The sequence below is a fragment of the Haliotis rubra genome, unplaced genomic scaffold (genome assembly GCF_003918875.1).
Source record: "Haliotis rubra isolate DU_JTF1 unplaced genomic scaffold, ASM391887v1 Scf208, whole genome shotgun sequence".
In the NCBI taxonomy this organism is placed as follows: domain Eukaryota; kingdom Metazoa; phylum Mollusca; class Gastropoda; order Lepetellida; family Haliotidae; genus Haliotis; species Haliotis rubra.
In genome coordinates this window covers 1,321,768-1,384,886 of record NW_025766092.1, presented here as the reverse complement: position 1 = coordinate 1,384,886, position 63,119 = coordinate 1,321,768, and the positions used below count along the sequence as shown (strand labels likewise).

At 40.3% G+C, this 63,119-nt stretch overlaps 1 protein-coding gene across 1 annotated transcript; it reads right to left on the bottom strand.

Moving 5' to 3' along the window:
• Positions 1 to 8,180: 8,180 nt before the first annotated feature.
• LOC124276323 (low-density lipoprotein receptor 1-like) lies at positions 8,181 to 21,262 on the bottom strand. The gene is made up of 8 exons (XM_046711938.1): positions 21,151 to 21,262; positions 19,349 to 19,471; positions 14,441 to 14,563; positions 12,830 to 12,967; positions 12,131 to 12,253; positions 11,106 to 11,222; positions 9,949 to 10,074; positions 8,181 to 8,526 (listed from the first exon to the last, which is right to left on the bottom strand). The coding sequence occupies exons 1-8, from the start codon at positions 21,212 to 21,214 to the stop codon at positions 8,489 to 8,491; spliced, it is 852 nt and encodes a 283-aa protein (XP_046567894.1). The 5' UTR covers positions 21,215 to 21,262; the 3' UTR covers positions 8,181 to 8,488.
• Between the last annotated feature and the right edge of the window lie 41,857 nt (positions 21,263 to 63,119).

Below are 63,119 nucleotides of genomic sequence, written 5' to 3'. Positions count from 1 at the left end.
AGATAAGATAAAAGCAGATTTCCGAGTATTGCTTATATATACAATGGGGATATGGAATGCAAAAGCTTAGAAAAATGTCAACAACAATAACGCAGCCTGCAGTGTAAACAAAGGGATAGTGAAACCTGTAGTGTACACGAACGCATCATGAATGATAGAGGCTCTTTGATGAGTTGTGAGTACGCGGAGGTATGTAGTAACCTTGGTCAGAGTTGATTGATGGTTGGAGTCTTTTGATTTTAAAGTCTTTTAAGTAGGTCGTTAGTGATGCTGTGGTCGGGATTGTTTTGGATGTGGTCTGATATGGCTGATGTGGAGTCAAGTTTTGATTTATGTAGGCGTAACATCAAGATCCCTCACAACCCGAATCGGGGCGGTGGAAGGGTAGCCTAGTGGTTAAAGCATTCGCTCGTCACGCCGTGGGTACAAGCCCATTTTGGTGTCCCCGCCGTGATATTGCTGGAATATTGCCAAAAGCGGCGTAAAACCAAACTCACTCACTCACAACCCGAATCAAATAATCAGTATCCGATTCCAATGACGTCGAGTTTGAGTGAGTGAGTTAAAATTGTACAGCCATATCGGAAATATTTCAGCCATAAGGTGACTCAAATAGTTCATACGTTATTGATAAATATTGTTATAGTATAAACTTTGTCGTTTAAAACTAACATGTACAACTAACATGTTAGGTTAAGGTAAAATTGTTAGGTTATACAGTATAAAACGGGTTATAGATCGACGGCAAGATTGAAAGATAGATCACCATACTAGGAACCATTGGGATTGTACATGTTCAGTACTTTTGCTACCTGCATGGGCCGTAGCTGGATTTACGTAATTCCTTCAGGTGTTGTCGAGTTTGTGGGCACATCCATATATTAAAAGAACATAATAATTCTACTATTACAAACACGGATGTTGTAAAAATATTTTGAATGAAATGAGACTTACATACCCTCTCAGGGGTACAACTATTTAGGTCAAGTTTGACACTGCTTTTTTCTTGGGATAAAAACGGGCGTCTGATGGGTCGTCTGACTTTGTAACCGGCTCTGTAAATCTGACCTCAGGCGATTTTTCGGACCGTTCTGTTTGACAAACGACGCAGTGGAATCCGCTCGGTTTTTAACACACCACTTTGCATAAACGGATTAAGTCTTATGATTCTGGGAAGGGCTGTATCCGCTCGAGTTATCACCCGTGGTCGGTCTGAACGCTGGCGGTCATTAACGTCATTTGTTAGCTGATGTTGTTTCGCCAGTTGGCTGATAGTCGATGGATGGCGATAGCCGTCAGTGACACGACAGGCATTCCGGACACCAATAACTTGTCATCTTTGAGCATGAGGTCCCTTATTTGCTTATAAACAACGAAATCAATAGATTTTCCTAGCAGTTATCAAGTTGAAAGAACTGTTTACTGAAACTAGGTATTAGCTAAATGACGAGCAGATGTGTTGCATTTAATGCTTGCCCATGATCGTGGCATATCTAAAATCAATGTTAGCGCTCCCAAAGGTAAAAATAACAATACAAAAAAACATAATTATGATAAATATAAATGCTATATCGGGGTCAAATGTGAGGTGTTGCACTACTATTGTCCATATAACACGGACTTTCTTAGAAAACACCAGTAAAATATAATAGTTGCACTTAACCTGACTAATTAGACAAGTGAACAATTAAGAACCCAGACCGAGGGGACCAAAGGGAGAAAATCACCGACCGGTAAAGTAAGAGGGTAAAGGACAGGAGAAAAATGCCCAGGTAACCTGAAGGTATAGGTGTCACCTAAACGAAGTTATTTCTAACTGGACATACACATACACGCATTAGCGAGCGAGCGCGCGCACACACACACATACATACACACATGGCGCGCGCGCACGCATACACACATACACAAACGTGAACAACAAAGAATAGCAAACGGTCAAGAGAATTGACTGAATTAAATGTCGTGCTTTTAAAGACGGTAACAACATAACAGTTACTAAATATATCAAAACTTAAAACTAAACAAAATATTATAAGCAGATAAAATAAGAGTAAGACTAGTAAATGTTCTAGATCAAATCTATAGGTGTTTTGATGCAACGGAAGGTTTACAGATACATGTAAAAGCATTGTTGGGCAATGCAAGATCATGGAATATTTGTAGACACAGAACTCTTTAGTTACGACGTACAGGACATGCTGATATCGGTGATGAAATGTGTATAAAACGATAATACACCAGTCTTCCTGTAGAGGGGCGGTAGGGTAGCCTTGTGGTTAAAGCGTTCGCTCGTCACGCCGAAGACACAGGTTCGATTCCTCACATGAGTACAGTGTGTGAAGCCCATTTCTGGTGTCCCAATATCTGGTGTGCCGTGATATTGCTAGAATATTGCTAAAAGCGTCGTAAAACCAAACTCACTCACTCGCATTTCCTGTAAATGACTATTTGCTAACGTCAATCAGTCAGGATCACGGATGAAAGTGTCATAATTCTACATATGGTTGATATATGGTTTGTGTCACTTGTAGGATGGAGGCAGTCACACACTGATCGCAAATCAAATGGTCGTAGGCTGAGTACAGCAGCATCATGTTGATGCACAGATCTGTACATGTAGTCGACTTTGCCAGCCTCGTCGTACAAGCGGGCTCGTTGTCGACGCACAGGCAAAATCGTCACCAGCACAAATAGGGTTGCGCAACAGAGAAAGAAAAATCAAGAAAGTTTTTCTATATGCGAGGGAAGCTAGAGCTAAGGTTGGCAACGTGCTTCTCTCGCTTCGGTTCGAAGAGTATTTTAATATCAAAATAAAAATCGTCACCATCAATGCTATCAATGGAGACGACCATTTTCTCACAGGGTTGTGCTCTCAGATTTCCAACCTCATATTTAATAATTACACACGCACAATATAATTCATCATTTTAAGCGCTACCAGTGGCATATCAAATCGTTCTTCGCCTCCATTACCCCTGCCGGCTTCCGTTTCAACAGATTAAAAATATTTTTCGAACCGAAGCGAGGGAAGTACGTTGCCAACCTTTGCTCGTTTCTCGCGCATATAGGAGGTCTGGTCATTTCTCTTTGTTGCGCAACCCCATTTGCGCTACAGTTTGCCTGTGGTCGACGACAACTCCTTCCCCTTTTCGGGCGCTATTGTGTCGCAGGGTCAGGCTTCCGATTGTCCCAGACAAATATGACGAAGTTTGGGAGTTGACCGTAATACCAGGCGGACAGGTGATAGTAGAACGCACATTATTTCAAGTTATGATTACGTCACACGTAGAACTCTGTTAATTGGTCGTAGGCTAGATATGGGTAGCACGTACAAATCCTTATACATGTGATTAGCTAAAGGAGATTTAGCCATAGGCTAGAATAAAACCAGAAATAAGGCAGCCGGTGACTCTTAGTTTTAAAGTGAGTGAGTATGGTTTTACGCCGCTTTCAGCAAGATTCCAGCAATATCACGACGAGGGACACCAGGAATGGGCTTCACACATTGTACCCATGTGAGGAATCGAACCGGGGCTTCGGCGTAACGAGCCAACGCTTTTACCACAAGGCTACCGCACCGCCTTTAGTTTTAAAGCTGCAACTGGGTAAATACCCAATTCTCTATTTCATATAATATTTTCAAAAATTATTAAATGGAAGTCAATGATCAACATGTCGAACACAAAAACGTTAAAATTTAAGTGAAATGCAATTACCACTAAAATACCACACAAGAGCCCTCACTGCTATTCAGGCAGTCACGTTTTGCAATGCATAACCGTTATAGGTCATCAATCCACGGCTTCGCATCACCTCACGTTCCGTTGCATCGCATCTTTTCATTCCTGCTTCAACGCAGCATGGTATAAACGCTCAGTCGCACGACTCTATTGTGTTCCGCCCATTTCTGGTGTCCCCGCCCTGATATTGCTGGAATATTGCCAAACGCGGCGTAAAACCATACTCACTCAATATTGTGTTCCTCACAAAAAGAAGTTGATATCCATAAATTTACCTTTATGTGTATCACGTCTAAATGCCGTTCAAGTCTTTCCATTATTCGTGTGAATATATATATACTGGACAAATTAAGTTAGGGATATTGTTTTTTATGATTGATATTTTATCAGTATGCCAATGAATAAATAGATCAGTATTCATAATTAAAAATTTACATATACATGTATGTATAACTATTTTTGTCCAGTATATATAGTTTACGCTACTCATCTTAAAGTTGAGGGCTGGTTGAAGACAATTACCTTCTCACTTGAAATGTAAAAAGAAATAAGGTTTGGAAATTTTCGTATTTTTCTACCATACGTCTGTAATTTTTTATGTCTACAACCCCTAATACATCAACTTCAGTCAACGATTTGATCACTTTCGAAAGACATTTAACAACCATTCTTTACAATCACTCTCTGTTAGTCATTCATATACATATGCTATTGATACAACCTGTACCTGTTATTCATGTCAATAGATAAAAAGGTGACCGTGTCAATCAATCACTATGTATGTTTTATTCATGGTCCTATTGTACATTTGGAAACATTTGATCATAAACTTGCTATCATTGCTCTCGGGCATACAGGGCAACAAAGACACTTTATCATGTGTTGTGTATTTGTGTGTTATTGTATTTCCCGTATGACCTTTCAGTGGTACTTCGTAACTGTATATAAAGAACATTAAAGAGCGACCACATCACAGATTCGACTCGGAGCTCTCAGATCATCTTGGTAAGTATTTTCAGTGTCTGTTACGCTGACTGAGAAAATGTTCCGTGTGTAACGTTACCGGACTACAGTGAGTAAGTGAGTTTATTTGTACGCCGCTTTTAGCAATATTCCAGCTATATCACGGCGGGGACATCAACAAATGGGCTTTACAACCGGACTACAGTGACATCCTGTATTACAGTATTGCAAAGCACTACACGTGGCGTTAGTCTCTCATACAGACCCTGAAGTAAATATATCAAAGAAAGCCCACGCAAGTCTAGAAAATGTGGCAAGTCTAGATTTCCACAGCTTGAAGAAAGTCTCAGGGCTCCTTTTCATTATATACCGAACCACAAAAGAAGCGTCGCCTTTCAAAACCAAATGCAAGTTTTTGTTCTTAGAAAGTGGTGTTTTCATTATGATTGTATCGTTTTGTTAACATGTTTTTCAATCAAATTAACAGTTATCCAACATCAGTGTGTTTTCTGATAAGAAAGCATATCGATCAATTGCACCTAAAAAGTCAGACGTGGAATAAAGGTTCCATATGACATTCGTGAAAAGAAAATGCACGTGCACAACTCTACCAATGAAAGTGAGTGCAAAACTCGCCTGAAATCATTTTGTTTTGACGCCATCGCCATGGCACGACTTACGAAAAATCAGAGGAACCAAGATTTGGGACGATTGCAAGTTGGCCAGACCGCACGGAGGGTAGCAAATCATTTTTATGTTCATGTTAGGACAATCTACCGACTGCAGGAGTGGTATCAGGTCACTAACAACATCAATGACCGTTCAGTAACATTACAACGTCAAGACCGACAGATTGTGCGCAACCATCTACAGGATCGCTTCCCCAGAGCGACGGAAACTGCATGCCAAACAATTGGGACTCACAACAGACCCATCAGTGCCGAAATAGTGCGTCGACGTTTGCGCGGAAAAAAAATTCTGCTGTCACGGACCATATCGTAGTCCTGTCCTCGCCGCTCATCACTTCCAAAACCGACTGCAATGGGCAGCTCAGCATCGAATTGGTGTTATCGACAATGGAGAAATGTGCCTTTTTCTCATGAAAGCCGATATTGTGTTTCGACAGTCGATGGCAGAGTGAGAGTATGGTGAAGGCGTGGGGAACTGTTTTCCAATGAGTGTATTGTTGAAATAGACTCGTAGGGTGGTCCAAGCATCATGGCCTGGGGTGCAATCGGTCTGAACCAGATAGTCGGCATCCTGGTGTTCCAGAATCTCGGTCCAGGATGAGGAAATGACGTGGCAGCTGCTCGCTATATTGACCAAGTCATAATACCCCACGTTATAACACATTTTGGACGTTACAGAAATCACATCTTCCAGCAAGCGCTCAGTCCAGATCTGAGTCCAATAGAACACCTTTGGGACGAGTTTCGAAGAAGACTGAACGACTTCCTACAAAGGCCGACAACAATCGAAGGCAGGACTCGATCAGTCATTTCACAGAGTATGGACTCAAGTGCCTATGGCCTTCCTCTTTCGGCTAATTCATTCCATGTACAGACGGTGTAATGCTTTCGTCGATGCCAATGGAGGGCCACACACAATACTGACTTTGGGGTATCCTCATGGTACCATTTATAGTGATTTTGTTTGTGTGAAATGTGATTCCCGAAAATGTGTTAACCATAATTACCACGTTTGAACTGAATCCTCCCTTTTGCTTTGTTAATTAGAGTAAATCAAAGTTTGTGCTTTACAAAACCGCTATCTCGGTGCGACATTTCTTTTGTGGTTCAGTATATTTTCTTTTTTTACTATGTATTTTCTCTTCTGTAAAATATGTTTCATTTCAGAGAATAGATGCTGAAGTTGTCTTCAAGTTGATACTCTTTGGGCGATTCTGTTCAAGCCTAAGCATGAGTAACGTTATTCCGAACGCTGTCAACATTATCATCGCGGCGATCAGTTATTATCGAATAATTTGTAATGCTTCTTAGTACCATTTAAACCCGAGTGGAAAGAGTTTCATTGAATGGCCCTGTGATAATTAAAGTTGCTTGCCTAATTCTTGGAGGAAAGGCAGCGTATATTTACAGCAACTTGTGATACAATCGTGTCATATTTCTTGCAGACATCGCCTCCACTATGTTGAAGAACGTGATTCTCCTCTTTGCCGTTGCTGTTACCTTCACATCAGCCGTGTTTTATCCATATGGACGCTTCAACTCTTTCGGGATTAGCCCGTTTGGCGCTGGGAGTTTCGGAGGAAGCCCTTATGGCGCTGGGATTTTCAGAGGAAGACCCTTTGGCTCTGGGATTTTCGGAGGAAGCCCCTTTGGCTCTGGGATTTTCGGAGGAAGCCCCTTTGGTGCGGGCCAGTTTGGAGGTGGTAGATTCGGAGGTGGACCATTTCGGGGTTTCGGCGACGGTTCGTTCAACGAATGGAGATCCGGCGGGGTCGGGGGATTTGAAAGAACTGATTACCCCGATTATCCCAATTATCCTGATTACCCCGACAATCGTATTAACTGAGGAGACCGTTGTATTATTTGTACTGCAGTTGCTCGTAGACTATATTTTGAAACACTTATTTGAAAATTTCACCAAATAAGTTGCAAATGTGAAATGTGAAAAGTAAAAATGTTCAAACTTATGTGAAGTCTTTATTGTTTTTATTATTGGCTTTTCTATAATAGGTATTTACTGGTGCATATTTACAACGGTATTTAAGTACAAAGTGAACCAACTTTCAGTATAACTGATTTTTTTCAGAAATCATGAACATACCAAGTACGATAAACAATCGTAATTATTGAGTGAGTGAGTATGGTTTTACGCCGCTTTTAGCAATAACCCAGCAATATCACGGCGGGGAAAACCAGAAAAATGTTCAAACTTATGTGAAGTCTATATTGTTTTTATTATTAGCTTTTCTATGATAGGTATTTACTTGTGCATATTTACAACGGTATAAGCAATAATCCAATAATTTAGCAATGATCCAGCAATATCACGGCGGGGGACACCAGAAATGGGCTTCATCGTAATTACTGAAGTAACTTAAGTGAACATTGAAGCTTTTTTAAAGTCAATTAATAATGATTGGGAACAGTTGTTTTATTTTTCCACCAGGCAGCTATTTAAGGTTGTGTGGGGTAGGATAAGCAGGTCAGGGTAGAGAAGCGTCAGTAGTATTGGCTGGGATAGGCCTAGGGTTAATAGGTTTGAATAAGGTACAATACGGTTGGATAGGGTTCGTAGAAGTGGGGTTGGTGTGTAGGGTAGGGTATTTTTGTGTGTACTGAAGATATGACAGCTTTATTAGAATTCAAGTCCTATTTAAAAATAGTTTAAAATATATCGTTTCGAAAACAAAAGAGAAACATTGCATCGTAAACTGTCGTGACACGAATGAGGAATAGAGATTTAGCTTTTACTCTCTTATCGAAAAAGACAGAAAACCGAAAACAAAATGTTGGAAAATATTTATTTCCAAATCTACATGTACTAGGTACATGCATGCCGTCACACCGTTATTGCGCTTGAGGTATCGGAGAACTTCAGTTGCCTGAATCCACATCAGCCGCTGTATTATGAGAGGCGGACGACCAAACCATAAACGGAAATATGACCCTTCCACCGGCAGTGGTTTCAGAGGCGTTTGTTTATGTACATTGGTAGAAAACAACCATGTCATGAGCTTAGTAGTCCGTAGTCACCAATATTGGAACAAACCAAAATCAATTCGGTTTAATTATGATTTCGGTTTTATTGATTACTCAGCCTCGAAGCAGCCTCTTCAAAGTGGATCCAGAAGCTGAAGAATAAACAATAGCGCGTCTTATGCCCTCTATGGACGACAGATTTACAATTAGTATTACTGTACATATTACATTTTTAACCAGTATCTCAACATAAGCGTGCGTAATCTTACATCACAATCTAATTCTACTTCCGTATTCCTTGCACTCAGTCTAACTAGGCAACGTATAGGGCGAGGTAATTCATTGGATGTTGCAGTAAGTGACGCCTTTAAGTGTAATCTTAAAATATATCACGACTATCTGATACCCATTGTTTGTTTATGTGACATACCCGCGGTAGGAGAACGTGTTCTCTGACCAATACTATCCAATCAGGATCAGTGAACAAGACGTGTGTCACCTTCTTCAAGCAATTATGAGAAAGAGTTCGAAATAGACGTAGGCCCGAGACCGACAGATGTATTCTCGGACTGAGGATTTTAGGTATCAGCAGGCAATTGCGGCCTGAGTAAACATGGTAAATAAATATACCACTAAGAATGCCTTGTAAAACAGGATCCAGATTCAAAGTAATACGGTCGTTAGACAGTCATACTGACCGGGGAACTTACAGAGGGGAGAAATGGAGAAGACTTACGAGACCAGTTTATGTAGACTCTCCGCAGTACAATAGGTATCGCATTACTTGCTGATGGCTCTATTACTACACTGCTATGGGGGCTCGTAAATGTCATTTCCGGAAGCCAAAATGCCTTGTCTGTTCGTCACCAGAGTTCGTGAGGTCATTTCGTGATGTGACGAATGGCATTAGTTACCAAACATAATTTAAATTGCATGAGCATGTCTATTCACCATAAAAGTTTAGGTCGACTAGGCCAAGAGGGTTTGTTTTAAATGCCCTGGGACGAGATTTCCGAAGCTCTCTTAGCGCTAAGATAGTCCTAAGTTAATGTTAATGTATGGCACTTACGACTGTCTTAGCACTAAGAGAGCTTAAAAAATCTAGATCCAGGCACTTTAGGCTCTCAGATCTATTTTCTGTTCAAAAGCGAATGAATATGGCGAATTCGTTTCAAGTACGAACAGTTATTTGCGTCTATTTCTAAATCCACTGAAATATCATTGATGGAATCATCAGGGTCCTGTTCCACAAAGCTATCGTGGCGCTACGACTGTCGTAAGTTTATATTACAGTGTAGGAGGTACGACAGTCGTAGCGCCAACGATAGCTTTGTGAAACTCTGCCCAGGGCTTAGATTTTCGAAGCCCTCTTAGCGCTAAGACAGTCGTAAATGCCATACATTAACATTAACTTACGATTATCTTAGCGCTAAGAGAGCTTCGAAAATCTAGGCCCAGATCTGGATGTTTAGAGGGATAAGTTAACCCACTAGGATGCCCCGCCACCTGATACGTGAGTCCTAATGTTGCAGTGTTGAGAAGAGGTAGCTAAAAGGACACACTGAAACACTTACAACAGTCTTCTTCATCATCCCCTTCAGGGCAGTCGTTTTCTGAATCACACACCCATGATGATGGTATACAACGGTTGCCTGTCTCTGTCGAGCACTGGAACGTCTTGGGCGAGCACGTCTTGGTTCCTTAACGAAAAGATTTCAAGATGCAATCACATTTCTGCAGAGCTTAAAGACCTCGTCATTTTTGCAGGGTTGGATAATGAAAGGTCGTCGGGGATGGAGTCTTGGCGGTTAGGGACTGAGTGGGTTATCAGTGGTAGAGACTTGGTGGTCGTCAAGGGACTATGTATGTGTCACAGTGGTGTAACCTTTGTGGTCGTTAAGAGTTAACTCTTGAGTTTTCAGTTCGTTTCTGAGTTGGAGACTGCAAGGTCGTCGTGCATGAAGTCTTGGCGGTCGGGGACTGAGTCTAGGTTGACAGTGGTGGAGCCTGGACAGGCATACGGGTTGTCCGTTGTTGAGGAAAGGCAGATATAAGGGGTAGGATTGTCAGTGTTGGAGCCAAGGCGGATATACAGATTAGGGTTGACAGTGATGGAGTCTAGGCGGGCCTTAGGAATAGGTGTGTTAATGGTGTCACCAAGGCAAAAGAGGCTGGTTGGTCGTCAAGGATAGAGGTCTGGGTTGACAATGGTGGAGCCTTGGTGGTCGTTTGGGGTAATCCCTGGGCTGCCAGTGGTATAGTGTGGGTGGTCGGTGGTGGAGCTTGTGTGGAGAGATTAGAGCCTTATTGGTCTTCAAGTTGGGGTGGCGTATATTGTCAGTTGTGGATCCCTGTGGTTGTCAAGGGGGTGGGGTGGATTGTCAGTTGTGGAGCCGTTGGTCGTGAAGTTTGAGGGCAGGGTTGTCGTATGGCACACTGATACAAATAGTATTTGTATAGCTTTGATATCATACATACTTTGTCCAGAAGCAAAGCAGAGTTTCGAACGTACCCAAGCCAACATATTTCCACTTTCATTACTACTATTGCTATTGCTACTACTACCTCTTCTACTGAAGTACGATGACAACGATGATTAAGATGTTGATTATAACGAATATCAATATAACTCCAAAAAAGAGTTTTGACATTACATCTTTATTTCCCGAACGGACATTCCAGTCTTCAATCCCATATATATCATTTAACATTAGTATTGTCAAGACCATACCGCAGTCTTCCTCGTCTCGGCCATCGCTGCAGTCTGTTTCTCCATCACACAGCCAACTGTTGGGCATGCACTGATCCATGTCAGGACACATGGTTTGGTTGGGCGGGCAAGTCTGTACTGTAATATACAACCAATATGTATATAGATCGCCTCTACCACTGGCCCGGAGAGCGGTGTAGTGGTAAGAGAGTCCGCCCGGAGAGCGGAAGGTCGCAGGTTCAATCCCCGTCCGCGTCATACCAAAAGACGTTAAAATATGAAACATGTTGTTCCCTGCCTGGCGCGCGGCATTAATGGGTACAACAAGGACTGGTCAGCTCGGAGTCAGTATAATGTGTCTGAGTGGGGTATTCATGCTAAACTGGGGCATGGTATCTCAGTGCGCTAGCACTATCAAACAAACTCAAATCTGGACTTGTACATCCAGCCATACATACACACGCTTGCACGTTGTCATATGAGCGAAATATTCTTAAGTACGATTTTAAAACCAGATCACTTCACCCCCACCCCTGACAATTCTGGCCTCTCTCTGTCTCTCTCTCTGTCTCTCTCTGTCTCTCTCTCTCATATCATATAGAGAGATTTATGTAAATATCAATATTTAGTTTAGGTTTAAATGTCTTTTTTATTATCATTTGAGGGAGAAATATTCTCCACACCTAAAGTTTAAAACAAAAGACACGTGTGTTTGGATTCGGATCTGAAGATTCATGGACCTTAATTGAGTGTTTATAATACGTTCAAGAACCTTTATCTGTACGATCCTCATTTCCACGAAAACTGTAGAGCTTTGGAACCCCATCACGCTGTATGTATTTATTGTGTGTAATGTAATGTGTGTACACCCCCCTCCACACACACACACACACCACACACACACACACACACACACACACACACACACACACACACACACACACACACACACACAATCAGACCCACACACGCACGCACGCACATACCACACCACACACACATAACTACGGAGAACATGAAATCTTCCCAAAAACCTTTGCACTCACCGCATTCTGGACCCTCGTCGCTGCCGTCGTCGCAGTCGTATTCGCCATCACATCGCCAACGTTCCTCAAAACATCCGTTTCCGTCAGCACAAAGCGTCTCCATTGGAGGGCAAACTACTGACTCTGAAAATCATACGTTTTATGATATCAGTATTGAAAGTAAAATTATTAAATACTCGGATCAAATATGTAGGTTTTCGCTTCTAGATGACCTCAACTGCTCGCCAGAAACTGAGGATCTTTCTCCATTGAATTTAATTCATTCTTTTCATGAGATATCTTTATAGCAGGGACAAACATGTAAGTCAAGATCTCCGTCAGAGCCGTAGCATAAAAGCATTTATACCTAACGTTGAAATTACTCAAAAGACTGAAAAGTCAAACTGTCTTTTTCTTTGAGTTATTACGGAATTAGTGATAAATTTTCTCCACCTTCTGATCATCGGGAGGTCTTTAGAATTTCGAAATTAGATCCGCGCTACCTGTCTCTCTTATGTCTCAAAAAACATCGAGCATGTCAAATATCACGTCATACAATTGTATCTGTTCATAGGGCATTGTGTAGTCATATATTACGTCAGATATAATCAAACAACACTGTATATTTCGAAAGTAGAAATTCCTACACACTCGAATTCTTTTTATTTTTTGAAGTTTGTAACAATTAAGGTGGGCCATCGTGTTGTCTTGAAAACATACCTGTGCAATTCCTTTCATCGCTGCCGTCAGTGCAGTCAGCTTCGCCATCACACCAAAATTCATTTCCAACACAGTGATTATTATCTGATTCACAGGGCGTGAAGTCCTGGTCACAAGTATCATCAGTAGTGGTTGCACCTGGAGTGAGTGAGTGAGTGTGTGAGTGAGTCAGTGATTCAGTCAGTCAGTCAGTCAGTCACATGGATCATCAGTAGTGGTTGTACCTGGAGTGAGTGAGTGAAAAGTTAACATCATATCAGCAATGTGTCAGCCATAACGTCACGATAATTTGAATATAGATACTTAATATATATATTAGGATCAGCAAATCTGTCAGCGATGGACAGTAGAATTACTTGAGTACCACAGGTATAAGTTAAAACTAGTTGATAGCATTTAATAAAGTAGATTAGTAAACAACACATTGTACAAATGGGCTATAGATCTCCCAATAACTGAAGGTAGATCACCATACTAGGGACCATGGGGACTTACAGTACCTTTGCTACCTGCATGGACCCTAGCTGGATTTTCACCGTCACTTCATTGTTTGGACAATAATTTAAAAAAATATAAATATAGACTTTTGCAATCATATATTGTTTTACATCTTATGATTACCATTTATTTAAAATTTGAACGAAATCGGTGAAGAAATGAATATTTTAGAAAATTCTACCGCTACACTCCCTACATAAAATAGGGGGGGTGACACTCGCGATCGAAAACCGGACAGCCCGAATATTTTAACGTGAGGTTCAATCAAATCTTACGTTTTTCACAAAAAAATGTGATGAGCTTTAATGATATCCTTTAACCTTTCTGTTCATTGTATTAAATTCGTCTAACTGCATTTCTTACTTGACCACTAACCCTCGCATTAGCACTACCCTCTGCTTGGAACAAACGTCAGGCCTCTCTTCGGTAAACATCGACAGTTCCGTAAATCTTGTAGTAAAACGTTATTTAAGCAGTTTCGAGAAAATCGTTATACACGGCCGTAATGTAAACAATAACAAAGACCCCATTTTCAACATCGCCATGTGCTTTTATATTTTGTCTCCAAATCGTACACATAAAACATGGATCTGAACAACCACATTGATGAATGTAGAACTGTAGCATCCTTATTTTAGCAAATTTGATGACGCATAATTCGATGGTCTTCAGACATTGTGCCCATGTAGGGAATCGAACATGGGTCTTCAGCCTGACGAGGGAATGCCTTAACCACTAGGCTACCCCACCGCCCCCACACTAGTGAATGACATGGGAACATTAAATAATGGATGACGTCTTGTTTCCTTGACAAATGGATGGGTGGGAACATCTGATGTCATCACTAATTTTCATTGATTTTCTGATATTACTATCATAACTATTTTATACCAAACGGAATTTCTTTCTGATGATAGAAGACGACTAGAATGGGGATCAGGTGGTTAAAATGGGTGATAATAAACATGGATGGCAAAGAGACAATATAAGGATGAACAACAGATGGGGTGTATTGTTTATTTTACTATACAGTCCGCTGTTACATATGGTTTCAGCTGAACCCAGATATACGGTTCACTCATTAGTCGATGTTAACACGTATACTGCACCTACCGCAATCATCTTCGTCACTCCCATCCGCACAGTCTTCATCTCCATCACACTCGTGTCTGACTGGAATGCACCCACTTCCGCTTGCGCACGCAAACTCATCTGCCAGGCAAGCTGTAGACGGATCTGTTAACAATGACACAAAATACTAAAAACGCATATACACACTCCATTCCGTATCAGCATGAGTGAGTATGGTTTTACACCGCTTTTAGCAATATTCCAGCAATATCACGGCGGGGGACATCAGAAATGAGCTCCACACATTGTACCAATGTGGGAATCGAATCCGGGTCTTCAGCGTGACGAGCCAACGCTTTAACCATTAGACTACCCCACCGCCCCTCAATATCAAAGAATGCACTCCTTGAACACCAACCGACAACCTTTTTTAAACACTCGTTCCTTGACCAATGATAAACCAGAATGCATTGTTAACTGTTAAACAATTGTTAATTTTTGCAGAAAAGTGATGTCATGTTGCTGGTTGCGCACCCGCCTTTTGTCTTGAAAGTTTATTAAATGACCATTTGAATAGTCCTGCATATTAAATGACCATTGAAACTACATACCTCCTGCATACTTTCAACTCATCAAAGATCCCCATCAAGCAACCGTGACCAAGACTATTACATACCTCCTGCATACTATCAACTCATCAAAGATCCCCATCAAGCAACCGTGACCAAGACTATTACATACCTCCTGCATACTATCAACTCATCAAAGATCCCCATCAAGCAACCGTGACCAAGATTATTACATACCTCCTGCATACTATCAACTCATCAAAGATCCCCATCAGCCATAATCCCATTGTTAATACAAGCAAACACAGCAAACACTCTCTCACACTTGGTAATGCCTCCCGAACTTCATTCTTGCTGGTCATCACTTGATATCGTCATTCTACGATGTATCATTGGTAGTCAAATGGTTATGTGGGCTTACTATAAACCTACAATTTACTGATTCGGCAATCATAATTACATTCAATGTGTACATTCATCAAACCTTGCCATTCGTGTCCCACAGTAATGAACGGGTAACTATATTCACAACTGTTCTGCTTTCGACGTGACTCACTGACAATGCTGGACAACACAAATTTAGGCGGGTCAACCTTCTGTTCATGGTCCAGGGAACTTGGGTTAATTGACTCAAGACTTACAAGTCTTTGTTTGGTTTTCTAGTTCACCATTCATTCCAGCTATTCGTCAAATTTAGCTGAAGCCCGGCGCTATAATCCTTTAAGCAATAGGGTGTTAACTTACAGTCTGTTTCGGCCTAAGAAAGTACACACTGTAGCTTCATCTCGATATGTCATATTTCACCAATTCAACATTTTTGGTCCATTTTATCTTCATGATAAAAGTCATAAATACATATTTCGTACATTATCAGAAAACGAGAAAATAATAACTGAAGACGTAAATAAACATGCATAAATATTTTCTGAACTGAACTTGGTCTTGATGGTGGTTGTGTGTGTTCCTGGAACTGCTGAGAACATCACTGACGGATTTGGCCGTTTGCAGGACAACCTGTCTTACAACATTTCAAATAAACTCGGTCCCTTTTTGTGCTCTTAACCCTAAACTTCGGACCTAGATAGATTAAGTGTCTACCTACCTCCCCTTGAATTTGGAATGTTAACTTGAGCGTTTGCCATCTTGCAATGAGCGAACCATGTCTACATTCTTATATACAGGCACAACTTCAGAAATAATCATTGGAAGAAGCTTCACTCAATTCAGCTAATATTATTCGATTTAACACTAAAATCAGTTACTAGAAATCGAGTTCACTCAAAACAAATTGGAGCCTTGTAATCAATGAGTTCGAACTCAGTCTGCAAAAACGCTCATGTCCCCCAAATGCCTATGGGTGACAACTAATCACTGAAAACAGACGGCAAACTAGCGGACCGTTACTCTTAATTCGTTATCATCACATCAGCTGTCCGGCAAAGTGGGGTATGACCGCTCTGCATTTGCGAGTGACATAGGACTCACACGCGATGCACACGGGTTGACCGCCCGTGTCACATGCGCGTTCTCAACGCGTGTAATGGGAATGAACTTTTAGGCAGTAGTGTAGTAAACTTTCGGTGACTGATAATAAAAACAAATCTCATTCGTTCATTTGCTCTGTAAAACTGACTAACACATGAAAATATATTTGTCGTTTCCACTAATCCTTTCGTTTCCAAGGAAAATATGGAAAGAAAATACATTATGGTGGATTTTGCCCATGACGATATGACGATTTACTCAAGGACGAGTTAGAAAACACGGTAATGACATAAACGTTTTGTGGCATTTGTTTTGATAGAATAGTATTGGCATAAGATGTTGTAATGCGTCTAACATGTATGAAGCTATTCATACAAAACATGAAGTGAATGTATCACTTCCAGAACAAATAGAACACCATTTCATGTTCACATGTCTCCTATACGTCGAGCAATATAAGTCAGGTTAACAGGGCACTAGTCTACATGTCTTTGTGTTACATAACATAGACTCAAGTTAATAAATCTGATATTTAATGACTATTTTCCATAGATACGAACTCTTATACCAAATACGAGAATATTTAATCGATCTTCAACTGGATTATAGGTACTGACACTTCCTTTTACATCGAACCTGCTTAGTTATCTAAGTCTATGAACTATTTGACAGTTGTGACAGTTATACTACCGAACCATTTAAATACACGTTATATTACTGTGCCAGATTGACACACCTGTGAAACACATGCAAATGCAGTTGAAAGTTCGTTTATTTTAACACCCCTTTAAATGGTAACCCCCCATTACCCCTACATGCCACTACCCCTACAGCTTATAACAACATAGTTTACGGTCTGTTGCACTGTTAATCCACTGCCTGTTACCTATGCCACACAATGTACTAATCCACTTAAGAGACATAACAACACACAACTATAAGGTTGAGAGAATGATTTTAATGAAGAGTGATCATCATTTGTCATCATCAAGATTTTAATAAGAATTAACAATAAGTCGTCATCATGATTCTTTGATGGACATTAACAATTAATTGTTAACATTCAATGTTAACATAGTCATTTGTGTCAAGTGTTTCAGTCTATGAACATTCAGTGTTTCAATCTATCCTAGCTTAAGCAGATAGCTGACGGCGTCCAAGAACTGAAGAAGTGATTTCTGTCCAAGCTCAAGCTGCTCCTTGAGTCTACACAGGCGACTGTCAATCTCCCTGAAGACTCGCTTTCTGCTTCTTGTCGCAGCACCTAAGTCTATTTGTGAAATCTTCACCCTCTCAGCATGTTCAATTCTCCTAATGACTTCTACAAATCTGTATATGTTCGGATGCCTGTGTGGAATTTCACGGTTCAGTCGGTTGTGAAAACCTTCTAGATTGTTGTTTGTCCTCGGCCCATCATCGCCGTCGCAAACAGGAGGAATGGTCGACCATCTGCTATCTGCGTCCAGGGATCTTGAAGGTCGACTTCTGATCTCGTCTGTGGTAAAACAGGAATCGTCTTCTGGCGGTGGCGGTACAGGGCGCTGCACATGGATGGAAAGGATGGCATCGTGCGTGTCTCATCATTGGTCAGGTTGGTGAGCTCGTCGTTGTAGATGGTGCGCATCTGTGTTGACTCCTCCCTGGCTCTCTTCCTCAGGTTGCTGACAAACCGGACCTTCTGACTATCCTCTGGTGGGTGATTATGTTCTGTCGTATTCCTTACAACATTGCCAACAGTTGTGACTCTTCCTCTGCATGTTGACTGAACACACTTCCAGTGTCTCTCGACATTCTTAGTGTGAGGATAACCTACAAATAGGACTTGAGGGCCACCTCTCCGTGACATAACAAACTCAACATTATGCAGACCAGCCATGTTGATGCCATGTTAGTTTGTTGTCAACAGCTATATACTATTCCGAACTATCTCAATTTACTTTCTCGTCTCACTTTCTCATTTCCCTCCACTTCTCAATAATACTGTGTATCTTTTATCATGGCACTAAAACAACTTAATTTCAACATTTAACAACCTACACAATATCCAATTTGTAAAATTGTTCTACTCACTAGAGGTTTATCTTTCATCATGAAACTAAAACAACTTTAGGCTAATCCCAAATTTCCATGACACAAAACACTAAAGAACAGTTTAATCCCTCCCTTGATCTCATCTGTAGACTCTATGCACTAATCTCTCTCTTTGGGTCAGTTCATTATGCCAGACAGGTAAATGCCGTGTGTTGTTTTAACTAATTGTAGGGGTACTGGGCTGTAGGGGTAGTGGCATGTAGGGGTTATGGGGTACAACCTTCACGTGTGTAAATCTGACAGCCAGATGATACGTAGAATTCAAACGTTGTTCATATGGCCGCCGGATGAAACTTTCATTTGCTAAAGTAAGTAAATTGGGGAAATACTGTTCCTTCGTGTGGTGTGCCATGTTGTTTCGTCACGGCATACTGAAGGAAAAAATATAAGATCGCCTCTATTCTCTGACATATATATATACACAATGAGGACACTTTTTTGGAAGTATGCCCAGATGTTGCCAGACAGTTGCGAGAGCACATCGGGGACATACTACATGCTGCCTTTCTTTATTTAATCTGAAAACAATGAATCATGTCTGTTTGACGTGATTAAAATCTGGACTTTTATGCGATCCCTTATTTTTTTCACTCTCACAATATCTTATTGCAGCATTATGACAAATCTCGGATGTAATTTGTTCAAAATTTGAAAATGTGTTTCTATAATGTAGGGTTTCTATCACTTAAGACATGTTCGGGGTAAATTAGGTCAATATGTTCAGAAGCGAGTAGAACGGGCATCAGGTTAACATCAGTTGATACTTCAGAAAGAGTGAAGGATTTAATGACATAATGACACATACTGCTTTGACAATCAGCCTCATCTCGGCCATTTACACAGTCATTTTCCCCATCACAGCGCCACGTGGGCGGGATACACGCGCCAGTGCCACAGGAAAAGCTAGAGCTGGGACATGCCGACGGTTCTGTGGACAAAATATACAATAGTGACGGTTGTAGATACGAACATGCTCGTGAAAATATCTTCCAGTTATAATGCACGTACTTGTAATTGTTAAACATGTCCCACTGCACCATGTTAAAGGGCATGTTAAACGAAATATCTAAATTACAGTTGTAATTATTAAACATGTCCCAATGCACCATGTTAAAGGGCATGTTAAACGAAATATCTAAATTACAGTTGTAATTATTAAACATGTCCCTATGCACCATTTAAACCGTCGTGAATAACAATAATTGCAACTATATACCCTGTTAAGAAATATATATAACAATGGTTTTTAATAATAGTTGTAATTACCGTTACCAAACATGTCCGCAAACAACATGTTAAACACGCGTCCAAATAAACATTGGAATTATATATACATGTGTATGCCATACATTTATATATTTATCTAAACATATACACACAAAACAGGTTTCATACTTTTGAAAGATATTTACATACATACACATACTCTCTCTCTCACACACACACACACACATACTCTTTCTCTCTAACACACACACAAACAACATATATGCGCTTGAAAATTCCAGTTGTAATGCACATAAATGTAATTATTAAACATGTCCCAAACATTGCTTGAATGGCAATCGTTCACTTGTTTTCTGAATACAGCAGCTGAACGATTGCCATTCAAGCCGGCAATTTATGCCTGAACTCTTATTTCAGCATCTACTCACGTGCATAAGCCAGGACAACTGACAGAAGATAAAGCTTTAGCCATCTCACTCATTCACTCTTATTTCAGCAACTACTCACGTGCATAAGCCAGGACAACTGACAGAAGATAAAGCTTTAGCCATCTCACTCATTCACTCTTATTTCAGCAACTACTCACGTGCATAAGCCAGGACAACTGACAGAAGATAAAGCTTTTTAGCCATCTCACTCATTCACTCTTATTTCAGCAACTACTCACGTGCATAAGCCAGGACAACTGACAGAAGATAAAGCTTTAGCCATCTCACTCATTCACTCTTATTTCAGCATCTACTCACGTGCATAAGCCAGGACAACTGACAGAAGATAAAGCTTTTTAGCCATCTCACTCATTCACTCTTATTTCAGCATCTACTCACGTGCATAAGCCAGGACAACTGACAGAAGATAAAGCTTTAGCCATCTCACTCATTCACTCTTATTTCAGCAACTACTCACGTGCATAAGCCAGGACAACTGACAGAAGATAAAGCTTTAGCCATCTCACTCATTCACTCTTATTTCAGCATCTACTCACGTGCATAAGCCAGGACAACTGACAGAAGATAAAGCTTTAGCCATCTCACTCATTCACTCTTATTTCAGCATCTACTCACGTGCATAAGCCAGGACAACTGACAGAAGATAAAGCTTTAGCCATCTCACTCATTCACTCTTATTTCAGCATCTACTCACGTGCATAAGCCAGGACAACTGACAGAAGATAAAGCTTTAGCCATCTCACTCATTCACTCTTATTTCAGCAACTACTCACGTGCATAAGCCAGGACAACTGACAGAAGATAAAGCTTTAGCCATCTCACTCATTCACTCTTATTTCAGCATCTACTCACGTGCATAAGCCAGGACAACTGACAGAAGATAAAGCTTTAGCCATCTCACTCATTCACTCTTATTTCAGCAACTACTCACGTGCATAAGCCAGGACAACTGACAGAAACCAAAGCTTTAACAATGCAGCGCTGCGGGAAACCATTGTGATCACCAGTATGGGGCGAGGAACCCTTGTGGTACAACACTTTAGTGTAATTAGATGAAAGGGCAGTTATGTTGACCTTGAGTATGACTAAACAGCAGGCGCATCACGTCCGGTGTAAATGTCACAAATTCCTATTGCGAAAGTACGACCGTCAATCCCAGTCAAATATCATACAGAAATTAATTCATTATAATATGATGATATGAAGTAATTGTAGCGAAAGACATTTAGGCAGTATACTCAGTCACAGTAAAACTGTGTAAAGTTTCAGGCATGAGTGGTTTAAACATATTTATTCATGTGATCATGATGGGATTGGCAAACAAGCATAAAACATGCTTATATCAATGTCGCTCCCTAACAATGATACAGTATTATAATAATAATGATAGAGAGTGACGTACACATGAACTGGGTGCAAAACATAATGTGAATCTACAAGGACAATACTGACAATATAATGTGTGACAATTTGCAAAGAATCGTTGAAGGCAAATAAACTAGCAGCTGTTGTAATCTCAAGATATTAGCAAGGCACAGCATGTACAATAAAACTAAGTTAGGTAAATGTCGAGAATCTCTGGGAAGATATGATAAAGTTAGGTACAGAATTTAATAGTTCCAGACTTACCTGTTCTGATGAGCCCGAATGACCAAATAAGATTGATGACAAATAAATCCTCTTTTAAAGAAGTATGCATTAGAGCTTATGTCGTTAAATATGGGACAGATGAGGAAGAAATGAAGCGCATCTTCGGTGTGATGCCCGCAGTTACATTCAGGACTATATATATATCTGGTAAACTTATCTCCAGTTAGATCGCTACACCCAAGCCGAAGTCGGGAGTGGACTATCTGGCAAAATCTTGAACCATTGAAAAGAAGATTAAATTAGATTTCACTGGTGTTGTGTTCTTTTAGTATATTTTTGAATTCCCCAAGACTATTGGCGTTAACGATATCTGGAGTGAGAGAGTTCCAGATGTTAACCGTGTCTGGGATAAATGATTTAGAGTACACACTAGAATTGCATTTAATATTTTGTAGGTCAGAATTATTACTCAAATTATATCCACTTACAGATGATACATTTCCTGGAACTAAACTAGACAAATAATCTGGATCTAATTTGTTAGCCATTTTGTAAAATATGTATAATTTTTGGGCCGTGTCTTCTATCATCAGGCACGAGTGAGTGAAATAGTTAAGTTTAACGCCACTTTCAGCAATATTCCCGCTATATCAAAGCGGGAGTCACCTGAAATGAGGCTCCACAGCCTGTACCCATGTGGGCAATCGAACCCGGGTGTTCAGCGTGACGAGAGAACGCTTTAACCACTAGGCTACTTTCAGGCATGTATATTATTTCAAGCAATTACTTAGATATGTTTTGCATTCAATACAAACCTTGGTCCCTCATGCATTGTAACATAGATGATGACATCAGACAAGGTGTCCGATTTGGTTACCTTTTTCTCCATAATGTCAGTCATGGTAGAAATGCTCTAGTTATTTATCGTTTTCGTATATATGTGTTTCCGAGTCGCCTCTTACGACAAGCATGGGTTGCTGAAGACCAATTTTATTCCGGATCTTCACGGTCCCCGGATGTAAGACATGTCAAGCGCCCAGGGATTGAGAACTGTCTGGTTCAGCAACGAGTCCAAGGCTCGCACAAGGCAACCAAGCAGCCCATCCCTTATAGGACGAACGTCGATCAAGTTATGAATCAAACTAAGGTCATTTAATAACACGACATTGCCAAACCTGATCGATATAGACCAGAAAGCATACCTAATGGACGACTGGTATTAATGCACTTCATTAATGCATACGAAGTACGTTTATTGGGGGTAATAGCCAAGCTGCTAAGCACGAGTACGTTCTGTATCGTGAGCATGGGCGTTAGGTGGTAGATATACATAGACCTATATAATTTGAAAATTAGCAAGTCGTGACACAAACACTGGTGGGATCGAGTGTACCCAATTTCTATCTCAGTATGCCTTTCCCATTGGTGTTAGGACAAGCGTAGGCGGTAGTACAATCATATATTTATTATGATGTACTGAAAATGTCATCTTACAATCGTATAGGGATTGAAGTAAGATATTGTATTCTCTGTGCAAATATACTGAACAGCCAAAGAAACGCAAGTCTGACTTTTTATCAAGTTTTTTAAATAGAAGACAACCAAAATTATGTCTAATCATTTATTGTATAGAAAACTCACAGTCCGTCAAATGGACATATCCTGAACGCAAACAGTGACAGTCTCTTTATTAGCGCGTATAGCCACATTGAGCTTGCACACAGGCCGTGCAACGTCGCCTCATTGAGATCACTAGAGTCTGAAAGAATGCCTGAGGCAAGTGGTTCCACTCAAACACCAATCTCTGTTCCAACCTACCTGCAGTAATCCTACGTCCAATTTCGTCCCAGAATGTTCAATGGGAAACGAGGAAAGAGACGGCCATTGAAGAACGTTAATGTTGTTCTGAGCCAGATAATTCATCGACACCCTTGCTGTGTGAGGGCTGTAAACGTCGCTGGCGTTCTTGATTCCAGTGGATTCCAGCAGCCCGAAGACGACGTCTAATCGTATCGCTGGGCACCACTCCCCTTGACATTTTGATACAGATGGGACGTAACTCTAAACCAACACAGTCACAGGGATGAAGCGATGCCTAGCGCTTCGTTATCTAGCGTGAGTTCACAGCTGGAATATCCCAAATCTTTTTTTAGCCACGTGAGGTTCTTGGATTGTTATATCAACCTCTCGCGACGTTTCGAGGTTGACATCGCCAAGTGGGCCAATCAGCAGGGCGAAAATCTACCCGTCATATAATAATATAGCTAATCTTTATTATTACTTATATTTATATTGGATATCATTTTTATGCTACTGGTCATGTGTGTGCCATCTGGTCTAATATTAGTCGTCCGACTGTAGATATACATTGTATTGTAAACAAACAAGAAAGATATACAGATTTCACATCATATTACTAGCTCCGTTTCAAATGAGTAGGCTTTAGGATAGCAGCTCACCCAAAATCTACTTTACATCTTCTGTGAATTACAATGTCTTATTGTCCTTCCATCACGTCCTGTCCAGAACCTTCACTCTCTGCATCAGATATCATGTCTTCATCATCTTCAATCAACTCTTCCTACTCATCTAGTGCTCCATATTAATTTCTTCAGTTTGGCTTCGTTTATACCTCTTTGTACAGCTGTCGTTTCTCATCCAAAAAGTCTTTTTTCAGCTCACGCATACGTGAATACACTTGTCCTATAAACCTTGTTCTTCGAGATCAGCTATCTTGTATTTCCTCTTTTTCATGACGTCTGCAACATAGCTTAACGATTCATCATCATTATCCATTTCAGGACATTGTTTATCATGTAAATGTCTTTGTAAGTTGTGGTTATTGCTAAACACGTGACCACAATAGTCACAGTCCACCAGAGGATGTGGTATCTTCACAACAGAGAAGTTGTCTTCCTCCGACTTCCTTTAGAGTCCCACTGAAGACTTTATGGGACACCAGTTTCTTCTGTGTTTTTGCAAAATCATGCATGATTAAAACATGAGTCCACAGTCATCACAAGATGGCTTTGTTGGGAGGTTTTCTTCACACGTCTGCTCACTCTGAAAGACTAACTTAGACTGAATTGTCCTAGCTTGAAGGTCTCCTTTTAAGCTTAATACATTGGGACAAAGTCGCAAATGGGGAGGTGGTTGGGGTTTTAGATCAACCGACAAGTAGCCGTAAGGTTTCTGGGTAGTCCTTTGAAACTTGTCCATGAAATATTTATGATTTTCTGGATACATCTGTCTCATCTGATGGGTTGTTTATCGATGAGGTTGTTAAACAGAAGCAGACAATGACAGTGCCTTCTTTGAGTAGGGTCTTTGCTGTAATACAAATTTTGGTACAAGGCTATCACTGACATATTGCGATGATGACTTGCTTCGTTGAAAAGATCTGTAATGTGTGGATCTCTGATAGCTGTCGAAAACTATGGTAATGTCGTCTGTCAGACAGTGAGAAAAACCGTTTCCCTGTAAAGTTTTTATGATTGTTTCTGCTCCACATAGTGTTCGAAAAGCATCCAAGTGTTGGTTTTCTAATATGTTTACTTGATCTCAAAGTTATCGCAGTAGTCAAATATGGGTAACTAAACGAGCTGTGACAAGATAGTCAATATGTTTGTACCATTTTCCATCTCCCCTGAAAATCAAGTCCTAGGTGTTTATGATAATTTACATCAGGTATAAGAACATCATTCATTCGAAGAGGTAATTTAGGACTAGAGTTAAGTTTAGTCGAAAATAGCATGGCTTCCGTTTTGGTAGGACTAAATTTAACTTGCCATTTACCAGCCTAGTCACATATACGTTCTAGGTGACTATTCAGTATAGCGGTTGTCTATTCAGGGTGTTCAGTAATTAGATATAAGGATGAATCATCAGCAAACAGTTTAATATTACTGGTTATCCCATGCGTCAGATCATTGATATAAACAAGGAATAACAGAGGTCCTAATGTGTGAGTGAGTAAGTTAATATTTAAAGGCCCATCGGTAATGTTTCGGCCATATCATGACGAGAACATATTTGACATTGAGATGGAATATGTGTATACTATAAAAACCTGTCGTCAAAGGACAGTAAAACACCTAGAATACCACAATTAGAATTAAAACTAGCATGTAAAGTTAAAACTAATAGCACTATTTGGACAATACATGATATAAAAACAGTCTATAGATCGCTAACGACTGAAGGTAGATCACCATACTAGGGCCCATGGGACTTACAGTACCTTTGCTACCTGCATGGATCCTAGATGGATTTACACCATCTCCTCAGCTGCTGGCGATTGTAGGAAAATTTAGCTGAAATGTAAAATAACAAACATATTACGTTTAAAACATCTGGTAAGTTTGGAAGTTCTGGACCTTACGTACCCTCTCAGGAGGACAATAATTTTACAGTACTTTACAGAGGTCCTAAAACCCAGCCCTGATAAACTCCGGTTAGAACAGGTTATAATTTGACATATCGCCATTAATTACTACAGCTTATTTCCTCATACTAAGGTAACTCCCAAACCAATCCGAAAGATTACCGCTTATCTCTATTGACCTTAATGTTACTAGCAAAGCTTCATGCCAAACTCGATCAAACGCCTTGCTGATATCAGAGAATATAGTGCGAACTTACTTTCCATCAACCAAGGCTTTGGTGATCACATGATATAATTCAGTTAACTGATAAACAGTTGAATCTCCAGGTTTGAATCCAGATTGTGAGGTGGTTATGATATCATTATCCAAGAAAAAGTCACAAACATACTTAAATACACATTTTTTCATAATCCTTAGAACGAGAACATGTCAAGGCAACTGGTCTATAATTATTGCAATCATGAACGCTACCTTTTCATAGATTAGAACAACAACAGATTGATTCCGCTGACAAGGAAAACAGGAAAGACGTAGTGATAAGTTGAACAACTTGGTTATGGGAGAGCGCAGAGATACAGCCAATTTTTTAGAAGCCTATTACCAATATTATCTGGACCTTTCGCTATGGTAGTATTTAGATTTAATAACATATCACGCACTTGTTTTTCGGACAAGTTTATTTACAGGCTCATGTAAACTGCAAGTTTCCTTCTCGGGTTCTTCAACTTGGGCTTGTTGAGTAAAGAAGTCATTAAATGCATCAGCGATATCACTGGGATGGTCAAGGATGTTGCCATTAGGAGACTGCATATTTTAATTTGTATTTGTGCTGTATATACTTTTTCACTAAGCGCCACCATGATTTAGTACCACATTCGGAATTAACACTGTCATCTAATTTCCAATCATACGCGCGTTTAGCTTTCCTAACTTCAGAGTTGACTTTCGTGCTACTTTGAAGCGCTCCCAGTCTACCTGTAAATTTCTCCTTTTAGTTTATGAATACGATTTCTTTTCCTCATTGAAGTGGCCATTCAACCAAGAACAATCCCCTGGTCTAATAGCAACCTCTTTATGGGATATGTACTGATCTATCAAATGTAATAATTCTGAAGTAAATAGTGAAATAGACATGTCAGTATCAGTGTGGTCAGTAATATTTGCCCAATCAGTAGCAGAAAAGCAATCACTTACCATCATAATCTGCATGGATATAATGGTATATAATTGGCTTATAAGATTCCAAACTTGAGGGAAACAAACGCTGGACTGTAATCTCTACATGCTGGAGTGACAACACCTGATTCATGTACAATGCTGTAAACAGAAGTAAAGATTAGATCAAGAAAAGAACTACATGTAGTTGTCTCTGTTACATGTGTAGGTTCAGCAACAAGTTGTATTAAGTTGTAAAATAATTGCAAATATTCAATTTTGTCGTTGCGTCTGTTGAGTATATTAGCATTAAAGTCACCTACGACAATCATGTTAGTGTTTTTATCAGCAGCTTTTGCGAATGATTCATCAATTAAGTCCCAATAATAGTTTCTGTATAGAATGTACCAATCAGCAATTTATTATTATTTACAATCACCTCAATCCATTCAGCTTCTAAGTTTGTGAGATGAAGATCGGCAACATGGGTAAAATGCAGATTATCTTTTACATATACTGCTACCCCTCCTCCACTTATAGGCCTGTCTTTACGAATCGGGGGATGGAAACCCGGTATCATAATTTCGTCGTTTGAAATGTCATGATGTACTCAAGTTTCTCAAATTCAGATGATATCGGTGAGGTTAATTATGGCAAAGGTATCGTCTACTTTCTTGGTGTGATGGGTAAAGGTGAGGTAAAATTGGGTTTAACGTAGTGCTTGAGAATATTTCGCTCATATGACGACGTGCATGCGTGAGAATATTTCGCTCATGAATATGACGACGTGCATGCGTCTTAAACTGGTTTTATAGTGCTAGCCCACTGAGATACCATGCCGCAGTGAAGCATGAATACCCAACTCAGACACTCCGAGCCGACCAGTCCTTGTTGTACCCATTAATGCCGAGTGCCAGGCAGGGACCAACAAGTACCATATTTTAACGTCTTTTGGTATGACGCGGTCGGGGGTCGGACGCTCTAACCACTACACCGTGGAGGCGGTTTGATGGGTAAAGTGTGGAGGTCCTTTCCTCTAGTTCTGTCATGTAGATCTCGGTGATGATCGGGGAGAGAGGGGGTCCCTTAGGTAGTCCATGGCTTTGTTGGTAGTTTTTGTCAGACCAGGTGACAACCTCTGCCAACGAACCATGGGATACCTACCTCGTTCATTGTATAATTTCAATTTAATGTATATATTCTCCTTATCCATAATGCTGTCTATCAATTGCTTGATAAAAGTGTTTGCATCTCCACCGAAACGTCGCATCCATTGCAATAAAGAAGCTGTCTATCAATAAAAATTCGTTACTGTTAATATCCCACACCGTTATGGTACGATTACCCGCGATCAATCATCTTGATCCGTCTGTTTGCTATAGTATTTCCTGATGAATGTTATGTATATTATCTGTCTTACTTGACTTCCGGTGTGTGCTTACAATGAGGACAACTAATTTTGTACAATCCCTATCGTCATAAATGGTGTTGTGTGTTTGTGCTTGAACTGAATCGGCAAGGCAGGTTAAGATCTATATTTTATGTACGCATCACATAATTCTCCATTTAAGTGTGTGAGTGTTTAGTTTTACGCCGCACTCAGCAATATTCCAGCTATATGGCAGCGGTCTGTAAATAATCGAGTCTGGACCAGACAATCCAGTGATCAACAGCATGAGCATTGATCTGCGCAATTGGGAACCGATACCATGTGTCAACCAAGTCAGCGAGCCTGACCACCCGATCCCGTTAGTCGCCTCTTACAACAAGCATGGGTTACTGAAGATCAATATTCTAACCCGGTCTCCATTTAAGACGTGAACAGATCTGTGCGAATATGCAGGCAGCAGCGGAGAAGACATGTCTCCACACATTTCAACAACGTGAGTGAGTGAAAGAGTTTAGCTTTACGCCGCACTCAGCAATATTCCAGCTGTATAGCGGATGTCTGTAAATAATCGACCAGACAATCCAGTGATCAACAGCATGAGCATCGATCTGCGCAACTGGGAACGGATGACACGTGTCAACCAAGTCAGCGAGCCTGACCGCCCGATCCCGTTTGTCGCCTCTTACGACAAGCATGGGTTACTGAAGATCAATATTCTAACCCGGACCTTCACGGGTTTTTTCAACAATGTACACATGGCCAATGCAACTGTTGTGTCGCAGACCCACGCCCTATCAATGCATAGTTGACCATAGGCTGTTTTAACTCGTAGTTAATAGTGCCAACTGACACTTTCATAATACTAAAGAAAGTAAATGTTTGTAACGATGTCAACAGAGAAAATGTTTGTTCATTGATGCTGACAGTAAACACTCCCACAACATACTCACATCTGTGTCAACACTGGAAATATTGTTATACTGACCTTCAAGTCATGCTTGATAACCACTGGGTACCATCCTTTTGACACAAAATTGTCTTCAAATCTTCATGTTTTGCAAGTCATCACTGCCATGCTGACTTCATAGAACAGGGTCACAAAGGGAGAAAACTCATATCAGGAGTGATCTCCTACAACTATTTATGCTTCCATAACTGGGAAGGAACTCCAGGGTGCCAACTATAATGTAGTTTTTTTTTCACTTTAAGAGAAAGTGAAAATTTGGAAACGTTGTTTTTTGCAGAAAGTAAACCCTAAAGAGTGTACAAAAACACATATAAACAAATCTCCAATTTTTTTGAACGAAAAGTGAACATAATGCAGTCGACTATTAGCCACATGTACACGGAGTGACATAGCTGAAACAATACGGAAGTCGTAGAAGTGGAGCTAGCGTCTCCAGAAGCCATACATACCGTCCATTTTCTATTTCGATTCACACTAGATACTGTAAACAGAAGACGGTCAGATCCTAGAGTGATTGAGCAACATTAAGACCATTCCTTTAAATTTAAAACAGAGACTCATCCTACTGGTGAGACTCGGATCGTTTCAAGGTGGTTTCTGTCAACGTGTCTGCACTGAAATCTACACACGTGTTCTGAATTTCAAATTTATATAAACCCGATGTTGATGATGTAAACATTGTGCAGCGTTTGCAGAAACACAATTTGATCTCTTCGGAGGGATCTTACTGGTCATTAAAAAGCCATCAGAAAATGTTTATCGGAATGTATTGATATTGAAACCTAGCTTAATGACTCATGTGCAAAGACAAACTAAGACATACACCTTTGAGGGATAACCATCTTTCCAACAGATTCTTTTGATATTACTGGCAAAGCTATAAATGGACAAAGGCGTCCATGTTTAGAGACATTAACGTTAAAACCAGGATTGGTCTTAAGCAACCCATGTTTGTCGTAAAAGGCAACTAACGGGATAGGCTCGCTGAGGTGGTTGACACATATCACCCCATCCCAATTGCGTGGGTTGATTCTCATGCTGTTAATCACTGGATTGCCTGGTCCGGACCTCCACCATGTAGCTGGAATATTGCTGAGTGCGGCATTGAACAATAAGTAAACAAAACAAACTTGAAAATTGTCGCCGCTCCATGACCATGTCAGTAGGCGTTGACGTCGTCCAGCGGCATCTGCTCTGTCTCGATCCAGCGGCATCTGCTCTGGCTTGATCTATTGATCTATTTCACCTTCCTGCAGTTCAGTGGCAGGCCGTTGTGCGATCGTGGGAAAAATCATCACCGGGGCGTATACAAGGCCATACGTCTAAAACAGAAGACATACACTGAAGATAAAACTGGTAGATACAACGACAGACTTTGACATCGCATAGAATTATATAACAAGTGATGGAATTCTAAAGTGTTGTGTAAACAGTAATGCTGATATATTGGTGATGTACCCGGTATGTCGCCGAGCTAACGAGGTTTAGGTAATTGACAGGAAGCAATTGTCGCTCCAGAATTAGTAGCAATTATAAAACAAGCACAGCTTCCTCCAAGTTGGCTTCACCTAGTTCTCAAACAACAGGGTGCCTCAGAACGGTTCTAAGTATGGGGGTGACATTACCCTAGGGACAATTTCTAAAAGATCTGCGTTTTCTTGATCACTGGCAAAAATGTTTTTTTGTTATTTGTTAACAAATGAAAATATCCTCGACCCTGTTGAACACAACAATTGCAATATGGACTATTTATAAGTGTGGAAATATATTGATGTATTTTTTCTTTACCAAATGATAAATTATATACGTACCACAGTAACAATTAGGATCATTAGTTACAAGAGACGTGAACGCCAGATGATCAACAGTCTCGATTAGCCAACGAAACAGATACCATCAGGCGTAAAAGACAAAAGAGTGGTGAGAATTGTTACGAATGGGTCAATAGAACTTTGTGATGATACAAGCCGTCCGCAAAAAGGGAAAGCATTTTCTTCCCAAACGGTAGCCGGAATATCTAGAGTGCTATGTGACGTCAATGCAGATCACGTAATATGCTTTACTATATCATGAAAATCTCTGCTCTGAAATACGAATCCCCCAAGGTAGAGACTCAATATTATTAATACATATATTAAAGTGCCCTGACCGGTTGGAAGTGGGTATAACGTTTAACGTCATACACCGCGTAACGAACGTATTTACAAATCGATACTTTTGGATATTTTGAAAACCGTTTGTCTGAACATTAGTCTGCGTTTATGTAATGTATTGTAAATGTAACGTTTACGTTTAATCTAAACAAAATATCAACGTTTACCCATTTGCTTCGGTGAAAACCTTTTACAGAAACCCCCATTAAAATAGCATGATAGATTTACAATTAACGCATTGGTATGGAATAGAACGATGTTAAACGGATGTTAGTTGCTCTTCTGTGTAGAAACTGGTCCATGGAACATATGTTGGTCGTTAGGGGAAACCAAGGGGATCATGTGGTCTGGTTAGGTTTCGTAGTCGTTCTGTCATTCATGACACACTTGTCTTTCTCTTTCCAAGCGGTTCCCAAAAGCATTTGCTCGTATAGAACGTGCCCAAACATGGATCTAATTCATGAACTGTCGCTCTCAGCTGTTGTTATGGAGTGTTCTCTTCATGTGTTCATGTCGGTTTTATACATTTTGAACTGTTAGGAATGGTTTTGTTGGCATCATCACTGATATGCAGTCATAAACACCTCCACAATGACAGCATCAGAGACCAGTGACTGACCCCTGGACATGACACCTCCACACGAGGGAAATATCTGCTTAATTAGTTCCCAGCACCACAGGTTGAAGGACGCCATGTGTGCTGTTAATGAACATATACGCCAATTTCTGGTGTCGCCCGCCGTGCTCCTGCTGGAATATTGCTAAAAGTGGCGTAAGAAAAACCTCATTCTCTCACCCACTAATACATATACATCCTCCTTACCGCCGCTCCCCATACCATCATAAGAAGTCTTGTCTTGAGGTTACACGTATGTTTCACAAGCCAGCATTCCATCTGGATACAGCCAACGTCAGCTTCATTTACACGTACGTTTCTGTAGTGTTACATGTCTACGAAGGGCGTTGTCGTAGCCTAGTGGTTACAGCGTTCGCTCGCCACGGGTTCGATTCCCTACATGGGCACAATGTGTGATTTCTGGTGTTTCCCCGCCGTAATAATGCTGGAATATTGCTAAAACCGGCGTAAAACCCAATTCACTCACTCACTCACATGTAGTCTACTGTTGTATTCCGAGTAGGAAACGTTATTCTTTTCGTTAAAATTTAGAACTTTAGTTTCCAAGCAGAGCAGGGCTGCATTATTCCTCCTGGCAAGGATGTGGACAAAAGGTATGTTAGTCAAATTAAAGAAACAGTTTGGTGCAGCGTGTTTGTTTTAAAGTTAACAGTTCGCACCAGAATTAGAAATAAAAGCAACAAGTTTGGGCGTCTCATTAGTTTTATATTTTGTATGCATAAAGAATCAGAGTGACAATAGCCTGAACCTGTACGACAAAAGAGACAACTTTCCTTTCATGTTGAGTATATGGTCCAGCTTCTCCAACTTTGGGTGTATACATGTCACAACGTAAGAAGTAGGATCGAGATAACCTGTTGATCAGTGTTACGACATTCAAAGGTAACATTCGTCAACCAAACATTTTATGGTTGAGACATCGAGGATATTTCGACATTTGACGCATCTGAGTTAAAAAATAATGTTTTGATGATGATTGATAACAGTTTGCTTTTTATACAGCTGGTATCGTACTATGAACCCTTCTTGCAGTAGAGATTTCTTTGACAAGTGAAAATGCTTTTGTCGCCTTTGTGTAGTTTACCACAGAGCCAATTGTGTAGTTTACCACAGAGCCGATTTCATACATTTAGAGGAAACACAAATGTATGAAAATTGCATATGATGTTTCATAATTACCTTAGCAATTACCTTTTAGAACAGAAAGATAAGAACACAATGACACGCACAACATGCCATTATAACAATTGTTATGGCTTTTGAAAATCGGGCGTCTATCAAATCTCAGAGATAGCAGTCACTGATTGCAATTCTATCTGTCCTTGCTTTCCGCTTTTCCGAAAATATCGGGGTAAACAAGTTTCCTTCTGATAACTAGTTTGAGTATCGTGATATCATCGCCATCGGATAGTCTTCATTACACAGGCAAAGCGATTCGTGATAGTTTTTAGTCACGGCCCGGAAGATACTGTCATCAATTTACAGATCTACTAGTATTGGCGTTATCTTGATACCTCATTCTCTATGATCATTCAAACATGACAGGTTCTGATTGAAATGATAGAAAAAACCTCTAAATATCTTGTGTTATAATCGATATGATAGAGAATTACCAGTTTCAAAGTGCGATATTAATGTATCAAGTAACGCTGATTTGACATTTGGACAACTGAAGTTAGTCATTAAACATTAAAATTTTCTCATGATAGTTGATGCTGGTTTAGTATAATATTTTGGAAATTTCAACATCATTTTAATTCAATATGTTGTATATATATCTTTTGACTTAAATCATTCATTGTGATGGAACAAGTGAAATGGACATTGAAATGTGTGTGTCAACGATGATCCGTGCATTTCCATCTTGTCTTAAGCGGTCTCTCTTAAGCATTGAGCAATCTGTCAGCGTATGGAATTTATGAGATACAAGAAATTCTATCAATCATTGAAATATATAATGCGACAATTTGCATGATGTAAAAAGAATACAAATTATCGAACCGTCATTCCACGCCACTGACATCTCAATACGCCACTAATACAAATATGTTGTACACAAGATTTGGCAATCGGCATTACTGTAACCACTACGGAACTGCATCCACTCTAAGCACTATTCATGTTCGTATCATTATCATTATTGTAATCACGTGTAAGTATTGATGCAAATATCTAACATTACTGTATATTCTACATAAATGTACCTACCGTGTAAAATGGTTAACTATCACAGCAAAAGCTTGCTGCTGATGTGACTAAAATTCTCAACTCTCTCACTCACACACAATTAGCGTCAATGTATTGTCCCCCGCAACGATGTGAGTGGGGTATAAGTTTGAGCTCCGTCCGCCCGACGACAGATTTTCTAAGAAACCGTTATAGATACCATTAGGGAAAATGTGGTATGTGATTTCAGGACATGACTGTTGTGGTGGAGTTAAAAAACAGGAACCGTGTGGCGTGGGATATTGATGACAATGTTCCTTTGTTTGAGGCTGACATGAACTGATAAACTTCAACCTTCCAAAAGCCTACTTTCCCTGTGCTTCATAACATAATCGAACATGCTGATTCTTCAAGAATTTTACAAATCGTCTTTAGACTCGCGTCCAAAGGTTGCTCTACATAAAAGACATTAGTTCAACTTTCAAAACCGTGTAATTGTAGACAACTGTTCATTTCATTTCTTTATTGTGACTTGTTGCCGTATGTTTGTGACAGCTGCCAGCGGTTGTACAGTGTAGTGACAACTGCCAACGGTGGTGCAGCATAGTGACAACTGCCAACGGTGGTGCAGCATAGTGACAGCTGTGGACGGTGGTGCAGCATAGTGACAACTGCCAACGGTGGTGCAGCATAGTGACAGCTGTGGACGGTGGTGCAGCATAGTGACAACTGCCAACGGTGGTGCAGCATAGTGACAGCTGTGGACGGTGGTGCAGCATAGTGACAACTGCCAACGGTGGTGCAGCATAGTGACAGCTGTGGACGGTGGTGCAGCATAGTGACAACTGTCAACGGTGGTGCAGCATAGTGACAACTGCCAACGGTGGTGCAGCATAGTGACAACTGTGGACGGTGGTGCAGCATAGTGACAACTGCCAACGGTGGTGCAGCATAGTGACAACTGCCAACGGTGGTGCAGCATAGTGACAACTGCCAACGGTGGTGCAGCATAGTGACAACTGCCAACGGTGGTGCAGCATAGTGACAACTGCCAACTGTGGTGCAGCATAGTGACAACTGCCAACAGTGGTGCAGCATAGTGACAGCTGTGGACGGTGGTGCAGCATAGTGACAACTGTCAACGGTGGTGCAGCATAGTGACAACTGTCAACGGTGGTGCAGCATAGTGACAACTGCCAACGGTGGTGCAGCATAGTGACAACTGCCAACGGTGGTGCAGCATAGTGACAACTGCCAACGGTGGTGCAGCATAGTGACAACTGCCAACGGTGGTGCAGTGTAGTGACAGATGTGGACGGTGGTGCAGCGTAGTGACAACTACCAGCGGTGGTGCAGCATAGTGACAACTGCCAGCGGTGGTGCAGCATAGTGACAACTGCCAGCGGTGGTGCAGTGTAGTGACAGCTGTGAACGGTGGTGCAGCATAGTGACAACTGCCAACGGTGGTGCAGCATAGTGACAGCTGTCAACGGTGGTGCAGCATAGTGACAACTGCCAACGGTGGTGCAGCATAGTGACAACTGCCAACGGTGGTGCAGCATAGTGACAACTGCCAACGGTGGTGCAGCATAGTGACAGCTGTGGACGGTGGTGCAGCATAGTGACAACTGCCAACGGTGGTGCAGCATAGTGACAGCTGTGAACGGTGGTGCAGCATAGTGACAACTGCCAACGGTGGTGCAGCATAGTGACAACTGTGCCAACGGTGGTGCAGCATAGTGACAACTGCCAACGGTGGTGCAGTGTAGTGACAGCTGTGGACGGTGGTGCAGCGTAGTGACAACTGCCAGCGGTGGTGCAGCATAGTGACAACTGCCAACGGTGGTGCAGCATAGTGACAACTGCCAGCGGTGGTGCAGCATAGTGACAACTGCCAACGGTGGTGCAGCATAGTGACAACTGCCAGCGGTGGTGCAGTGTAGTGACAGCTGTGGACGGTGGTGCAGCGTAGTGACAACTGCCAGCGGTGGTGCAGCATAGTGACAACTGCCAACGGTGGTGCAGCATAGTGACAGCTGTGAACGGTGGTGCAGCATAGTGACAACTGCCAGCGGTGGTGCAGCATAGTGACAACTGCCAACGGTGGTGCAGCATAGTGACAACTGCCAGCGGTGGTGCAGTGTAGTGACAACTGCCAACGGTGGTGCAGTGTAGTGACAGCTGTGAACGGTGGTGCAGCATAGTGACAACTGCCAGCGGTGGTGCAGCATAGTGACAACTGCCAACGGTGGTGCAGTGTAGTGACAGCTGTGAACGGTGGTGCAGTGTAGTGACAACTGCCAACGGTGGTGCAGCATAGTGACAACTGCCAGCGGTGGTGCAGCATAGTGACAACTGCCAACGGTGGTGCAGCATAGTGACAACTGCCAGCGGTGGTGCAGTGTAGTGACAATTGCCAACGGCGGTGCAGTGTAGTGACAGCTGTGAACGGTGGTGCAGCATAGTGACAACTGCCAACGGTGGTAAATAAATAAATGGTAAAGATACGTTTGGAATCCCTCAATCAACCCTGCTTTTAGCAGATATATCTTATGAATACGAAAAGCGTTTTTAGCTTTAATGTATACTTGCACAAGCCCGCACTGAAACCAACATTTTGCTAAGGACCCCACAAGCCAATTTGCGATATAAATGGAAACATAATGCATTTATGATTGATACCTTACAGTATGTGATATGCAGACACGTCATATGTTAAATGGTTTTGTAAACATATGGAGTAACTGTGTCTCCGGTGATTATCTGCAGACCAGTCGGGATTATCAGTTCTGGTTATGGTATGTTTGAATCTTTGGACGACAGATTATAATTAACATGTTGCGATCAGTCTGTGAAAGTCCACCACGTCTATTTTACTCAATAAAATTAGAAATGTGACACCCATGTTACTGGTGAAACTTGTGAAGGGGTAATTCAAACAAATCCACTTGCTACAATATTAATCTTTTTCAATCTGTATCAATTGCCTGATTTTACACATTGACTGTAACATATCTGCACTACCTGCAATTTGGTTCTGGTGGTAACAACCCTTTCCAACCGTTGGAAAAATGCACAATATATCATTCACATAACACATGAATCACATAACACACCTAACATGCATCATAAAACAGTAACCAGTGAAGCTGTGTATTGCAACGGGATGTCGAACATCAGAGGAAAGAGATCTAAATATGCATTTCATTTTTGATAATGTAAAAGTTGACATGTGATCATGTATTAACACATAGTAACAGTTGTGAACTATAAACAAAGCCCATACTCTAACAAATGACAGGAATCCACCAGGACAGTCAGTGTTCTTGGACATATAACGGTGACCCTTTGCTCCTCACTGATTGGTGATAATTCAAAGTTGACAGTTACTTGTCATAGTACATTGACATGATAACTAGGTTTACACACTGACATTCACATTAAAGCATCACTGTCGTATTTAGATGGGAACTTACATTGGTCTGCAGCTGTAGCTCGAGGAAATAATGCAAAAACGTCAAGAAAGATTACATATATGGCATAAAGGTGTCCAGAAACGGGATGAAGTCAATTTGGTTTCCCTTCCCTGTCAATATTCCATAATAGAAAAAACAGACTTTTTTCCTATATTTTAAAGTTATGACAATTTCACGCCTTTGGATAGGCAAATAAAAGCTTCCTGCGTCCTGTTAGCAATAGTGAAAATAATGCTGATGTCAAACATTTTGATTTGTCGAATATAATACTTTTTCCTGATTTAATCCTATTAGTCGACTTGACTTAACCTTCTGTGTTTTGTACAAATGAATATATTCTGTTACATCAAACAGCCAGATTCCATGATAGTCACAGGATTTCGTGTCATTTATGGGAGGTTAGTCATATCCTCATTTCCCAAAACGGGATCGTTAGATATCTCGTTGATGAGGTTTGTAATAGTGCTGTCTCCATGTGCTGTTTTGATAAAAGAAACTATTTAATATTTACACTATTCTCAGTTATGTATTTACACATGCGTGCGGACTCCATTGTAAGCTAACGGACGACCACATGCATGTTCATTGGGCGGTGTAGGAGCAATGACGTTTTATATTTTCAGTTCATATGCGTTTTATGATGTATATTAATGTGCTGCATGCAAATGGTATGGGCATCATAACAAGTTGTAAACCAAAAGTCACCGTGTTCTTTAATCTGATTGGTTGAAAAACATGATCGCATGGTATTCGATTCCCCGAAATTGCAAGACTATTCACTGCGTATTGACACCTACAAATATCACATAATTGTATTGTTGCGTCGTCTGCAGTGGTGACGTCATTCAAATCATATTGTGACGTAAAGTCGGCATGACGTCACAAATGAGCAGTTCCAGATACTACCATGGGAACCATCTGAAACGCACGGCTGATGACACTTCACTACTGTACCCGTACTCGATGTCAATGAGTGCAGACAGTAAAACCCATGGTTTACGTTTGTGTTTACTAACGCCGTCGGTTCCAAATGAATTCCTGTCCTTCAAATACTCAATAACACCCGGAAATTGGCCAACACATGATGTTTATGTCCTAATAGGAGAGTCCTTTGTACGATTCGACAATATAATAAGAAAGTATTTAGGGCTTGCCAAATCTTTTTCGTACAATAATGTGTACAATAATGGTAGCAACGACCCTGGCTACCGGAAGTCATGGCCATTGCCGCGTCTTCATGTCACAAATGTGTTCAATTGTGAAGTATGAATTGTCACTGAAGACAACCCTGTTCCACGGCATCTGGTTGACTTAAGACTAATCGTACACGTTGTGACTATGCAACTGCGTCAGGATATGCCCTGTGTATGGTCTTCTAGCTCGGATACCTGCGGTATCAGTCGATCCCTGATGACCTGTGCTGGACGGTATCTCTCAACAACTGTCTGCTAATGGATGTTGCGGTCACCAATCTGTCGCGGAGATGACCAAATTGTACGTCATCTTGGTGTCACGTCTCCCTCCACTCCCCAGGCCTTGGGCGATCTGGAACAGCACCTGCGTGTTCTACACGGGTCCCCAGACAGTATTCTCTGACGACCACAGCGCACGGCTCGCAACTGCAACTGATTGTCCAGCGTTAGGCCTACTCATGACAATCCCACGTTGATGATTTGTGAGTTGTGGCACGGTCGCTTTTTGTGTTAAACTTGCAATCTTAATGCGTTTTCCTGTCTATCAATGTACGTGTGACCGTTTAGGTGATCATGTGACTTATTGAGTTACACACTTTCTTCACACTCTATGACCAAATGTTTTACGTCGGTAAGATCCAACTCTCATGTAAAATAAAAACTACTGACAATCTCATGCCTTTTCATATTATCTCCTTACTCATCATCCATTGTGCTATATCCTACCTACAAGACATGATCAATATCGTGAAACAAGTTCAAGTACACATAGACAGTAGTGAGCATAGCCAAGCATTGCGGACTACATAAATGCTGTGTGTACATCAGTTGGGCTTGAGAGGCCGGATTCACTACCTGGCAAATTCTTGTATACCAAAATGTAAGACCAGACTCCTCTGATGTCGCCGCTGTCTGGAGAATATCTGGGTCTCCCCTTTTCAAATTTTATACCTGAAGTAAATAGTTTTGCAATATATGCTCTTGTCATCCGAGTAGAGGACATACAGACCTCATCAACTCGGTTTCGGTGTGAGGGAAGAGGGTACAGGTAGTCTGTGCTAAATGTCACGAAAGCGAGAGACAACAGGATTAGCTGAGGGACCCTTTACAGCTTTTTTGGTTCACTACTGCACAGGCGATACTTCTTTCCCTGAAGCTGAAGAAAAAACCCGTTTTACTTCAAGTAAGTGCATTACTATAAACTATAATGCCAAAGTATCAGCTATGGCCCACAACAATTCTTTTTTATTTAAATGAATGCACCCTACAGTTTTTAAAACGATAATTTTAGCACTAGTGGACGTAAATGTTAATGATAGATGAATACTTCACTTCGTCATTTGTCTTTTTATTCTTTTACTGTGCCAACTTAATTATCCTAATTGTCGACCAATCATCTGTGCGTGATTCCTGAGTGACATCAAACATCTATTAAATATATACATAAACTAATCACACCTTGTCATTAAGCTTTCAAAAATCGTTCACTAAATACTTGATGGTCTTCTTATAGTTTCAAATGACTTGATCAAGTTACACTGAGAGCTAATGGCATCTTTAAAAAGGGCAAGGCTTCGAGGCTGGTGTCCAATTTCAACATAGCTCTTGACTACATAAATGAAGATGGCCTACGTTTAAAAATGTCGAATTATTAGTACCGGCCTGTCGATGTAGTGGTATTTCAATAATCAGAAGCATATCTTACTCGGACAACAATTTTGTCGAACTGAGTATTTTCTTTGAGCTTTTGAGAATTGTATGAACTGTCATGATTGAAGCAGTAATACCTGAAGCATAAGTTGGAAGCAATTAAAGGCGTCATTGAATAATGAGGGATGAAAAGAAGCTGTACAAAGAGTGGCTGAACACTTCGGAGCCTTTCTATGATAGACTGCAGTGGAATAGGTTGTTCATTAGTTTCCATAATCCCCTATGACATCCATACACATCTGATCACGACGTTGGGCTAAGCAATGGTGAAGACGGATTTGTTCCTTGACAAATGACGTTATTATCACCAACATAATGCTTTCCGGACAGTTCTTGTACGTCTTTCAGGAGGTGCCAAGTTTGGTAAATTAAGAGGATGCTCAATGACATCCATTGTCCCAGTAACTTCCTCTCACAGCTGCCAAAGCAGATCAACACACTCTCAAAAGTTTAACCTATAAATGTAAATATTCAAGCTGTAAATGTAAATATTCCCCAGTCATCACAACCCACTGGCCTGCAGTCAAGTTGTACATACATTGCATACAGGCTGCACTGTAGTCGTCGTGGTTTTTTTTAAACAAACTATTGTTTTAAAAGATATGAATTTCATTTTTTTCAAGTTTAAGTAATCACCATATTATTCACTCACCTCAATGACATGTACTTTTGGTCAAGTCTATATAGACAACGGCCCATTCAAATAAAAAGCGGTTTCAAGCAATTTTCTCCGGGGTGTCATCCCGGACTCCCGCAATGCATCCTCCTCCTGTGGTGTTATGACTTTAGCTTTCCTAGCCTTCTACGGATGCCGGTGATTACAGACTGTGCCAGTGATTACATGTTAGCGTCTAAAATGGTTCTTAAACCCCTAAAGGCAAAGTCGGTGGTTAGGTTAACATCTCGACCACTTTGGCGCAAGAATCTCTCGTCGAAATAAGAATCTCGTGAACCATGTTGCCCCTGTTGACCTCCCTTTTGGTTCCTTACCCGTGAAGGTCCGGGTTAGAATATTGGCCTTCAGTAACCCATGCTTGTTGTAAGAGGCGACTAACGTGATCGGGTGGTCAGGCTCACTGACTTGGTTGACAAATGTCATCGGTTCCCAATTACGCAGATCGATGCGCATGCTGTTGATCACTGGATTGTCAAGTCCAGACGCGATTATTTACAGACCGCCGCCATATAGCTGGAATATTTCTTAGTGCGGCGTAAAACTAAACTCACTCATTCCTTTGGTTCCTTACTGCTGTGACAAACACTCAGCGTCCTATTCAGATCTTCATCAGAAATACTTAATAATCTGCTGCCTAACTGGGATTCAAACCCATCCCGTTCACGTTGCCAGGAATCGAAAACCCGCACTGCCCACTGCTTTTCTTTTCTGTATTTTTATTTTTTGCGAGATTTTCCAAGCTTTGATATTCAGAAACTGAGAGAGGGTTGCCAAAACGTTTGGTAGTTGTTTGTTCACTTTTTTTTCTATCTGCTGAGAAGCAAGCATCAGTTCATCATCTGCTTAACTATTCATTTGGTCAAATTCCCGTTCTAGGTTTTGCGACTCACGCAGCAATTCCTCATCCGAAGAACTATTCCCAACTGTATCTACATGATTTCTGTCTCCTTGCAGAGTGATATCAAAATTGACACTCGAAATACTTCCAATCAATTGCTTCGGAAAATGTATTAACTTTGAGTGACAAAGACATCGCATTAAGAACCCCATTCGCCTGACATGATTGAAAACATCTGGTGAAATGGATGCAGTAAAATATTTCGTTTGTTTTGTATCCCTCCAACACGCTTCCACGTGCACAGTAGAGCGTGTTCATAGCGTGTGTATCGTGCATACCGTGCTACCCAGATGTAGGACGCCAATATTAATATTGCTGTGTTCGGGTGCAAGAGTTACGAAACTAGGGCGCCAATATGTATGATTTTAGGTTTAAGCGCAATAAACTCCTCAGACTCGCCAATATTCGCGCGGCTGGGTGGGTTCCTTACATAATCGAGTCTGGACCAGACACTCCAATGCTCAACACAATAACATGGATCAACGTTTGGATACGATGACGTGTGTCAACCAAGTCAGCAAACCTGAAATTTGTTATTCGCGCTTTCGACAAGCATGGGTTCCTGGACCAGGATTTTCACGGGTCTATCAGGAAACAGATTTTCAGAAATGTTTATGATGAATAGGATAGATCAGGATACGTGCACACCTGGCACCATCACTATTTCATGATATTTCATGAATGTAGGATTCTGATACATTGAATCGTCCAATAACTTTTGTCAGAGATTTCACAGCATGAGGGCTTTTGTAGCTTTTCACAAACGAACGCGAGAACGTGATTTGTGTATTACTTACACAAGGGTAAAAAACCGGAGATCCACATTTGCTATCTATACCGGCTATTTCTTTCAGAACACGTAGTGACATTTCTCCATCAGGGAATGAATTACTTCCTGTGCAGTATTGAACCAAAATATCTTGACAGGTGCCCTTTGGAATAGCCTATTATCAGAGCTTCATTTAGGAAAGATCATATGTATCCTGTTCTCTCACAACGGGATTGGAAGATACCTAGCTGGTGAGGTCTGTCCTAAAGACCGTCACCAAGTGGCGGACCAATGTTCCTCCATTTAGGTGGCATTTCTTCAGGTATACAAATGTGAAAAGTGTGACTCATCCAATTACATTCTCCAGACAACTCCGACAGTACCGGAACCTTTTCTTACATTTGGGTATACAAGAATGTGACAGATACAGAGTAGGGGTACTCATGTACAATTGATGAACAAACATAGTTTCTGTGTTTTTGTAAATCCAATTACTGAATGCTTTACATTGCGCAATATGTGTTGGGACTTGCTTGCCAATATCGATTGTGTTTGGCCGAGGACTACATGTGAGGTGTGTTATTGGGAAATGTAGAAGCTATGGGTATATGAACGATCAGGCCTGCTGATGTTGTTGACACATGTCATCGTATCCCACGTATGTAGATCGATCCTCATGACGTCAGTCTCTAAACTGTTTGGTGCGTACTCAGATATGTACACACCTACCATAATAAAGCCGTAATATTGCTAAGTGCTGCGTTAAATAACAACCAAACAACCAACCAAACAAACAAACAAATCACACTGCTACCAACGAGGAGATCTTGCAATGACAGGCGAACTCAGTCATCAACAATAGCATGTTTTGTTCCAATACCATTCTCAGATATTCAAAGATGGACCAAGCTATCGTGAGGCAGCCTCCTCCCGACTGGAATTGCATCCTGAAAATGATTTTGGATGCATCTGTCGAAGCGTGAGCCAAAGCAGAGGGACAACGGATGTTCGTCAAGAAAGATGAAATGTAGACTCCATAGCTGGGGCTGCTCTTGACATTGCGTGACATGAAGAAGAATCGACCCTCTTGTTATATTGCGGGGCGGTGGGGTAGCCTAGTGGTTAAAGCGTCACGCCGAAGGCCCGGGTTCGATTCCCCACATTGGTACAATGTGTGAAGCCCATTTTATTGTCCCCCACCATAATATTGCTGGAATATTGCTAACACAAAAATAAAAAATAAACTCACTCACTAACTTGTTAAACTGTCACTTATCTAACATATGTTATATTTGGGATTACCCTTTGTTAGTAAAGTACAAATCCTAGAACTTTTTTTTTTAGTTGAGACACATCCGGGATTCGAACTCACAACCTCAGAGTCAGGCACCTAATCGCCAGCACACTTACCGTTGATCGATGTCGTAAACGTACTTGCAATGCCAAATTATAAATCTACCGAGTATTTTTATGAAGTCATCAGGCAGATATGTGAGTCATTATATTTTAATAATGATCAGTTTATGTTTACATTTGCTTGCTTGAAGATAATACTGAGTCCAAAATACTCTCTTGGGGAGCTTACGTTGTGCTTTGAGCGTTGTGGATTGATCATTTGGAAATAGAATGGCGTGAACATGCCAATACTTAAGACTAGGTTATACTCTTTGACTGTATGTAACAAATCTTTGCATTAACGGAATAATGACAACAGTACCAAAGCCACAGTAGACATGCTTGTGTATTCCTCACTAATATTAATCCGTAACGTTAACCCAATAGAATACATACTATTACTAGCAGATTGCATCATATCATTCATATTAATCTATGGGATGTAACACAGCTGTTTATCTTCCCGGTTAAAGAGTAACCTTCTTCAAACTCATTACCAGTATTTTCGCCCACCATACCTCAACACAAACACAGAGATTAATTTGTTGTGATCTTAGACTCGTGGTTCTTGAAACTCCCACACGGTCAATTTAAACCTGAATACTAGGGGCACAACCAGCAGATTGAAAACGGTTTGATTGAATAGTTCTTTCATAATCATCTAGAAATGTCAATACTCATGATTCAAAATGTGACATTAAGTCTTGCTAGGATGAAATCGAGCAGATGAGTGGCATATTAGGCCTGCGATTAGATTTGAGAAGTAGCCATAATGTTAGAAGAACACCTGAATGATAAAATAAAGAGATCGTCAAGAGCAACTTAGCAATCAAACAGGCGATCAAATCAGTGAAATATAATGATGGTACAGTCATTAAAATGTTAGTTTTAATAGAATTTTCTGTGAGGTAGATTGTTTCAGAGCTGATAATGGTATTTTTGCCTCTTAATCATGGGGGAAAAACATTTCAGGGTCTCCAATGCTTTGCATCAACGAGTAGTATTTTCAACATCATGTAATAAGGTAGTTAAGGGAAACTTCATTTAGCGCAAACAGTAATTCTACACTATATTTTCATTTCCATCAACGATAAGGCTTGTTAATCGAAACTGCAAAAAGGTTCTTGCAATTTGGATGAAATTCAAACTCGTTGGAAAGACAAGATTCCGCTGCTTCAAATAACGGTGTATGGTTACTGCTGGTATGAGCACTCTGCCGTAATAGCATTTTGAAACAACACAGGACAGCGAATTACGTGTCTGTTTTAACGGGATTTGTTTGTATTCAAAATATTATCGTTACAAATTCCCAGTTAAAGATAGGACAGGGTAAAGTTTCATACTCTATCAATAGAATTATACAGGATCCGTTTGCATTTGCATATCACCTCGATATACCATCCAAAAGCAAATAAACCGTGTCAAAAAATAGGTCTTTAGGAATCAGCATTCTTAATTACCCCCAGACTCACAGTACTTCTGTGTGGTTAGGGAAATCACGTGTGTCATGAAGACCCATGGAACACAGCCTATAACAACAGGACACAAAGCCACATGGTAGAACAGCTGAACAAGCATTCTATTTTTGCTCAACATGCATTCAAACAAGCCGCTATGCGAGACAATAAAACAGAGTACGAAGGTTGTACTGGGGAAACCCTACCAGGGAATCTACAAGACTCAAAATTCATTATTCAAAGCAAAGAATGATGCACTGTAATACCTGAAGAAAATACAACCATTTGTAAACAAGGATGTGGCGCCCTCGCCCCAACCTTTTGATTCCTGCATGCAAAGAAACCATTTGTTACGCATTTTTATTTCAACTAAACGGGTAATGATCACCTACTACGTCATAAATGCAATGAATTTGAAGAAACGCAACCTGAAACGTCTAAAGTTGTGAAATATTTGATTTCTTCGTGAACCTAAAGCAAAAAGAAGCTGCAACGTCAATGCTGATTATAGATGGTTCTATATTTGACACATTTGACTTTGCTACTCCATTAAAATATCGATTTTTACCTAATCATTTCCAGTCATGTACTCATTGGTAACAAAGAGAGAGAGATTGCCTTTGCTTCTACGGAGATCACGTTGCCTGATTAACAGTGAGTGAGTGAGTTTAGTTTTACGCTGCAGCAATATTGCTATGTCATTATATTAAAACACATATTTTACTCATAACATGGTCTTTGTTCTACGCATACTTTGCATGCAATTTACTCATATTACTCCATTTGTTTAACAGCGCACTCTGCAATATTCCAGCTGTTTGGCAGCTGTATATATATAACAGAGTCTGGACCAGACAATCCAATGATCAACAACATGAGCATCGATCTTCGCAATTGGGATACGATGACTTGTGTCAACCAAGTCAATTAACGTTAAGCATTTGTTGCTGGAGTCCAATTCTAACCCAAATCATTACTGAAAAATATGGATACATATAAACATACTCCATGCATAGGATGAATGTATGTACTATAGATCTGTATTCGTACTATATAGATATATGGAAAGTTTTAGGTTTGTTAGACGCAGCTTACATTCAATAAACACATGATACACTATTGTGGCTGCTCATTTAAACTGTAGACAGTATACATAAGAAGCACAATGGTCTCATTATTTGTCCGATATTCTTCATTGTGGGATAGACTGCCTTCGGCAAGACGTCATCGATATCTTCAAGTTAACAAGAGGTACACTTGTTTAAAGATTTAGAACTTCGATTTATCAAAACCACATAAACTACATATTTTGTACTGGAGTGTCCCTACTCTGTAACTGTCAAATTCAGGTAGACCTAAATGTAAGAGAGGACTCTGTTAGTGTCGGCGCTGTCCGAAGGATGTAATTGGATGAGTCTCCTTTCCTCATTTATCTACCTAAAGTAGTAAGTGTCTCAGTGTATACTCGTGTCATCTAAATGGAGGAACATTGGTCCACCACTTGTAGACGACATTTAGGACAGACCTCATCAGTGAGGTATCTATAAATCTGCTTGTGAGAGAAGAGGCTGCAGATAATCTGTACTAAATGACACGAAAGACGCTGATATCCCGAGGGTTCTTTACCGCTCAGGAAATGGTTCAATCACTGCCGAAGTAGATACTTTTAGTTCTTCAGGAAAGCCTCACAGTTAAACGTGTTGCCACATTTTTACCTCTTGTTTCTTTATGGCTTAAGTCTTTGAGACCATCTCTTACTTCAGTGTGTTGCAACGTGTAATTGTTGTAACATTTACAGTAGATATATATGAACCTAAACAGAGGTACACCCGATAAACGACACATATATATGAATCTTTTCTGCTTATTTTGAGAAATTGCGCAGAATACCATCACTTCCATCACCTTGGCAATATGTTTGACTTTTACATCATTTATTGGCAACCTCTGGAATCAATGCTTGTGTGAAGCTGTATCTGTGATGTTCACTACATTCTGGGATAATTCGCTGTGTTGAGGGGAGTACCACACTGTACCTTTACATGAACTGGAGGAATGCAGTTTGGTGTTCTTATAACTGAATATTACCAACAGCAAACACAAGTGTATCCAGCTGTGATGCCTCTAGAGCACACCTTAGAGATGCATCTTTTTCATTCACGTACGTTGTGGATAGAGGAACGCACGGTCAAGCATATTCCAATTGTCAGACAAACTTTCTGTTGAAACAAAGGAATGAGCGAGTATATTTTTACTGTGCTTTTAGCACTATTTCAGCAATATCACAGCAGGAACACCGAAATTGGGCTTCACACATAGTACCCAGTGGAATCAAACTCGGTTCTTTAATGCTTTAACCACTAGCTAGGCTACCCTCTGTTGACATAAGTAACAATTTCAAGCGCTTTACTTCGACATTTGTATTATTTATTCTTTTACTGTGCCAACTTAATTATCCTGGTATAAGACAACGTATTATGGATGTCAACTTTTTATTTATTTCATACACACCGTGTCTGGGCTTTTCCTTGTCCCTTCGTCAGGTGAATGATAACTAACAGATATATAAGGATATATATGCCAGCAATGTACATGAAACTAGAGTTAATTGAAGCATATATGTACAATAAACAGGGGATTATGAGATGAAAGAGAAATTAATGATCCTAACAGTCGACCTATCATCTGTTTGCAATTCTTGAGTGACATCAAACATCTAGTACATATATACATCAACTAACCACTCCTTGTCATTAACCTTAAAAACGTTCACTAAATACTTGGTGGTGTTCGAATGGTTTCAAATGATTTGATAAAAAGGGCAAGGCTTCGGAGTCTGGTGTCCGATTTCATCCTAGGTTTTAACTACAGAAATGAAGACAGCCTACGTTTAACAAATGTCCAGTTACTGGTACTGGACAGGCGATGTAGTGCTGTTTCAATAATCAGAAGCATATGTTGCTCGGACAACAATTGTGTCGAAATGAGTCTTTTCTTTGAGCAAATTGAGAATTATATGACATGCCCTACCATGATTGACATATGTTGGAAGCAATTAAAAGCGTCATTGAAAACTCAGGGATGTAAAGAAGCTGTACAAAGAGTGGCTGCACACTCGGGTTTTTCATTAGATTCATAATCCCATATGGCGTCCATACACATCTGATCACAATGTTGGGCCAAGCACTGGTGTAGACTGATTTTACCTTGACAAATGACGTTATTATCACTCTCATAATGCTTTCCGGACAGTTCTTGTACGTCTTTCAGAAGGCATCTGTCGGTGCCAGGTTTGGTAAATAAAGAGGATGGTCAGTGACATCTATTGTCCTGGTAGCTTTCTCTCAAAGCTGCCAAAGCAGATCAACACACTATCAAATAATTCAAGCTATAAAATTAATGTAAATTTTCAAGCTATAAATGTAAATAATCGAGTCTGGACCAGACAATCTAATGCTCAACACAATACACACTGATAAACGCAGTTTGGAGACGATGACATGTGTCAACTAAGTCAGCGAACCTGACATGTATTATTCACGCTTTCGACATGGGTTCCAAAGCTAACAGCTTTTCAGCAATGTTTATGATGAATAGGAAAGGTCTGGGTACGTGCACGTTTTCGCGGACAACTGATACCATCACTATTTCATGGTTGATTCATGAATGTATGATTCTGATACATTGAAGTCGGAATCGTTTGATAACCTTCGTAAGAGATTTCACAGCATCAGGCCTTTTGTAGCGTTTTGCAAACGAACGTGAAAACGTGATTTGTGTATTACTTACACAGGGGCAGAAATCGGAGATCCACATTTGCTATCGGCTATTTCTTTCAGAACACGTAGTGATATGTCTCCTTCAGTGAAGGATTCAATTCCTGTGCAGTAATGAACCAAACTATCGTAACAGGTGCCCTCGGAATAGCCTATTATCAGTGCTTCATTTAGGAAAGATCATATGTATCCTGTTCTCTCACAACAGGATTGGAAGATACCTAGCTGGTGAGGTCAGTCCTGAAGGCCGTCACCAAGTGGCGGACCAATGTTCCTCCGTTTAGGTGGCATTTCTTCAGGTATACAAATGTGAAAAGTGTGACTCATCTAATTACATTCTCCAGACAACTCCGACAGTACCGGAACCATTTCTTACATTTGGGAATACAAGAATGTGACAGATACAGAGTAGGGGGTACTCATGTACAATTGATGAACAAACTTTGTTTCTGTGTTTTTGTAAATCCAATTACTAAATGCTTTAGATTGCGCAATATGTATTGGGACTTGCTTGCCATTATCGATTGTGTTTTGCCGAGGACTACATGTGTGTTATTGGGAAACGTGGAAGCTACGGATATATGAACGACGTAGCTGCCAAGACACATCATACTTCTTCCGTGTGGTGTTACAATTGATCCTGGTTACTATTGATCTTAGGCAATCCGCGCATGTCGGAAGAGGCGACTAATGGGGGTGGGTGGTCAGGCTCGCTGATTTTGTTGACACATGACAACGTATCCCAATTGCGTAGATCGATCCTCATGACGTCAGTCTCTAAACTGTTTGGTCCGTGCTCAGATATTTACACACCTACAGCGGGTGGCCACAATATTACGTACATTGATGGCGGCCGAGTGCGACGCCCCCTGTCAGCGCGGTTTATTCAAATGGTGATAGAGCATGAAATAAAGGGTGACTTACTCAATACTTGGTCATATGACCCTTGTTCCTCAGAATCTTCACTATTCTCCGCGGAATTGATCTGTACAAGTTCTGTATGTAGTTAACCTGCGTGTTTTGCCAGATATCCCTGATTTCTCTCTCGAGATCAGCTGCCGACTGAATATTTTGTCGGCGTGCGGCCAACTTGTTTTTCAACATCAACCAACAATTTTCAATTATATTTGCATCCGGTGATTGTGCAGGCCATACCGTGCCATTTATGCCATTGTTTTTTTCTATAGTTCTGTACAATTCGGGCCCGATGCACAGGGGCCTTGTCGTCTTGGAAGATATAATTATTTCCAGGAAAATGACGTGCTACAACAGGCCAGAGGTGAGAATCAATTATGTCTATATATTTCTGGGCATTTATATTGCCGTTAACAACAGTCAAAGTTTCGACACCATGCCAAGTAATGCAAGCCCATACCATCAAACCTACTCGAGGCTGCCGACCTGGACACAGGCATTCGGGTAGGTACTCTTCGCCGGGCTGTCTCCAAATATAGACACGATTATTTTCTCCAAGAATAACCTTGCATTCATCACTGAATATTACTCTATTCCAGTAATTATCCACAGTTTTGTACCTTTGCCCTCTTGCCCATGCGAGACGTTTTCTGATGTTGTTCTCTCGAATTCTTATTTTCTTTCTAACGATACGCCTGTGAAATTTATTCTCATGTAAAACCCGTCTAATTGTCCTCCGTGAGACAGGGGAATTTCTACCCCTATTAAAAATGTTGGTAATTTCATGTAAAGGTGCGTTGCGATTGTCTTTCAAACTGTCTCCTACCTCTCCGTGACACCTTGGCAGCACGACCTGCTCGATGGCGATTCTCAATCAAGCCTCTTCGTTTAAAACGGTTTACACAAGAATAAACAGTACTTCTGGGCAAGCCGAAATGTCTTGCAATAGCTGAACAATTTTGGCCATCCTGATATCGTTCGACAATAATAGTTTTAACGGCCGAAGGCAAGCCTTGAGATTTTCCCATGTCGATGAAAATAGCAGACGGAAGCGAGCACACGACTTTTTTCAGTCGCGAGAATGTCACGTGACGATAGGGCGTGTTCGGTTCTACTAGTTCACTAAGATTGGTTACGGTTAGAGAGTTAGTTTTCAAACGCGATCGTTTCAAAGTAAGATTAATTTCTAAACTTACTAAAAAATATGGACAATGTACGTAATATTGTGGCCACCGGCTGTACCATAATAAAGCTGTAATGTTGTTAAGTGCTGTGATAAATACAAACAAATATACAAACAAACAAATCACACTGCTACCAACGAGGAGATCTTGCAATGACAGGCGAACTCAGTCATCAACAACAGCATGTTTTGTTCCAATACCATTCTCAGATATTCAAAGATCGACCAAGCTATCGTGAGGAGCCTCCTCCCGACTGGAATTGCATCCTGAAAATGATTTTGGATGCATCTGTCGAAGCGTGAGCCAAAGCAGAGGGATAATGGATGTTCGTCAAGAAAGATGAAATGTAGACTCCATAGCTGGGGCTGCTCTTGACATTGCGTGACATGAAGAAGAATCGACCCTCTTGTTAAACTGCGGGGCGGTGGGGTAGCCTAGTGGTTAAAGCGTCACGCCGAAGGCCCGGGTTCGATTCCCCACATTGGTACAATGTGTGAAGACCATTTTTATTGTACCCCACCATGATATTGCTGGGATATTGCTAACACAAAATATAAAAAATAGCTTCACTCTCTAACTTGTTAAACTGTCACTTATCTAACATATGTTATATTTGGGACTACACTTCTCACAACCTCAGAGTCAGGCACCTAATCGCCAGCACACTTATCATTGATCGATGTCGTTAACGTACTTGCAATGCCAAATTATAAATCTACCGAGTATTTTTATGAAGTCATCAGACAGATATGTGAGTCATTATATTTTAATAATCATCAGTGTATGTTTACATTTGCTTGCTTGAAGATAATATTGAGTCCAAAATACTCTCTTGGGGAACTTACATTTTGCTTTGAGCGTTGTGGATTGATCATTATAGATCCAATAGAATGGAGTGAACATGCCAATACTTAAGACTAGGTTATACTCTTTGACTGTATGTAACAAATCTGTGCATTAACGAAAGAATGACAACAGTGCCAAAGCCACAGTAGACATGCTTGTGTATTCCTCATTAATTTTAATCCGCAACGTTATCCCAATAGAATACATACTTTTACTAGCGGGTTGCATCCAATCATTTATATTAATCTATGAGATGAAATACAGCTGTTTATCTTCCCGGTTAAAAAGTAACCTCATTACCAGTATTTTCGCCCACCATACCTGAACACAAAAACCGAGAATAATTTGTTGTGAACTTAGAGTCGTGGTTCTTGAAACTCCCACACGGTCAATTTATACCAGAATACAGGGGCACAACCAGCAGATTGAAAACGGTTTGATTGAATAGTTCTTTCATAATCATCTACAAATGTCAATACTCATGATTCAAAATGTGACATTAAGTCTTGCTAGGATGAAATCGAGCAGATGAGTGGCATATTAGGCCTTGCGATTAGATTTGAAAAGTAGCCATAATGATAGAAGAACACCTGAATGATAAAATAAAGAGATCGTCAAGAGCAACCTAGCAATCAAACAGGCGATCGAATCAGTCAAAAATAATGATGGTATAGTCATTAAAATGTTAGTTTTAATAGAATTTTCTGTGAGGTAGATTATTCAGAGCTGATAATGGTATTTGTGCCTCTTAATCATGGGGGGAAAACATTCGAGGATCTCTAATGCTTTGCATCAACGAGTAGTATTTTCAACATCAGGCATGTTAATCGAAACTGCCAAAAGGTTCTTGCAATTTGGATGAAATTCGAACTCGTTGGGAAGACAAGATTCGGCTGCTTCAAATAACGGTGTATGGTTACTGCTGGTATAAGCACTCTGCCGTAATAGCATTTGAAACAACACAGGACAGCAAATTACGTGTCTTTTTTAACGGGATATGTTTATATTCAAATTGATATCGTTAACAGATTCCCAGTTAAAGATAGGACAGGGTAAAGTTTCAGACTCTATCAATAGAATTATACAGGATCGGTTTGCATTTGCATATCACCTCAATATACCATCCACAAGCAAATAAATCTTGTCCAAAAGCAGGTCTTTAGGAATCAGCATTCTTAATTACCCCCAGACTCATAGTACTTCTGTGTGGTCAGTGAAATCACGTGTGTCATGACGACTCATGGAACACAGCCTATAACAACAGGACCCAAAGCCACATGGCAGAACAGCTGAACAAGCATTCTATTTTTGATCAACATGCATTCAAACAAGCCGCTATGCGAGACAATAAAACAGTGTGCGAAGGGTTTACTAGGGAAACCCTACCGGTGAATTTACAAGACTCAAAATTCAATATTCAAAGCAAAGATTGATGCACTGTAATACCTGAAGAAAATACAACCATTTGTAAACAAGAATGTGGCGCAATCACCTTTTGATTCCTGCATGCAAATAAACATTTGTTACGCATGTTTATTTCAACTAAACGGGTAATGATCACCTGCTCCGTCATAAAAGCAGTGAATTTGAAGAAACGCAACCCGAAACGTCTAAAGTTGTGAAATATTTGATTTCTTCGTGAACCTCAAACAAAAAGAATATGGAGCGTTAATCTTGAATGCAGATAGTTCTATTTTTGACACATTTGACTTTGCTACTCCATTAAAATAAAGATTTTTTATCTAATCATTTCCAGTCATGTACTCATTGGTAACAAGAAAGGATACCAAGTTGTCAAATAGGCTAATCACGTAATGTCTAATTAACAGAAAAATTAAAACACATCTGTTGTCATTTTTTTGTCTCATAACATTGCCTTTGCTTCTACGCATACTTTGCATGCAATATATTCATATTACTCCATTTGTTTAACGGCGCACTCTGCAATATTCCAGCTGTTTGGCAGCTGTATGTATATAACCGAGTCTGGACCCGACAATCCAATGATCAACAACATGAGCATCGATCTTCGCAACTGGGATACGAAGACATGTGTCAACCAAGTCAATTAACGTTAAGCATTTGTTGCTGGAGTCCAATTCTAACCCCAATCTTAGCACATTACCGAAACATATGGATACCAATAAAGAAACTCCATGCATAGGATGTATGTATGTACTATAGATCTGTATTTGTACTATATAGATATATGGAAAGTTTTTAGGTTTGTTAGACGCAGCTTACATTCAATAAACACATGATACACTATTGTGGCTACTCATTTAAACTGTAGACAGTATACATAAGAAGAACAATGGTCTCATTATTCGTCCGATATTCTTCATTGTGCGATAGACTGCCTTTGGCAAGACGTCATCGATATCTTCAAGTTAGAAAGAGGTACACTCCGTTAAAGATTTAGAACTTCGATTTATCAAAACCACATAAACTACATGTACATGGTGTGTCCACCAATTGTACTGGAGTGTCCCTACTCTGTAACTGTCAAATTCCTGTATACCTAAATGTAAGAGAGGACTCTGTTAGTGTCGGCGCTGTCTGAAGGATGTAATTGGATGAGTCTCCTTTCCACATTTATCTACCTGAAGTAATAAGTGTCTCGGTGTATACTCGTGTCACCTAAATGGAGGAACATTGGTCCACCACTTGTAGACGACATTTAGGACAGACCTCATCAGTGAGGTATCTATAAATCTGGTTGTGAGAGAAGAGGCTGCAGATAGTCTGTACTGTAAATGACACGAAAGCCGCTGATATCCCGAGGGAGCTCGTCAAGATATTTCGGTTCTTTACCGCTCAGGAAATGGTTCAATCACTGCCGAAGTAGATACTTTTAGTTCTTCAGGAAAGCCTCACAGTTAAAGTGTTGCCACATTTGTACCTCCGGTTTCTTTGTGGCTTAATTCTTTGAGACGATCTCTTTGCTTCAGCGTGTAGCAACGTGTAATTGTTGTAACATGTACAGTGGATATATATGAACTTAAACAGAGGTACACCCGATAAATGAACCATATATATGAATCTATTCTGCTTATTTTGAGAAATTGCACCAAAAAACATCAATACCATCACCGTGGCATCATATCTAACTTTTACATCATTCAATGCCAACTTCTGGAATCAATGCTTGTGTGAAGCTGTATCTGTGATGTTCACCACATTCTGGGATAATTCGCTGCATGGAAGCCAGTACCACACTGTACCTTTACATGAACTGGAGGAATGCAGTTTGGTGTTCTTATAACTGAATATTATCGACCAGCAAACACAAGTGTATCCAGCTGTGATGTCTCTAGAGCACACCCTGGAGATGCATCTTCTTTATTCACGTACGTTGTGGATGGAGGAACGCACGGTCAAGCATATTCCCATTGTCTGACAAACTTTCTGTTGAAAGAAATGAATGAGTGAGTATATATTAACTGTGTTTTTAGCACTATTTCAGCAATATCACAGCAGGAACACCGGAAATGGGTTTCACGCATTGTACCCAGTGGAATCAAACTCGCTTCTTTAACGCTTTAACCACTAGCTAGGCTACCCCTCTTTTGACATAAGTAACAATTTCAAGCGCTTTACTTCGACATTTGAATTTTTTACTATTTTACTGTGCTAACTTAATTATCCTGGTATAAGACAGCATATTATGGATGTCAACTTTTAATTTATTGTATACACACCATTTTGGAGCCTTTCCTTGTCCCTTCGTCAGGTGAATGCTAACTAACAGATATATAAGGATATATATGCCAGCAATGTACATGAAACCAGAGTTAATTTAAGCATATATATACAATAAACAGGGGATTATGAGATGAAAGAGAAATTAATGATCCTAACAGTCGACCTATCATCTGTTTGCGATTCTTGAGTGACATCAAACATCTACTACATATATACATCTACTAACCACACCTTGTCATTAACCTTAAAAACGTTCACTAAATACTTGGTGGTGTTCGAATGGTTTCAAATGATTTGATCAAGTTACACTGAGAGATAATGGCGTCTTTAAAAAGGGCAAGGCTTCGGAGTCTGGTGTCCGATTTCATCCTAGGTTTTAACTACAGAAATGAAGACGACCTACGTTTAACAAATGTCCAGTTACTGGTATTGGACAGGCGATGTAGTGCTGTTTCAATAATCAGAAGCATATGCTGATCGGACAACAATTATGTCGAAATGAGTCTTTTCTTTGAGCAAATTGAGAATTATATGACATGCCCTACCATGATTGACATATGTTGGAAGCAATTAAACGCGTCATTGAAAACTCAGGGATATAAAGAAGCTGTACAAAGAGTGGCTGCACACTTCGGAACCTTTCTTTGATAGACTGAATTGGAACGGGTTGTTCATTAGTTTCATAATCCCATATGACGTCCATACACATCTGATCACGATGTTGGGCCAAGCACTGGTGTAGACGGATTTTACCTTGACAAATGACGTTATTATCACTCACATAATGCTTTCCGGACAGTTCTTGTACGTCTTTCAGGAGGTCTTTCAGGAGGCATCTGTCGGTGCCAGGTTTGGTAAATAAAGAGGATGCTCAGTGACATCTATTGTCCTGGTAGCTTTCTCTCATAGATGCCAAAGCAGATCAACACACTATCAAATTATTGTAGCTATTAAATTAATTAAATATTCAAACTATAAATATAAATAATCGAGTCTGGACCAGACAATCTAATGCTCAACACAATACACAATCATTAACGCAGTTTGGATACGATGACATGTGTCAACTAAGTCAGCGAACCTGACATTAGTTATTCGCGCTTTCGACATGGGTTCCAAAGCAAACAGCTTTTCAGCAATGTTTATGATGAATAGAATAGGTCTGGGTACGTGCACGTTTTCGAGGACAACTGATACCATCACTATTTCATGGTTGATTCATGGTATGATTCTGATACATTGAAGTCGGAATCGTTTGATAACCTTTGTTAGAGATTTCACAGCATCAGGCCTTTTGTAGCTTTTTGCAAACGAACGTGAAAACGTGATTTGTGTATTACTTACACAGGGGCAGAAATCGGAGATTCGCATTTGCTACCTACATCTTCTATTTCTTTCAGAACACGTAGTGATATTTCTCCATCAGTGAATGAATCAATTCCTGTGCAGTAATGAACCAAAATATCGTAACAGGTGCCCTCGGAATAGCCTATTATCAGAGCTTCATTTAGGAAAGACCAGATGTATCCTCTTATCTCACAACAGGATTGGAAGATACCTAGCTGGTGAGGTCTGTCCTAAAGGCAATCACCAAGTGGCGGACCAATGTTCCTCCATTTAGGTGGCATTTCTTCAGGTATACAAACGTGAAAAGTGTGACTCATCTAATTACAATCGCTAGACAACGCCGACAGTAACGGAACCATTTCTTACATTTGGGAATACAAGAATGTGACAGATACAGAGTAGGTGGTACTCATGTACAATTGATGAACAAACATAGTTTCTGTGTATTTGTAAATCCAATTACCGAATGCTTTACATTGCACAATATGTGTTGGGATTTGCTTGCCAATATCGATTGTGTTTTGCCGAGGACTACATGTGTGTTATTGGGAAATGTAGAAGCTATGGATATATGAATGACGTGGCTGCCAAGACACATCGTCCTTCTTACGTGTGGTGTTACAATTGATCCTGGTTACAATTGATCTCCATCAATCTGCGCATGTCGGAAGAGGCGACTAATGGGGGTGGGTGGTCAGGCTCGCTGACTTTGTTGACACATGACAACCTATCCTATCCTAGTCTCTAAATTGTTTGGTCCGTACTCAGATATTTACACACCTACCATAATAAAGTTGTAACATTACTAAGTGCTGCGTTAAATAGCAACCAACCAACCAACCAACCAAACAAACAAACAAACAAACACACATATCACACTGGTACAACTAGGAGATCATGCAATGACAGGCGAAGGCCCAGCTTCGATTCCCCACATGGGTACAATGTGTAAAGCCCATTTCTGGTGTCCACAGTACACATGATTGTGTATTCCTCACTAATTTTAATACGTAAGTTTAACCCAATACAATACATAATATTATTAGCAGGTTGCATCCAATCATTCATATTAATGTATGGGATGTAACACAAATGTTTATCTTCGAGACTAAAGAGTAACCTTCTTGAAACTCATTACCAGTATTTTCGACCACTATACCTCAACACAAAAACCGAGATTAATTTGTTGTGGTCTTAGACTCGTGGTTCTTGAAACTCCCACACGGTCAATTTAAACCTGAATACAGGGGCACAACCAGCAGATTGAAAACGGTTTGATTGAATAGTTCTTTCATAATCATTTACAAATGTCAATACTCATGATTCAAAATGTGACATTAAGTCTTGCTAGGATGAAATCGAGCAGATGAGTGGCATATTAAGCCTTGCGATAAGATTTGAAAAGTAGCCATAATGATAGAAGAACACCTGAATGATAAAATAAAGAGATCGTCAAGAGCAACTTAGCAATCAAACAGGCGATCAAATCAGTGACATATGATGATGGTATAGTCATTAAAATGTTAGTTTTAATAGAATTTTCTGTGAGGTAGATTGTTTCAGAGCTAATAATGATATTTTTGCCTCTTAATCATGAAGGCAAAACATTTGAGGATCTCTAATGCTTTGCATCAACGAGTAGTATGTTCAACATCATGTAATACGGTAGTTAAGGGAAACTTCATTTAGCGCAAACAGGAATTCTGCACTGTATTTTCATTTCCATCAACGATAAGGCTTGTTAATCCTAACTGCAAAAACGTTCTTGCAATGTGGATGAAATTCGAACTCGTTGGAAAGACACGATTCTGCTGCTTCAAATAACGGTGTATCGTTACTGCTGGTATAAGCACACTGCCGTAATGCATTTTGAAACAACACAGGGCAGCGAATTACGTGTCTTTTTTAACGTAATGTGTTTGTATCCAAAATGATATCGTTAAAAGATTCCCAGTTAAAGATAGGACAGGGTAAAGCTTCATACTCTATAAATAGAAATATACGGGATCCGTCAAACCTTGCATTTGCATATTATCTCGATATACCATCAAGTACCCCTATAATTCAAACGGAGACTGACTCAAAATAAATACCTTTAACTTTAATACGCGTACGTGCAGGTGGTTATTTTAAATACAAAGTGATTATCAGGGAATATCGATAGATAGCATGTTAACATTGTTTTCTAGTGCGGTACAAATATCCACATTGTGCCGGAAATGGATAGGAATTAAAGATGTCATGTTTTATGAGTGATTACGTATTATATAGAAAGGCTTTGGTCGCTTTTGTGCTGTTGTTTTTCACATACGTAAAGGTACCCGTGAAGAGCCACCTCCTCTTGGTGAGTTCTTCAACCCCCCGTTGTGGACCCGGGGGTATATTTGGTCCACCAACCCGTTTGCCGTGGGTTGCGCCCCTGTGTCGGTGGACGACGGGATTCTGGTGGTTGAGGGCAATAGGATCCTGGAACCGTGTTCCTTTTGCCCAACACACTACATTTGGCCCTTACTTCACCTAGACGGGTGGTAGAACTGGCCCGGTTCTATCAATCGGCTGGTCACGCCAAGCCCTGTGCATGGTTGATATATTATTTGCACAAATACTTATTTTTTGGGCCTTGGATATTTTGATCTATCGTATATAAATTGCCTAGAGTCCTATGCCAGAAGGCGGTGGCTCATGGGCCAATCTGGCAATAGAGACCTCTGAATTCTGTGTTTCTCCAGAAAGGTGTCAAGGGCGAACCAGCCTGTCATTTATTCTGTTAGATTCGACAGCTGTTCAAGTGTCTATTTGCTGAAGTATAACATCTCTGTAACCCTGGGGGAACATGCTGGTTTCCGCTGTAACACCGTCCTTGTTGACACTCCATGGTGGGTGGGGAGCAGGGATATCGAACACCTTTCCTACACCATGGCTCTTACCCTTCCATCGAAACATAAACGTACATATGTAGAATCTACATCGTCGGATGAAGGATCTTCTGACACTGTTGACTCGTGGCCGAGGTTCATTGTTATCTCATCTACAGACGACACTCCGTTTCAACTTCACCCCTTCGCAATCTCAAAAAGGCAGTCATGGTGTTGACCTTACACTCACAACATTTACAGAAACAGAAACTAATGAATTACAATATAAACAAGAATTTATTCAATTAAAAAGTAAATATAATACATACAAATCCTCATTTACAGATGGATCCAAGGATGGTTGCGCGGTAGCTTGTGCCACTGTCATTGGATCCAGAACAATATCTTCTCGATTACCGGATAAAAGCTCTATTTTCAGAGCAGAATCTAACGCCATATTAACAGCCTTAAAACATATTAATAAAAACCCCAAATATAAACAATACATACTCTTTTCAGATTCTCTTTCTTGACTTCAGGCTCTGAAAAATCTTTCTTGTAACCATCCACTTTTAATAGAAATGGCCGATTTTGCTGCTAAGGCAGCACTCAACAAATCTGTGACACCACTTCTCATTCCATACTCCGATTACAAAGCAACCATTAGATCGTACATCCGTGATCTGATGCAAAAGAAATGGGACACTCAAGTAGGTATCAATAAATTGCATGAAATAAAACCCTATATGAGTTACACCTACTTGGGTTGTCAGTCCAGATTTGAAGAGGTCATTATATGACGATGTCGTATTGGCCACACACGATATACTCATTAATACCTATTGAAAGGTGAGGATCCTCCTTTTGCATCCCTTGTGATAAAAGAATCACGTTCAAGCATGTTCTGCTTGACTGTGTGGAATATTCCATCACAAGGGGTAACTATTTCAAATCACGATCTATGAAGGATCTTTTTAATAATATAAGTTCTCATTTAATTATTGCATTTTTAAAAGATTTAGATTTGTTAAATGATTTGTAAATAGATAAATATTTTATGATTGGAAGTTTAAATTAGTACCTTCGATTGTTAGTGGCTGTATCCTCAAAGGGGGTTAAAGTACTGTAAAATTATTGTCCTCCTAAAAGGGTAGGTAAGTCCCAAAACATTCGAAGTAAATTAAAACGTTCCACCTTTTTAATCGTAGAATACGTGTTCTTTTAATGTATGGTTAGTTTTGCTAAATTACTAACGGTTGAAGGGATGGTGTAAATCCAGCTGGGGTCCATGCAGGTAGCAGAACTACTGTAAGTCCCCATGGTCCCTGGTATGGTGACCTGCTTTCAGTCGTTGGAAATCTATAGCCTGTTTTTATATTGTATTGTCATGTATAGTTAAAATATTTTAGATTCAATTACTAGATTCATATTTAAATCTGTGAAAATCTAGTTGTGTTACTGTCCTTCGTTGACAGAATTTTATAATTTACCTGTAATTTTTAATATATTTATAACTTAGTCACGATATGGCTGAAATATTGCCAATGTGACTTAAAATCTTAACTCACTCACTGACTCACGCACATACTCTTTTGGAAGATGATGTAAACAAATTCAGATCAAATGAACCTGATTGTAGAATTATAATCCAAGGTGATTTGAATGCACGCACTGGGAATGGATGTTACAAAGATTATATTGTTAATGATGACCCGAGGTATCTCCCGATTGATGATGACATAGATTATATAACCGACGACGCCATCGAACCACGTGCATCACGTGACACTGTGATCAACAAACGTGGCTATGCCCTATTGAACTTCTGCAAAACATTGGACCTGAGAATATGTAACGGCCGTCTATTTCATGATAAAGGTAAAGGTAACATAACATGTTTGGCCAATAATGGACAAAGTGTTGTTGACTATGTGCTTTGTTCGGACAATGCTTTTGAACTTTTTGATGATTTTAAAGTGTCCGATGAAGTTGAGTCGACTCATCTGCCAATAACATTTTCGTTTTCATTGACACTGAATAATAATGAACGTTTCTACAATCTTTCATCTAAAACTAGATATCGATGGAACAATAACTGTTTACTAGAATACCTGCACAACTGGGATGTATTACCACCCGATGTTATAAACCAGTTTCATTCCTTTATTGATAACGGTGATGTTCAAGAGGCCTCGTTACTTTTTAATACGGTTATGCAATCATGTGCCAGTTTCTGTAAATCTCGTGTATTGTCG

Coding starts and splice junctions, on each gene's coding strand:
- LOC124276323 (XM_046711938.1), bottom strand. CDS start 21,214: ATGGTTTCCCGCAGCGCTGCATTGTTAAAGCTTTGGTTTCTGTCAGTT. Junction 19,472..21,150: donor AGTTGTCCTGGCTTATGCAC/GTGAGTAGTTGC, acceptor TTTTGTCCACAG/AACCGTCGGCATGTCCCAGC. Junction 12,968..14,440: donor GAGTGACGAAGATGATTGCG/GTAGGTGCAGTA, acceptor CACTCACTCCAG/GTGCAACCACTACTGATGAT.